At 45.9% G+C, this 71,635-nt stretch overlaps 1 protein-coding gene, 1 non-coding gene and 1 pseudogene across 5 annotated transcripts; 2 read left to right on the top strand and 1 right to left on the bottom strand.

Annotated features, from left to right (window-relative positions):
• Positions 1 to 15,874: 15,874 nt before the first annotated feature.
• On the top strand, positions 15,875 to 16,863 carry LOC134388998 (glyceraldehyde-3-phosphate dehydrogenase-like; annotated as a pseudogene).
• A 24,502-nt stretch (positions 16,864 to 41,365) lies between these two features.
• SLC13A5 (solute carrier family 13 member 5) lies at positions 41,366 to 66,621 on the top strand. Of its 4 annotated transcripts, none has more exons than XM_063111823.1 (13): positions 41,366 to 41,467; positions 47,107 to 47,235; positions 47,512 to 47,648; positions 50,192 to 50,328; positions 51,383 to 51,551; positions 53,069 to 53,191; positions 53,730 to 53,732; positions 57,436 to 57,648; positions 58,586 to 58,686; positions 59,603 to 59,721; positions 62,106 to 62,267; positions 65,138 to 65,275; positions 66,490 to 66,621. In XM_063111823.1, the coding sequence occupies exons 1-13, from the start codon at positions 41,366 to 41,368 to the stop codon at positions 66,619 to 66,621; spliced, it is 1,665 nt and encodes a 554-aa protein (XP_062967893.1). The 4 variants fall into 4 exon arrangements, with proteins under 4 accessions (XP_062967893.1, XP_062967892.1, XP_062967894.1 ...); XM_063111822.1 differs by having other exon boundaries at positions 50,141 to 50,328; XM_063111824.1 differs by lacking the exon at positions 47,107 to 47,235 and having other exon boundaries at positions 50,141 to 50,328.
• Positions 44,262 to 44,370, bottom strand: LOC134389786 (U6 spliceosomal RNA). The gene has a single exon (XR_010024760.1). It is a non-coding gene; the product is annotated as a U6 spliceosomal RNA (small nuclear RNA).
• Positions 66,622 to 71,635: the final 5,014 nt, after the last annotated feature.

Here is a 71,635-nt window from a genome sequence, read left to right as displayed (position 1 = left end):
AGAAAATTGGTACCAATGAGTGGGATGTTGCTATATAGATACCTGAAAATGTGGATGCAGCTTTGGAACTGGGTATTAGGCAAATGTTGCAGGAGTTTGGAGGACTTAGAAGAAGACAAAAAGATGAGGGAAGGTTTGAAATATTTTAGAGTTTGGTTAAATGGTTGTGACCAGAATGTTGATAGAAACGTGGACAGTAAAGGCTATGTAGATGATGAAGTCTCAGGTTGAAATGAGGAACTTATCGGGAATTGGACAAAAGATCACCCTTGATACACCATAGCAAGGAATTTGGCTGCACTGTGTCCATGCCCTTGGGCTTTGTGGAAGGTGGGACTTAAGAGTTGTGAACCAGAATGTCTGGTGGAAGAAATTCCTAAGCAGCAAAGTATTAAGGAAGCTGAATCACTACTTTTAACAGCCTACTCTGAGTTATGGCAGCAAAGGCATGATGTAAAGCCAGAATTTAAAAGGAAAGTAGAGTGTAAAGATTTGGAAAATTTGCAGCCTGGCCATGTGGTAGAGAAGTGGAGAGCAGGAGAAAAATACAAGGGTGAAACAGTTAAACTGATTGCTAAAGACATTAATTTGGTGGTGAGACAGTCAGATGCTAATAGCCAGGACAATGGGAAAGAAGCCCTAAAGGCATTTGAGAAGTCTGGAATGGTGCTGCACCCATTACAGACCTTGTGATCCAGAAGGGGTGAATTGTCCCAGAGGACAGACCAGGGGTGCAGCTGCCCTCAGGAACCTGCTCCCTGCATCCCAGTGGCTCTGGCTGGATCAGCCCCAGGTGTGGTTCATGCAGCAGCTCTGGAGAGTAGAAACCCAAAACCTCGCTGGCATCCATGTTGTGTTAGGTCTGCAGGCAGCACAACATGAGAGCGGTGGAGGCATGGCAGCCTCCACCCAGATTTCAGAGGATGTATGGAACAGCCTGGGGGCCCAGGCGCAGAACTTCCACAGGGGCAGAGCTGCTGCAGAGGCCATCTATGAGAGCAATGCTGAGCAGAAATGTGGGGTTGGAGCCCCCACAGGGAGCCCCCACCAGGAAAATGTCCAGTATAGCCAAGGCAGTGGGGCTACCAACAGGATCCCAGAACTGCAGGGCCACTGGCAACATGCATCACCTGCCTGGAAAAGCTGCAGTTACCAGTGCAACTCTATGGGCTGCACCTCACAGAGCTGTGGGAGTGAGGCTGCCTGAGGCTTTGGGGTCCAGATGCCCCATTGTGCCCAGGATACAGGACTTGGAGTCAAAGAAGATTATTTTGGAGCTTTAAGACTTAATATCTGCCCTGCTGGGTTTTGGACTTGTTTGGGACCTGTTTCCCCTTTCTTCTGGTCTATTCCTTCCTTTTGGAATGGGAATGTGTACCCAGTGTCTGTTCCACCATTGTATCTAGGAAGTAGATAAATTTGTTTTTGATTTTTACAGGTTCATAGCTGGAAGGACTTTTGCTTTTGGTCTCAGATGAGACATTGGACTTTGGACTTTTAAGTTGGTGCTGTAACAAACTAAGACTTTTGGGACTGTTGGGATGGAATGATTGTATTTTGTATGTGAGAGTAACATGAGTTTTGGGGGGCCAGGGGTGGAATGATAGTTTGGATGTGTTGTTCCTGCCAAAACTCATGGAAATCTGATCCCCATCGTGGCAGTGCTGCAAGCTGTTTGAGTCATGGGGACAGATCCCTCATGAATGGATTAATGCTCTCCCTGGGGGAGGAGGGATAGTGAGTGAGTTCTCACTCTATTAGTTCCCACAAGAACTGGTTGTTTAAAAGAACTTGGCACCTCCTCTCTCTCTCTTGCTTCCTCTTACATGTGATCTGCTTGTACCCACCAGCTGCCTGCTGCTTTCCGCCATGAGTAGAAGCAGCCTGAGGCCCACTCCAGATGCAGCTGTCCCAGAATCGTAAGCCAAATAAACCTCTGTTCTTTATAAATTATCCAGTCTCAGGTATTTCTGTTATAGCAACACAAACGGACTAATGCACAAGGTCCAATACATAATGATAAGTTCTTAGCTGAGTCATCAGCTGATCCATCAAGTTGTGAGCCGAAGGCACAGCTGCATGAAAAGGAGGCACTACTTTGTTTAGTTCTCAGTAATCCACAGTCATTCTCCAGGTACCATCAAGTTTTTTCACCGGCCATACTGGAGCATTAAATGGGCTATGGGCCAGATGAATAATGCCAACTTTGTCTAACTCCAATATAGTGGCACTTATCTCTGCATGTCCTCCTGGTAGGTGATACTGCTTTACGTTAACCACACGTCTTGGCTTGGGTAACACCTGTGGGTCATGTTTAGCATAACCTCATAACACAGGCTTTACTGTCTGTATCCATAGCTGAAACTCTCCAACTGTTGTTTGCAGGTGCAAACCATAAAGTACATACATACGCAAGATGTATTCAGCTATAGGGGATGTATATACACTATATACACAAGGGTGCAATTGTCCCATGCCCAATGGCAATGACACAGCTTTGACTTGAATAATATGTCCTCCATGGACATCTACATGAACTGTGGCCCATAGAAACTTATCTGGATTGCCATATATCAGGCTACATTCTGCATCCATATCCACCAGTGCCAAAACATGCTGCACGCTTGTCCAATGTATTTCCAGTTCAACATGAGCCTTCCGGTCCTCACCTACCCCCCAAAGACAAGTACCTTGGCCTGCTCCCTCATCAGAATGGAACAGTTCATCCACCTCTGTGGAAGCAACCAAAACATCCTTTAAATCCACTGGGAGTACCTTGCCACCTGTTTCCAGACGTTTAGTGAAATGCTATTTGGGGTACAATTGCTGCCACAAGGCAAACAGGACTGCATTTGGCTGCTGGTCAGTTTTCTTGCTATCAACCCCTGCTGCAAGCAAGTCAAGCCACATCTGCTTACAGCTGGTCTTGCTTGGCCCCCTCAGGATAAACTCCTGAGCATTGGGGGGTTTGGTCTTAGCCACCTTTCAGACTCCTTTTGTCTCCTCTCTGTTTCACCCAGACTGGCCATCATGGTCATTACTTCATGTATAGGATGACCAACGTATGGGGCCAGTATGGCCACCAGTGACACAAAGGATGTTGATGGGGCATTTTGCAGCACTATGTCCCTCATGCTGTCTGTAAAACATTCATCGTCCGGGCCATGAGTGTTCACATTAAACATGGACTGCCACATCCCCAGCTCCCAAATTATTTGAAACAATTAGGCATATGTTTGCCATTTACTCACAATTTGGGGCAGTTCTCCAGCATTCTCCCACATGGTTCGGGCAGCTGCACTCACCCAGTCCATTAAGGAGTGATGACCCGGCCCTTGTGCATATCTGTGGCTATTCTGTAGCCACTGCCTCAGGGACGGGTGTATAGTAATGGAGGCCAAACTTTCCATCTCCTCACCAGAGCACATCACACTATCCAGCCCTGGGTCCCACAACCACAGCGGCCAGGCAGCCTGGGGCTCTCCCTGTTTCTGCTGGAACTGTCTCCCCAAGTCAACTAATTCAACCTGGGTATATGGGACATAGGGAGTGAATTGGGTCACCTGTGGGTTGCCCACTGGTTGCCCACCTCGTCCCATAGGCTGCTCATGCTTCATTTTCTGATGCACAATAGGTCATGCCTGGAGACACACAGTCTCCCCCAACTCACCACTGGGCTTGTCATCTTCCCTGGTGTGAGAAGCAGGGATGACCCATCGCTGCACGTCATCCTCCGGGACAAGTATCTGTGCTTCCCACAACGCTGCTTTCTGCTGCAAATCTTGATTGGCTTGCAATAGAGTGAGCAGCAGCCAGACTCTGGTCAGCAGGAAAATGGCCACCAGGTACCACATACTCAAGGATAGACACATTTCCTCCCTCTCCCAAGGGGCTTTCAGCTGCAAATCTCAAAGCCACACTGCTTCATGGATTGCCTGGCCTATGCTGACACGTAGTATAGTGAGCAGCAACCAGATCCTGGTCAGCAGGAAAGTGGCCACCGGGCATCACATACTCAAGAGTAGCCACATTTCTTCTTCCTCCCAAGGGGCTACTGGCTCCCGTACCTGCTCAGAATCCTGCTGCCGACTATGCTAATTGTATTGCTAGGGCTGGAGCTCACAGACCCCTCGAGCCTGTCGTACAGACTGGGTCACAAACCCTTCACATGCAGGTCCATGAGCTCGGTAATAGGAAAAGGTCCTGGGAGCCGTGGGTAAAAAATTGATAGGCTTTATTCAGAGCTAGGAGCAGCCGCCCTAGTGGCTTCCCAGAGCATCCCAAGAAGCGCCGTGTATCAGAGCCATTAGTCCTTTATACTTAGGTCCATAACCCAGGACACCTGGGTGCCCATACGCCATTACATTAGATGGTAACCAAGGAACACCTAGGTGCACGTGGATATTTACAGCAAATGTTTGGAAAGATTCTGAACATTTGAGGGGCCCTGGTCATTTTCCTATATTTTCCCTACACTATGGTTAGAACAGTTAAGTTTTGTATATTACGTAATAGCTAGCAGAGAGGCTTTTGAATGCTCTGGCCACAAAGAAATGATACACGTGTGAGGTGATGGATATACTACCCTGACCCGATCATTATACAACATATATACGTATCAAAACATAAGATTATACCCCATTAATATGTGCAAATACGTGTTAATTAAAATGAAATTAAAAAATCTTTTTTTAAAAAAGAGTACTCCATTAAGAAGTCTGCTCCTTAATTTTTGGAAACCTCCCAAACCGGCCTTCTGGTTATATAAATAGACCTACTGTAGTGCAAGGGTCCTATTCTGCAAAACAAATGTGGTTCCAAGAAGATAACACAGTCCTGTGAGTAAGCACTGTTAAAGATTTTTTAAAAGTTGCTTTTGGGAAAAATGAATCTTAGCTAAGGAGGGTATAAGACCCTGGAGTAAACGGTGTGGCATTTTCTCTCTCTGACTGGGTTTGAACTTCTGATGAGTCCTACATTAGTAGAATTCTTCATCTATAAACCGCAGAAACCACTGGAGCTAGTTCATGCAAAAAGAAAAGAGCATTTGTTGTAAGGTTACAGGAGTATCTCCTAGAGCCCACAAGCAGGATAGCATCTGAGACCCTGGACTGAGTGGAAGTTGGATCTGGAACACTCCCTAGGTTTCTCGTGTCTGATTGCCTCTCTGCTTTATCCTTGACTCTCACTGCAGGTCAGTCACCTTTCTCTGTCTCTGGGGCAATGTATTAATCATTTAAAAAATTTTTCAATATTTTACAATGCTGTGGCATTTTGGGGCCTTGCAGACCCAGGGAGGGACTATGCCTCCCAGGGTTAGATAATTTCAAGAGATAACAAACAACTTGCCTGTGAGCATGCCTTCCTATGCAAACCAGCTCATGCAGAGCCCACACCTCCAGCCACCTCCTTAATCTAACTCTTACACAGCAAGCCATATTCTGCTTGCCCTAAATCACCCCAGGGCCAGGTACTGGACAACTAGAGACCACTCCTATAGCCCAGAGCCTACTGAAATTATTCAACCTAGCCAGTCCTAAGTCTGCTTACCCTACTCTGCCTTACTTTTCCTGTAGAAACTATGAGCAAGGCTTTTGCCCATGCTCTCCCCTCCCTCCTTCTGCCTCCTGCCCTAGCCTGGTGCCCCCTCCTCGTGGCCCTGCGTGCTGTGGCATGCCTCCTTCCTCTTGAGATCTGTGAGCAGTAAACTATCTGTGCAACCACAGTAATCTCCTGACTTGTTGGCCTTTCCATACCCAAATAAAAAACAAAATCCCAGGTACATTTTAAAGCATGCAAACACCTGTAGTAGCTACCCAACAGACGTTCCTCACTTCTTCCTTTCTAGGGAACATCGACTTTATCATAGTATGATGCTCTGGAAAGGTTGGATCCTCCCCAGTCTCCAGGAGATAAATCATGATCAGTCTTGATCTGAATATACTCTCATAGCCGTTTCCTAGTGCTTGGTCGATGGGAGGATATGTAACTCGACTCAGGCCAGTGGGGCTTCCGTAAAAGGATTTTCTCCCTGGTGAAAAGAGGAAGTTTCCTGCTATGTGTTTGCTGTGGGTGATCCATGTAAGAACAAGGTGTTTGGAACTGTGGTTGCTGTCATGAGGGGAGGTCAAGAGAAGGGGACAGATCTGCATTGAAAGCCTGACCATTAATGAACTTCTGAATTATAAATCATAAACCTCTAGACTTATGTGAAAAAATAAATATGTTTATTATTTAAGCCACTGCTCACAGCTTAACACATCTAGAATAGCATCCAAATCTGGGAAACTTAACTCTAAATAGCTCCAATGTTTATAATAACATGTGAACTTGGGTTAGGCGACTCCCCAATCTGATGACCTGTGGCCACTGGGATAGAGTTCCGTGGTAGAAGCATGGCTGTTGGCGCCTGCCCCATGAATCAGAGGAAAACCATGGAGTCATTAGGAGCTGGAGAGATAACCCAGCAGCTGTCCCTCATAGGGTTAGGGGAATGAAGGCTGGTTGCTTTTGAACTGTTTCCAGGGAAACCTTGTGTGGCTCAGGAAGAGGTCCTCTATGGCCCAGGTGAAAGGAGAGACAGAACTGGGGAGGGAGGCAGTTGGGTACCTTGAGGACTGGCATCTATTGTGAATGGGATAGTTTTCCCATTCTGTTTTCTAACTATATGATTTAAGGGGAAGCCACTGATTTTTTTCTAAACTCATTCCACCTGTGGAAGACCATATGCATGCCTGTCATAACTCCCCTAGGACTACCGAGTCACTGTGAGTGTGACTGGTGGAACAGACCCATTGTTGCAGTTTCCTTCCCCCCTGGCCTCCATCGGCACTATCCCAACACTGGAGTCATCTGTCTTGAAATAGCTTGCTCTGAACCTCTTGAGCTTCAGGCTTCAATATGAGCCTTGGTCTCTCCTTCTGTTGATCCTGAGACAAACTGGGCTCTCTCCAAAATGCCTCTTAAACCTTCAGAATCTGGCCCAGTCCCTGATATTTCCCATATATGTTCATTTTTTTCCTTTCATAAGCATGTACACTCTTACACACACGATTACATTTATGGATTCACAACCCAAATGCTCTTGACTTCATTTTTCTTTTTGTTTTGTTTTGGCGCCTGGCCAGCACGGGGATCCGAACCCTTGACCTTGGTGTTATAATAGTGTGCACTAACCAACTGAGCTAACAGGCCAGCCCACACAAATGCTCTCTTATTTTAGTGTAATTTTTCCTTTTTTTTTTTGTTTTTTGCTTGGCTTTTTTGCCTTTAAGCAATCCCATCCCTATCTACCATTCTAGCTTCTTTCATGGCCCTGTTAAAAAGTTAGAAAGTGGTTTCTGTGTCATTTTCCATGCTCATTTAATGACATGCTAACATGATTATGATATGGCCATACAGTTGGCCCTCCATATTTGTGGGTGTGGCACTGAGATCTCAGATCCTTCTGGCCCTTCCTGTGCAGGTTGTGAGTCAGGTAATTGAAAGAAGATATCTGGCAGCTTTATGCAGGTAGACATACTTTATTCTTCAGATGTGAACTTCACAGACGTGCTTTAATCCTCCAAGACAAGCTCTGACTCTACTCCACTGACTCTCCATGCTCTGCCAACCCTCTGTGCTCTGCCGTCCAGTGGTTCAGAGCAGTTACCTTTACATTTTTAGTACACAATAGCGGCCACAAGCCAAGCACTACATAATTACAACAATCATGCTGAATCAGTAGATGGGCACACATGCGCAGTTCCACTACTTTTATAACTTGTTTCTAGTGAACGTGCTGAATCTTGCCCATTTGTAACAGATGGAAGGTGAGTGATCCTGACTAAACTTTTTCTACTTTCCTTACAGTGGGTTCCACATCTGTGGATTCAACCAACCGTGCATCAAAAATATTTTTTAAAAAAAATTGCATCTGTACTGAGCAGGTCCACCCTTTTTGCTCCTGTCATTGTTCCCTAAATGTCACAGTATAACAACTGTTTACATGGCATTTACATTGTATTAGGTATTATAAGCAATCTAGAGATGGTTTAAAGTATACAGGAGGATGTGCATAGGTTCTATGCAAACACTACACCATTTTGTATCATGGACTTAAGCATCCAATGATTTTGGTACTTGCAGGAGGTCCGGGAACCAGTCCCTCTTGGATACCAAGGGAGGACTGTATATACATGAGTAGGTGTTTATTTTTTCACTGTTTTATGAAAATGGGATCATATCATGCAGGATGATCTGCATTTTGCTTTTCTCACTCAAAATAACCAACAAAAGTTCTTCCAAGTCAACTTCTTTTACCTTCCATTTGTCCTTTTTATGACTGCAAACCACTAACCTGTTTTTTTAAATCAAAACATAATTGATTATACATATATGTGTGGTACAGTGTCAAATATCAATACCTGTGTGCAGTATGTGATGCTCAAATCAGGATAATAATATATTCAATATTACACAATGTAATCATTTTTGTGGCCCTTATATCAATTTCTCACTAATCTGCTCTCCCTCCGCCTTTCCCACTTCTGGTGGCCTCAGTTCTGTTCTCTCCTTGTGAAAGGTCAATGAATTACTGTGATTGCCATATCTTTCTTTTTTTACTTATTTGTTTATTTTTTTTAAGCTCCCACTTATGTGTGAGGACATGCAGTATTTCTCTTTCTGTGCCTGGCTTATTTCACTTATAATTTTCTCTAAGTTCATCCATGTAGCTGAGAATGGCAGACTTTCCTTATTTTTTAAGGCAGAGTAGTATTCCATTGTGTATATAGACCACATTTTTCTCATCCAGTTGGCTGTCAATGGACATTTAGGTTGGTTGCACAACTTGGATATTGTAAATAGAGCTGTGATAAACATGGGAGTGCAGGTATCCCTTTGACATGATGATTTCCATTCCTTTGTGTATATACCCAGAAGTGGGATTGCTGGGTCATATGGCAGGTCTATCTGTAGTTGTTCGAGGAAACTCCATACTGTTTTCCATAATGGCTGCACTAATTTACAGTCCCACTAACAGTGTAGGAGTGTTCCCCTTTCTCCATGTCCTTGTCAGCATTTGGTATTCTCTGTCTTTTTGATAATAGCCAGACTAACCAGGGTGAGATGATATCTCAGTGTGGTTTTGACTTGCATTTCTCTTATGCTGAGTGATGCTGAGCATTTCATTCATGTGTCTGTTGGCTGTTTGTATGTCTTCCTTTGAAAAATGCCTATTCAGCTCCTTTACCCATTTTTAAATCAGGTTTTTTAAAATCCCTTTTTTACTGTAAAGTTGTTTGAGTTCCTTCAATATTCTGAATATTAATCCCTTGTTGGATGCATAGTTTGCAATTTTTTTCTCCCATTATGTAGGTTGTCTTTTCACTCTATTGTTTCTTTTGCTGTGCAGAAGCTTTTTGGTTTGATATAATCCCATTTGTTTATTTTTTCTTTTGTTGCCTGCATTTTTGTGGTCATAGTCATAAAGTCTTTCCCCAGTCTTACATCCTGAAGTGTTTCCCCTATGTTTTCTTTTAGTAGTTTTATAGTTTCAGGTCTTATATTTAAGTCTCTAATCCATTTTGAGTTGATTTTGTTATATGGTGAGAAGTATTGGTCTTGTTTCATTCTTCTGAAAATGGATGCCCATTTTTCCCAGCACCATTTATTGAAGAGGCAGTCTTTTTCCCAGTGTATGATCCAGTGACTTTGTCAAAGATCAGTTGTATGTAAATATGTGAATTGACTTCTGTGTTCTTTATTGTGTTATATTGGTCTGAGTGTCTCTTGTATGCCAGTATCATGCTGTTTTGGTTACTATTAAAGTCAGGTAGTGTAATGCCTCGGCTTTATTTATTTATTTATTTTTGCTCAGGATTGCTTTAGCTATTTGGGGTCTTTTGTTGTTGCATGTGAATGTTAGAATTATTTTTCTATTTCTATGAAGAATGTCATTGCTAATTTGGTGAGGATTGCATTGAATCTGTAGATTGCTTTGGGTAGTATGGACATTTTCACAATGTTAATTCCTCCAATCCAAGAGCATGGAATGTCTTTCCATCTTAGTGTGTCCTGTTTAATTTCTTTCAGCAGTGATTTGTAGTTCTTGTTGTAGAGATCTTTCACCACTTTGGTTAAATTGATTCCTAGGTTATTTATTTATTTATTTATTTGTGGTGGCTGTTGTAAATGGGCTTGCTTTCTTGATTTCTTTTTCTGCTAGTTCATTGTTGGAGTTAAAAACATTATTGGTTTTTGCATGTTGATTTTCTATCCTGCAACCTTACTGGAATTGTTTATCAGCTCTAAGAGGTTTTTTGTTTGTTTGTTTGTTTGTTTGTAAAGTCTTTAGGTTTTTGTATATAAAGGATTATGTCATCTGTGAACAGGGACAGTTTGACTTTGTCTTTTCCAATCTGGATGCCCTTTATATTTTTCTCTTGCCTGATTGCTCTGGCTAGTACTTCCAATATTATGTTAAATAAGAGTGGTGAGAATGGGCATCCTTGTCTTGTTCCTGATTCTTTTTCTGATTATCTATTATCTATTGAGATAATCATCTGGTTTTTGTCCTTGATTTTATTGATGTGGTGTATCGCATTTATTGGCTCATGTATGTTGAACCATCCTTGCATCCCTAGGATGAATCCCATTTCATCATGGTGTATAATTTTTTTGGTGTGTTGCTGTATTCTGTTTGCTACTATTTTGTTGAGGATCTTTGCATCTATGTTCATCAGAGATATTGGCCTGTAGTTTTCTTCTTTTATTGTATCTTTGGTTTTGGTGTCAGGGTGATGCTGGCCTTATAGAATGAGTTTGGGAGAATGGCCTCTGTTTCAAATTTTTGCAATAGTTTGAAGAGAATTGTTATGAATTACTCTTTAAAGGTTTGGTAGAATTCAGTGGTAAAGCCATCTGGTCCTGGGCTTTTCTTTGTTAGGAGACTGCTGATTACTGCTTCAATCCTGTTGCTTGTTATTGGTCTGTTCAGGTTTTCTGCTTGTTCTTGATTCAGTCTTGGTAGTTTGCATGTGTCCAAAAATTTATCCGTTTTCTCTAGGTTTTCAAATTTGTTGGCATATAGTTGTTTATAATAGTATCTAATGATTTTTTGTATTTCTGTGGTATTGGTTGTAATGTCTCCTTTTTCATTTCTGATTTTTGTTATTTGGGTCTCTCTCTCTCTCTCAACCTAGGTATGGTTTGTCTATATTGTTTATTCTCAAAAAACCAACTTTTGTTTCTTTGATCTTTTGTATCATTTTTTGCATCACTGTTTCATTTAGTTCTGCTCTATAGTAATTATTTCCTTCCCACTGCTAATTTTGTGATTGCATTGTTCCTGTTTTTCTAGTTCTTTGAGGTATAGCATTAAGTTGTTTATTTGAAATCTTCTGTTCTTTTGATATAAGCATTTACTGCAATAAACTTCCCTGTTAGTACTTCTTCTGCAGTATCCCACAGGTTTTGGTATGATGTGTCTTTATTTTCATTACTTTCATGAAATTTTTTGATTTCCTGTTTAATTTCTTCTTGGACCCATAGGTTGTTTAGGAGCATGTTGTTTAATTTCCATGTATTTGCAAAGTTTCCAGAGTTTTGCTTGTTATTAATTTCTAGTTTTAATCTGTTGTGGCCTGAAAAGATACTTGAAATGATTTTAAATTTTTAAAATCTGTTGAGACTTGATTTGTGACCTAACACGTAGTTTATCCTGGAGAATGTTCCATGAGAAAAATGTATACTCTGTAGTTGTTGGATGAAATGTTCTGTAGATATCTGCCAGGTCCAATTGGTCTAAAGTGTAGTTTAATTCCTGTGTTTGTCTGTTGATCTATCTAATACCAAGAGAGGAGTGTTCAGGTCCCCAACTATTACTGTGTTAGGGTCTATATCTTTCTTTAGGTCTAATACTGTTTGCTTTATATATCTGAGTGCTCTGACATTGGTTGCAGATGTATTTGTGATTGCTATGTCTTCTTGCAGGATAGATCCCTTTATTATTATATACTGGCCTTTTTTTGGTCTCTTTTTTGTGATTTTTGGTTTTAAGTCTACTTTATGTGATATAAGAATAGCTACTCCTGCTCATGTTTGGTTTCTTTTTCCATGGTATATCTTTTTCCATCCCTTCTCTATTAGTCGATGTGTGTCATTACAGGTGAGGTGAGTCTCTTGTAGACAGCATGTAGTTGGGTCTAGCTTTTTTATTCATTCAGTCAGTCTGTGTCTTTTGAGTATGGAATTTAATCCACTTACACTTTGGGTTGTTATTGAAGGGTATTGTCTTACTCCTGCACTTTATCAATTTTTGTTTGGATGTTTTAAATATCTTTTTTTCCTTTCTTCCCCTTTTATTGTTTGTCTTCAGCTTTTGTTGGATTTTTGTGGCTGTAAGGTATAGTTTATTTCTCTTTCTCACTTGTATTTTTGTTCTGCCAGTGGGTTTTGTTCTTTCTTGTGTATCATGGTACTGATTATCATTTTTTGGATTCCAGGTGCAGGACTCCCTTGAGGATTTCTCGTAGGGCTGCTCATGTGGTGGTGAACTCTCATAGTTTCTGTTTGTTAGGGAAATACACTATTTCTTCTTCATTTCTGAAGGATAACTTTGCTGGGTATAGTATTCTTGGCTGGCAATTTTTTTCTTTTAGTATTTCGAATATATCATCTTGTTGTCTTCTGGCCTGCAGAGTTTCTGTTGAAAAGTCTGCTGTTAATCTGATGGGGACTCCCTTATAGGTCACTTGCTACTTCTCTCTTGTTGTTTTTAGGATTCTCTCTTGTCTTTGAGCTTTGCCAGTTTAACTATAATATGTCTTGGAGAGCATCTTTTTGAATTGAATCTGTTTGGGGATATTTGGGCCTCCTAGATGTGAATGTCCATGTCTCTCCCTGTACATGGGAAGTTTTCCACTATATTTCACTGAATATGTTTTCAATGCCTTTTCCTTTTTCCTCCCCTTCTGGAACACCATGGTTTGGATGTTTGTGTGCTTAGCCTTGTTTGCTAGCTCTCTTAGATTTTCTTCATTTTTAAAAATTCTTTTTCTTTTCTTTTTTTTTGTCCACCTGGGTTATTTCGAAAAGACCATCTTCAAGCTCAGAAATTCTTTCTTCTGCTTGCTCTAACCTGCTGCTTAAGCTCTTGGTTGTGTTAATTCCAGGAGTTCTGCTACATTCTTTTTTAGAGAATTAATCTCTTTGTAAAGTTCCTCCTTCATATCCTGGATAGTTTTTCTCATTTTATTATGTCATCTAACAGTCTTCTTGTATCTTACTGAGTTTCTCCTTTTCAGTCATTTCAAGAATCTCCTGTTCCATGGAGTCTGGTACTTGAGAATTACTATATTCCTTTGGTGGTATCATATTTTCTTGTTTGTTTGGGGTTTTTTTTTTGTTTTTTTTTTTTTGTATTTTCAGTGTCTCTATGTTGTTGTCTGGTCATCTAATAAGGCAGTTGCTTCTTCTACTACTTTGGAGTGGACTTTGAGGAGAGACACTTCCTCCCATAGATGTGTTTTACGTTGACCATTGAGTAGGGTGTTCTAGTTGGTTCCAGATAGATGTGGTAGTGTAGTCTCCATGTAGGTCCTTTGCTGGATTCAATATTGGGGTTGTGTTAATGTGTGTCCATGGCCTAGGCATTGGGGCACTTAGTGATTCCTTGCTGAGGTTAGTGATACTGTGTTGGGTCAGTGAGGATATGGGTGAGTTCTTGAGTTCTTAGGAGAAGTGTCTGGGTGACCTGTTGCTTTTTGGCTGGGTTGAGTGATTCTGGGTGGGCTTGCTGTCACTCTGGCTAGTGTCTGTGACACTGATGGGTGCACTGGGGTGTAGTGGAGCTCCTCAGTTTGAATGAGTGACCTTGGGTGGTGTTTCTCTTGTTTCCTACAGGCAGAGGCTCCTCCTGGGTTCTTGCTTTGCCCAGTTGGGGGGATGAGTTGGTAATATTTGGGAATTTTCTCCCTTACTCTATTTGGTTATCCTGGGTTTCAGCACTCTGTGGGTGTTCCGCATATGTCTCTCCCCAGATCAACGCAGTCATGTGGGTTGTGCACACACCTCCCACCCCTGGATGCATTAAAACAGGGGCAGCAAAATTCCCCCTCTGGCTTGGGTTACTGGGTCATGTGTCTGCTGTCACTTGCTTCTTTCTACAGGCTCCGCTGGTGACCCCTCTTGTGTCAATGCAGTTGAGTGATCAGTGGGCTGCCTGAATGGCAGGCTACCCTCGTGGCAATGGTGGCTGCAGCAGACCACCTGTGTGGCTGTGAGGTCTGCTGCAGTGAAGGGCCATCCCTGAAACAGCGCCCTTCACTCTTTCTGGCTGTGTGTGGAGGCTGCCCTTGGCTCCTGAGGTCCCCATGCTCCTGCTGGCTGTCAGCAGGGTTGCCTCGGGTCCTCAACCACTAACCTGTTGATGGGCCATTACTTCATTTGCAGCTTTTTGCCTCTAACAAACAATGCTGGCACATGCATATGTTTTCAGACCACAATATTTGTTTCAGGTGAGGGATTTCTAGGGCAAAGGGAATGTGTATTTTTAGTTTTAGTAGAGTTTACCAAATAATTGTCCAAAATAGCTGCGAACTATTCACATTTACACCTTCAATGTATGAGACTATTTTTTCAATGTATGAGACTATTTTTTCAATGTATTTTCTCCAGCAATAGGTATGATTAAAAAAAAATTCTTTTTTGCTAGTCTAATTTCATTTTCATGACAAGTAACTCACTTAATCATATTCATTACTTATTTTTCTGTTTTTTTTTCTCGCTATTTGTGAGAGCTCTTTATATATTAAGTATAGCAAATGTTGTCTATCATTTTCATTGCAACTATTTTTATCAGCACACTTCCCCGTTATTTTATGCTATTTTTTGCCAAATAAACATAAACTTTTTTTAATACAGTTGAATATTTCTATGTTTTCTAGCATTTGGGGTTTTGGTTTTGATTTTAAAAATATTTTCTCACCTCTAGTGTGTATATGCAATTTATGTCAGTATCTAGCCTGGAAAACAGAGTCATTTTGAACAGACAGAATAGAATTAAGGAATTGATTAGCAATTTGTTTGAAGGGCCGTAAAAACAAAAGGAGAAAGGGGAGAGGCTGGAGGGACAAATGGAATAATAAGACTGTTACCCAAAGATCAGGGGACCAGCTACTACTCCTGGGCTGGATCCAACCTGCTCTAGTCTCAGAGCTGTTGGAGCCACTGCTGCTCCTCCAATGTTCCTGTAACTGTGAAAATGCATGCCTGCTACTGAGCAGGAGGCCAGCAGCCCACATTAGATGCAAGGGCATTATGTTGAGTGAAAAAAACATCTTAAAAGGTTAGCACTGTAGGATTCCACTTATATAACATTCTCAACATGGCAAAATTACAGTGACAGAGAAGAGACCTGCTGTTGCCAGGGCTTAGAGTAGTAGGGAGAGCGTGACTGAAAAGGGGAGGCCAGGGGGGGTTTCTTTGTGGTGTGGCAGTTCTGTATCCTATTGGGATAGTGGTTCCTGGAATCTACACATGGGATAAGATTTCTAGAACTATGCACCAAAACCAAACAAACACAAACATACAAACAAACAATGTTTTAAAAATGATGAAATCCAAATAAGGTCTGCAGTTTAGTTAACACGTTGGTAGTAATGTCAGTTTTCTGGTTTTGAGAATTATAATATGAGTCTGTAAGATGTTACTACTGGGAGAGGCTGGGTGAAGGGTAGAAGGGAACTCTTTGTACTGCTTTTGCAACTTCTGTGTGAGCCTAAAATTATTTTAAAATTAAAAGTTTAATTAACAAAAGAGGGCTGTCTGTTCCTCCCTGTTCCACAGACAGGCGCATCCTCTCGTGCAGTGCCAGCAGCATCCCTGAGACACGATGGTGAAGGTCGTAGTAAACGGATTTGGCCGTATTGGGCGCCTGGTCACCAGGGCAGCTTTTAACTCCAGCAAAGTGGATACTGTCATCATCAATGACCCCTTCATTGAGCTCAACTCCGTGGTCTGCATGTTCCAGTGTGATTCCGCCCATGGCGAGTTCCATGGCACAGTCGGGGCAGAGAACAGGGAGCTTGTCATCAGTGGGAAGGGCCATCACCACCTTCCGGGAGCGGGATCCCACCCACATCAAATGGGTGACGCTGGTGCCGAGTGTGTTGTGGAGTCCACGGGTGTCTTCACTACCTGGGAGAAGGCTGGGCTCACTTGAAGGGTGGAGCCAAAGGGTCATCGTCTCTGCACCTTCTGCTGACGCCTCCATGTTCGTGATGGGTGTGAACCGTGAGACCTATGAGAACACCCACAGGATCGTCAGCAGTGCCTCCTGCACCACCGACTGCTTAGCCCCCCTGGCCAAGGTCATCCATGACAACTTTGGCATCGTGGAGGGACTCGTGACCACAGTCCACGCTGTCACTACCATCCAGAAGATGGTGGATGGCCCCTCTGGGAGACTGTGGTGCGACGGCCATGGGGCTCTCCAGGACGTCATCCCCACATCTACTGGTGCTGCCAAGGCCGTGGGCAAGGTCATTCCTCAGCTGAATGGGAAGCTCACTGGCATGGCCTTCCGTGTCCCCACTGCCAACGTGTCTGTCATGGATCTGACCTGCTGTCTGGAGAAAGCTGCCAAATATGAAGACATCAAGAAGGCGGCGAAGAAGGCATGGGAGGCCCCCAAAGGGCATCCTGCGCTACACTGAGGACCAGCGTGTCTCCAGCGACTTTAACAGTGACAGTCACCCTTCCACCTTTGACGCTGGGGCTGGCATTGCCCTCAACAACCACTTTGTCATGCTCTTTTCCTCGTATGACGATGAATATGGCTATAGCAACAGGGTGGTGGCCCACATGGCCTCCAAGGAGTGACAGCCCCCAGGACCACCAGCCCCAGCAAGAGCACAAGAGGAAGAGAGAAGCCCTCAGCTGCTGGGGAGTCCCTGCCCCAACTCAGTCCCCCAACACACTGAGAATGTCCCCTTGACAGTTTCCATCCCAGACACCCTGAAGAAGGGGAGAGACCTAGAGAGCCCAACCTTATCACGTACTATTGCTAAAGTCCCTTGTATGCAAACCCCTCCCCCCCCCAAAAAAAGAGAACCTCGTTGGGGTCTAATTGGAATGGCATTTAATTTACATATTGGAAGAATTGACATTTTTATGAAATTAATTCTTCCTACCTCATAGCAGGGTATGATTATCCACGTGTTTAGATTTTGCTTTACATTCTTCAATAAGTGTTACTTCTTTCTCCAAATATGTCCAATGTCTATATTTCATAATATTTGAAATTATTGTGAGTAAAATATTTTCACATTTTCATTTTTATAGGCTCACATCATACGTTTGTGTAGGTATTTTTTCCCCCTAGTGCATTTGTTCTCTTTTCCTCTATTGGAAGACCATTACCCAAATTTTGCATCTCCGCCCTCTGTCATCCAGAGCCTCCCGTGCCTGTGGTTTATGTTTATCTTCCCTTTTCCCTCTGCATTCTGTGTTCTTTTCTAAAGTCCGTATTCCACACCTCAGATGTGGTTTATGCTTCTGTTATTTTAAGTTTATCTTATAGCTTCAATTTTCTCTGTGGTTTCTTCCTTTACTTAGAAGTTTTCTTTTTGACTGTGTTGTCTTTTTACTCTTCGTTACTTTCTTTTGTGTCACCCAACTCCTATTTAATTTTTCTCGAGGAAAAACTATATTAATTAATTTTTCCTGAAATCAGCCTTATTTAAAATACAATTTCCCCTCTATTTTGCATCAGTCCCATGTTGGTTTTTTGCTTTGACCCCTGCCAGCCAGATGGGGGGACACTGAAGAAAACCACTGACAGACATTGGGGTTGGGCAGACAGGTGTTTCACCACTTGGGTGGATATTGGTTGAACTCCAGAGACTTCTTGGCCCACACTGAGTTGCCATGTGAGTGGGACACAGGAGAGCTTTGGGGGAGACTCTGAATGGGTTCTCACAAATTTTAGGGCAAACATACCTTCCTTGACAGGAAAGTCTGATGGCAAAAACCCTGGGCTGGAGATGCCCCATTCATCAGTTGACCAGGCTGCATATGGTTGTCTGCCAGGGCAAGGATGTCCTCATAGCACAGTTAACAAGTGACATAACCGAGATTCAGATCCTGTGTGTTTGCCTGCAGAGCCCCCAGTGGCCCTTATTGCAGATCCCTCATCGTCCCCATCTCTGCCCCTTTATTGTTCATTACTGTCACTGTGTTTGCCAAATTGCTCTCTTTTCTCTGCCCCTTATTACCCCTATGTCTGTCCTGTAACTGCCCTTGTCACTGCCCTAGACACTGTGCCATGTCCTCTCCATGGCATTTTTCCAGGACTTCTTTCTTGTCTCAACAATGTTCCTCATAATTTCCACCACTAATCCCAGGCTGTCCACACACAGGTGTCATCTGCTCCCTGCCTCCACTAGCCTCACCATCAGTGCCCTGTCACGATCCCTCTTGCCCATCTCAAACCTCCTGTCCCTGCCCCCACAACTCCCATCCCTACCCTAGGGTGGCACCCTTAAGTCTGTCCTCCCTGCCCACCTCTGGGTCACCAACTTTGGGATCCGACCACACAGATCACAGCCAGCAGGAGGAGGCCGGGCCTGGAGCAGAGACACCACAGCAAAGGCTGGGGAAGAGGCGGCCCTGCAAGAGGAGAGAGTGTCAGGACAAGCAGGGTTCAGGATGTGACAGACAGGAAGAGGAGAAGGTCCAGGGGACCTGTGTGGGGATGACGGCAGGCACAGGTAATGCTGAGGGAGGGCAAGTCGAGGACAATTGTGGGCAGGGGTCGCCCGGGCCTGTGACCCCAAGGACCAGCACAAATCCTCAGCCAACGGGCACCTCACCCCCTTGGGACAAAAACACACAGACGGGATGATGGTTAAGGTCAGGTCCTATTGTCAGAGCAGGGGAGGTGGCAGAGGACATGGAGAGCTGGGACAGCTGGGCTTTAGCAGGCTCACCCTCATCTGTGAAAGGAGGTTAGAAAACAGGTGTCCCTCCCAAGACTACCCCAGGTAGCCCTGACATCTTTACTATTCCCTGTTCCTGTCTCTCTAAGGACCCTAATTCCCCTTTAGTCTGGGACCGTCAGAAGCTAGGCCCTGACCCCTCAGAGAGGAAGACCCTCACAAAGTCACAGAAATAACAAAACTGGGACCCCCAGAGACACAGCACAGTGGAGACATGGTACCAGAAACCCTTCATTGCAGGTAGGGAGAGATGTCATTTCTGAGAGCAGCACTGTCCTTAGACACCAGCCACCGGAACTCCTGGGCTTCACACTTCAGAGGGACCTCCCTGTCCCTCCTCTGACTTTATCCCTTCCTGTCAAACCAGGAACCTGCAGGGCCAAGGGGGTGTGCTCACCCCAAGCCATGCCTGCTCTTGTAGACCACCCTCTGGGTACCTGGGAGCCCAGATCATGCACCCAATGGCCCTAAGCCTGTTTCGGGGACCTGTGTACACTTCTCCCCTGGACCTGTCTCTGGGTGGCAGACCAGGCTGCCGGGGTGTGCACCCCAAGGCCCGAGGGGTAGCCATGGGTGGCTCTCGGGAGGTGAGTGCAGGGTATGGCCTGTGCTGGGGAGGTCCTCACATTGCTCCAGGTTCCTCGAGGTGTACGACTGAGCCAGGGGATGGGGGTGAAGGCAAGTGGGCTCAAGAGGAGCTAGCTTAGGCCTCTGCAAACTTTGGGGATGAGCCTGTCTCCAGGGTCTTCCGCTTGTCTTTTCTTTTCTAAACCCCTATTCATTCTCATGCTCGAAGCTCTTTTTTTTTTTTTCCGATAGCAAAATCAGGCATATATTTAATAAATACATATAGTTTTTACATTCTATGATGTTGTTGAGGAGCGGGTGGGGGGAGGGGGAGAGAAGACGGGGGAAGGAAATAGGGTGGGAGGAGGAAGGAGGATGGGCGAGGCTGAAGCCTGTGGCAACCCCCATTCCTGCAGGGGAGACCAGGGGGCTTCCAGCAGTGGCTTGGTCATTGCTGGCCTGGTTGCAGCTGTCAGGAGGACGTGGCTGAAGCCTTTGCCCCCCACTGCCCCCAATGCAGGAGCCCAGGGCGCTTCTTGCGGCAGCTCAGTGGTCATTGCTGGCCTGGTTGCAGCTGTCAGGGTGCTGTGGCCAAGGCCCTTGACTCCCCCACCTTTGGGACTGGTTGCAGGTGTCCAGGGGCATGGCCGAGGACCCCAGCCCTTCCTCCTCCTTGGCTTGGTAGCCCAGGGGACTTCTGGACCTTCTAGGTTTTATAGGTGTTCTTTGGTGATATTAACCTTTACTAGTTAATATCAAACTTTGTATCCAGTCTGTGGGTATTTTATTTTTCTTTCCGTTCTGTGTTGGATTATTTGTTGTTCCTGCCACTTAAACTCTGCACTGGAACTAATTTGTTGTCCTTTTCTTACTCCTGTGGGAACCAGCACTTGAGCTCTGTGGTTGAGCTAAGTTGCTGCTTTCCTGCTGATTCCCTAGGGAAGGTGTTTTTTTTTTGTGCAGCTCAGGTTTTAATGGTTGACTTTATAGGTACTTCCGTTTCTCGTGAGATCTGGTACACCTGGGTTGTTTAGAAACTCTGATCTGGGCCTGAGTCTTTTCAGCAAACTGTACCCCCTGCAGTTCTGTATTCCTGACCAGTCTCCACTGAGTGGTCCTGCACTGATTGGGGGTCAGATCAGCTGTCCATGCTGTGCCCCAGTGTTCTTCTGGTAGCAGGGCTCCAAACACTTCCCATGGGACAGGCCATGCGAAGACTCACCAGCCTCTGAGTGGCTCCTTTTTTTCAGTTGTTGTGGCTCCTTGCTCCTATGTAGGTCCACAGGAACCCTATTAGTGGTCTTGCTGGCCTGGGGGCCACCAAGTCCCTCTTTACCCCTGCAGCCTCCAAGCAACTCCATCTGAAGGTCACAGCTGTGGCTTTTGCCAGCTCCTGCTCCATGCACTCACCAGGGCCAGCCTTAAAGTGGCCAGGGCTCCAAATGGTGGGAGCGGTCCCTTCTTTCTCTCATCATGGCTTCTCTTGCCTTCATGCACTCTGTAGGTCTCTCCTCCTCTTCCCCTGAGCTCTAGCGGCCCCAGCTTGTCTTTCGTTGCTTTATAATAGTTGTAAATTGTATTTTCTCTGACCAAAATGGAATGAAACTAGAAATCAGCAATGGAAGGAAAACACACAATCTACTAAAATTGACTCAAGAAGAAATAAAAAATATGAATAAATGTATAAGAAATAAGGAGATTGGATCAGCAATCAAAAGCATCCCCAAATCAGATGGTTTCACTGATAAATTCTACCAAATATTTAAAGAAGAATTAAAATCAATCCTTTTCAAATGATTGTGAAAAATTGAAGAGAAAGGGAACACTTCCTAACTCATTCTATGAGGCCAGCATTACCCTACTATTGAAGCCAAAGGCACTGCAAGAAAAGGAAACTGCAGACCAATATCCCTTATGAATATTGATGCAAAAATCCTCAATCAAACACTTGCAGACTGAGTCTAGCAGTATATTAAGAGGAGTATACACCATGACCACTGGGATGTATACCAGGAATGCAACAGTGGTCTACAGTAGTGCTAAGCATCTATAATTAGCAATAATTTATTGTATGTTCTCAATAAATAGAAGAGAGGAGCTCAAATGTTCTCATCACAAAGAAATGATTAAAGAAAAAAAAAAAAAAGTGCCAGAATCAGTTCATGCACCTCCCTAGAATCATTCAGCCCTAGTTTTCTGCTCTGTGTTACTGATGACCTTCCAGGAAGATCACCTTGTATTGCATTCTTGAGGGCAGCACAGAAGTTTTGAGCTTCCTTGGGTTGAGTTGTGTTGAGCCCCAGTGCTCCATGGTGAGAGTCCACAGCTCTTCTGATCTTTCATGTCACTTGCAGATGTAACTCAAGAGCATCTTGCCTCCTGTCTTGGCTGCATGCCTCTTGATCCTGTCCTGAGGCTCCTCTGTTGCCCAGGATGAGAGAGGCTGTGGGACCCTCTAGACACCCACCACACATACTGGCTCACCCGTAAGGGCATGATGCAGGTGAGGGAGGTGGGAAGTGTAGCTGGTTTACTCCACATGCTATGGCTGGCTCTGTGGGTGTCACTGCTTCCCTGACAGCTGCTGGAAGGTCAGAGTGATACAGAGAATTGACTATCTGTAAGGCAGACTTTGACCAATGTGGGATCTGTGGATAAACTATTTTTCCTTCTTCTCCAAGAGATGTTTGAAGATGCAATAATTTCACAAGGACACTCTGAAGACATCTTGTAGTCTGAGCTCTCAGCTCTTTGTTACAAAGTTGTGGCCAGCTTGGTAACGTTCTTACTCCCTTACATTTGTTCTACCTCCTTCCTTTTCTCTTTTTCCCCATTCTCTCCCCACCCTGTTGCCATCTGGCTTCTGCCTCCACCACTTCACTGAACTCCGCTCCACCTACAATGACCTGTGGCTCAGTCCTCATCCACTTGACCGTCAGTGCTGGAGACCTCTCCCTCCTTCCTGAAGCCCTTCCATCCTTGAATTCCACTGGTTTCCTCAACCTTGGTTTTCCTCCTTCTTCCATAGATGTATGTTTTTGTCCTCTCCATCAGCGTCCTTTCCCCTCTCCACCTGCTAAAGGTTGGTGTTTCCCAGGGCTCTGCCAGAGCCCCTTCTCTTTTCAGGATATTTCTTCTCCCTGGGGGAATCATTGTCAGATGACTTCTGACTCTCCATTTCCAGCGGGACCATTCTCCTGAACTCCAGATTAAATTAACTATATGCCTTCTAGACAGCAGGTGACTACAATCCAACTGGTCAAAAATGAAACCTCAGCAGCTTGCCTTCTCCACCTCCACGCACCCCCATGCCCCAGTCACCTGTATATCCCTGTCTTGGTAAATGCCACCACCACCCACCAGTCACCCAAGCCAGGAATCTGGAAATCACACTGGCTCCCACCTTCTTCCTCTCCCTCCCACCTTCATTCATTCAACAAGTGTTTGTTGAGCATCTCCTAGGTGTGAGACACCATTCCAGGTAATGGGTGCTATGGCATTGAACAGAACAGACAGTCTCAGCTCTGATAGAGCTTATGTTTTAGTAGGGGAGAGAAGATTCTAATAAAAATACAGTTATGCCCTATCAGGGGGTGGTAAGAGCTGTGAAAATAAACAGCTCACGGAATGTGGTTGTGAATTATGCTTGGGGATGCTATTTGTATAGGGTGGGCAAAAAGAGTTTGTTCATAAAATGGCATTATTCAGAATTCTGAACAAAGTAAGGAAGTCAACCACGTAGATATCTGTGGAGAAAGCATTCTGATGGGTTGGAAGTCTGGGCGTGGAAGAAAGAGAATCAAGACTGTAGAGCTAGGGCTGGGTCTGGAGCTTGCAGACCCCTCTAGCCCGTTGTCCAGACTGGGTCACAAACCCTTCACACACAGGTCTATGAGCTAGGTAACCAGAAAAAAAGGTCCTTGGAGCCTTGGTTGAAGAAAGAGTAGTCTTTGTTCAGCACACACACACACACAGACACACACACACGCACGCACGCACGCACGCACGCACGCGCGCGAGCCTCAGAGCTAGGCAGTCCAACGAGAAAATTCAGAAACTCCACTGCTACCAGCAAAGTCCAAAGAAAAACTGAGCAGCTGCCAGCACAGTAAACATGCTCTATTTTTAGATGCGAGCTCTAAACAAGATACACTGGTGTGCATGAGCACTAACTCCACCTACACACAACTTGTTTACAAAGAATGTGCTGTACCACCTGCAATGGAACCTGAGGCGAGGGGGCCTGACCAAACTATTCTATTTTCCTCACAAAGGCTAACTACAAGTTTTTGTGCCTGAGCAATTGGCAAAGTGGACTTGCTGTTTACTAAGATGGGAAAGACTTCAGAGGAGCAGTTTGTGCTGGGGAAGGGAGTTCTGGAGTGATTTTGGACATTTTAAGTGTGAGATGCCCATTAGACATCCAAGTAGCACTATCAAGAATATTGTTGGAGATGCAAATCTGGAGTTCAGGAGAGAAGCTGGGACTGTCCTGGAGACATAAATTTGGGAACTGTCTACACGTGATGGTACTTAAAGCCATGAGACTGAATGACATCAGGGAGGAACTCAGCCCAGGACACTCCAATGTTTGGAGTTTGGGAAGAACTAGTAAAAGAGACTGAGAAGATTCCACCAGGAAGGTGGGAGGAAAACCAGAGAGCGTGGCATCTGGGAGCAAGTGGAGAAAGTATAAGAGAGAGTGCTGGGCAGCTCCAGATGCTGCTAAGGGACAGGGTGAGGCCAGTACTGAGAGTAGCCATTAGAATCAGGAGGTCATTGGTGACCATGACAGACAGTCCGAGAGAGGTTACAGGGACAAGATCCTGATTAAAATGGATTCTGGAGGGAATAGGAGGAGAGAAAGAAAAGACAGAGGGTATAGACAACTCTTCCTAGGAGTTTTGCTACCAAGGCCATGAGAAAACAAGTCTTTAGCTGGTGAGGGAAGGGAGTGTAAGGGAGAGGGGGTTTTGTTGAGATAGATGTTACTGAATGTTTATATGCTGCTGAGAATCTTCCAGTGAAGAGGGAAAATTTGTCCTAGAGAGTCTTTCTCTTAAATATCTCGTACCAATCCCATCCTTCCATCCCCCATACAGATGTCTTATCTGGGATTCTGATATCTTTCTTTATTAAAAACATTATCCAACTTAATTCAGAGGGTAAGAACTTTATAAAGGCATATTTAGCAATTATATGCAATGTGCCATAAAAATGTACACATTTTATTGATGTAAAGACATCTCATACACAGAAATATTTTCATCCTTTCTATCGATGGGTGTATCCAAAAAACTGATTTAAGAATTACATGTCATTGAGCAATGAGAGAACTGAATAATTAGAACAAAGAGGAATGTGTGAAACCTCACTCAGCCCAAATGAATCTGTGGTTTCACATTTGCCAGTGAAGGCCACATTACCATGTCATGGCACAAAACTTTAGACCCAGCATCAATGTGGAAAAAGGGTCAACGTTCACATTTTAATTCAGATGTCATTTATATACACAGTAATAAAAAGAAATTTGCCTAACTTAAAAACACACAGTACAGCTTTTTCATCTCTGGGCTGCTCTCTTTCTAACACCTTCCCTGCAAAAGAGATGGCTTTTGTAGTAAGTGCAACATTAGCTATTCTTATTTTGTCTGAAATATTTTTTCCTTTATCTTATTCGTTGAGCCTCACTAATGCTTTTCTAGTGTTAAATGTATATGAGCCCGCTTAAAATGTTATAAACATTTATTATGCAATATTTAAAATGTTTTAAAAGGATAGAAGCTAATATGATAAACATCTCTGTATCCACAGTCAGTTAAAAATAATAAACATTTCAGGTACAGTTGAAACTTCCCTCTCTAATCACATGCCTCCTCCCTACCAGGTTAAAACTAGACTAAATTTTGTGTATATTTACCCCTATATTCTTTATACTTTGCTACTTGTTTGTATCCCTAAGCAAAATTTATTATGTGGCATGTTATAAATTTTAAAAATGTTATGACACTGTAGGTGTTGTTTTTTAACTTGCTTTCACCAGATATTAAAAGCTTTCACCAATTATTTATAAGCTTTATCCATACTTACATGTATACCTCTAATTCCTTCATTTTTACTGCTATATAAGAATTTGATATAAAAATATTCCACTTTAGCTATTCATTCTCCTGTTATTGGATGTTTCATGTTTTTTACTCTTGTAAACACTGTTACCACAAACTTTTATTTATTTATTTATTTTAAAATAAAAAACCCCCAAACTTTCTTTTATATGTCTCCTTTTGTATATGTGCATTTCTAGGGCAGTGGTCTTTGGACTTTTTTGCTCATATATCCCCTAAAATACTTTTGGAAAAATTATATCCCTTTCCCCTTTTAAAAAAATTGACATTTAAAATTTTTATCATAAGTTTAAATATTAATTTGAATCCTATAAAATTGCCATATTTGTAGATTGAAAATGGCTGAAAATTGACAATTTTATGTGCTTCAAACTAATATTTGCAAAGAATGTCATGTCTGATTATTGTAAATAATATATTTAAATATAAAACTCATACTTCACTTTTTAAAATGTATTTAATAAAATCCAAACGCCATAGTAATTTGGGTTTTTAAATTTATTTTTATTTTATTTTATCAATATACAATGTGTTGGTTTTCGTGTCCCTTTACCGATTTCTCCCTTTCCCCTCCCTTTCCCCCTCCTGCCCATCAACATCACATCACTTGTCTTGACGAGTTTGAGGAATTGTGATTATTGTGTCTTCTTCCTGCTCCCCCATTTGTTTGTGTAATTATTTATGTATTTTTAGCTCCCACAAATAAGTGAGAACATGTGGTATTTCTTTCTGTGCCTGACTTATTTCACTTAATATAATTTTCTTTAAGTCCGTCCATGCTGCTGTGAATGGTAGTATTTCACTCTTTTTTATAGCAGAGCAGAATGCACAATGTAATTTGTTTTTTAATAATAATGTATATATATATTTCACCATAGTAATTTGATACTTGCCATTATCCACTTAAAAAATATCCAGATTCTTCCTTGACAGACCAAAATTTTATGTAGTTATTTTTTCTCATTTATCTTGAACAATATTTCCATTTCACTTAACTCATAAATCCTCTTTTAACATATGTTTTTATTTGAAGTCTTCTATTGCAATATTATTTTTGCAATAAAACTATGCATATAAATTGAAATGTTAATGTTTTAAAGTTTCTTATGACAGTAAGAATCTGTGTTAACATTTTCTTCTGCTTTGAGTTATAATAATAACTATTATTAGTATGTATTTCACCAAAGTAACATAAATGTAATGTAGATTTTGATAAATAATTATTACATATAAAAGGTGAAATTTGATTGGAAAGGCAGCTCAATAAGGTTCATAGGGCTTTTGTGTTTTCATTTAGTCATAGATGAATGTTACTTATTACTAGAAGGAAGAAGGGTTCATTATCAATTCTGTCCCTATTTTCTGCTCTGAGATGTAATTTCTGAGAAACTTTGTGTGAGTGAGTAGATAGGAATAGAAAAATTTTAAAGGAAGCATCTCTTATCTCTTAATTGGTAAAGGGCCACGAAAAACGATTCATTGTATTATGTTGAATATACTAATTATACTGATTTGAGCATCACATACTGCATAGAAGTATTTATATTCAACTCTGTACCCCACATTTGTGTACAATCAACTATATTTCAATAAAAAAATCCAAATCTGCTTATGTCTGAAAAAAAAAGAACCATCTCTTAATTCTGAAAACTTTTTCCAAGTTATATACAAAAACTCACATAATGTTCTGTCATAGAGTTTTTAATGTATCACTTGACAGCTTATTGGGTTCTCATCAAATTTTGTTGACAGCAAAGAATTGGAAATCATCTGACTTCGAAAAGTATTTGCTGCCCATTCTTTAAAGACATTTTCTTGCTCCCCTTTTGGAAAGTACACTGTCTTAGTCCATTTAGGCTGCTATGACAAAATACCATAAACTGGGTACCTTATAAACAACAGAAGTACATTTTTTCACAGTTCTGGAGACTGGGAAGTCCAGAATCAAGGCAGATCTGGTGTCTGGTGAGGGCCTACTTTCTGGTCCATTGATGGAAACTTCTAGCTGCATTCTCACATGGTGAAAGGGGCAAGCTAGCTCTCTGGGATCTCTTTTATAAAGCCACTAATCCCATTCATAGAGGCTCCACACTCACGACCTGATCACCTCCCAAAGTCCCCACCTCTTAATACTATCACTTTGGGGTTTAGAATTTTAACATAAAAATTTTGGGAAGACACGTACATTTAGACCATTATATACACCAAAAAGCCTTTATTAGGATCTTCAAATGGTAATTAAATATCTGTTTCACTTAGAGGCATCTTTTAAGACCCAATATACTCAGAAAAGTTTGAGGAAATAAAAATATTGTTAATTTCAATACATCTTGGCCAGTAGAATAGAAAATAATTTTCTGGTATCATTTGCTTTAAATATACGTTTGTCAAAACCTTGGAGGTAGAAATTTAGCCCAATTGGTTTATGAGAAGCATCCTCTATAAAACCTAATTGGCAAAGCTAGTCTAAATTATCTAGTTAATCATCCAAATCAAGAGTCTGATTTCATTTTCCAATTTGGATATGTTAATATGCGTCCCTGAGACAATCATCTCTGAATTCATATAACTCATAGAATTGAACCCATATAACTTGTATAAGTTGATTCCATTTTTACACACCTCACTCTAAGGAGATACACGTGTAGTGCCCTAGGCCTGATAATACTTATCCTTGGAGGTAGATTGTATTATTTGTTCACAATTATTAATTCCCCCTACCTTTGCCATCCTACCCTGTAGACAGTGTATATTTTCCCTCCCCATTGATGTTGGACTTGGCCACAAGCTTGCTCTGGCTAGTAGGAGGTGAAGCATGCTGTACCTGAGCAGAAGCTTCTGGAGGCACTGCAAGTTCCCACCAGCACTCCTGGCTTCTGCTCTCTGCCATGGGAACAGCATGTCCCCAAGGGCGTCTGCTTTCTCAGTCTGGGCGAAGTCGACCCCACAGTCCAGAATGAGAATATGGATCGGCTCACCGTCTACCCACAGCCTGAAGCAGAGTTGCCAAACCACAGACTCCAGCTGACTTGCAGCACTCACAGAAATAGTTGTTATTGTCAGTCTAACCTAGGGAAAGTGATTAATACTCTCTCGTAATGACAACATCTAGGACCTGACTTTTTAGCAAGCAAAACTTGTTTACAAATAAAACATCATGCTCAAGTTAAAGCGTGGAAACTGGTAAGACTGCTCTTGTGACCAGTCATAGTAGCAGCCCTATCCATAAAAATACTCACACGCCATGACCAAATAAGTGCAAATAAACTCAAATGACTCTTTCTGTGCCTGACTTGTTTCACTTAATATAATTCTCTCAAGGTCCATCCATGTTGTTGCAAATGGCAGTATTTCATTCGTTTTTATAGCTGAGTAGTATTCCATTGTGTAGATATACCACATTTTCCGTATCCACTCATCCGATGATGGGCATTTGGGCTGGTTCCAACTCTTGGCTATTGTAAAGAGTGCTGCGATGAACATTGGGGAGCAGGTATACCTTCGACTTGATGATTTCCATTCCTCTGGGTATATTCCCAACAGTGGGATAGCTGGGTCGTATGGTAGAAAATACCACATGTTCTCACTTATTGGTGGGAGCTAAAAATTAATATATAAATTCACACACACACACACACACACACAAACCGGGGGGGGGGGAGAAGATATAACAACTACAATTATTTGAAGTTGATACGGCAAGCAAACAGAAAGGACATTGTTGGGGGGGAGGGGGGGAGGGAGAAGGGAGGGAGGTTTTGGTGATGGGGAGCAATAATCAGCCACAATGTATATCGACAAAATAAAATTAAAAAAAACAAAACTCAAATGACATTATCCAAAGTCTAAGAAAATCTGTTCACCAGCTGTATTTATAGGTATGTCTTTGCACATCACAGTTTCATCAGTAACACCAATTTCTTAGCTACAAATACCAGACACAAAATATGAACTGAAAAGGACTGGATTCATCAGTCTTAATATTTTTTATTTATTGCAATTTAAAGATACTTTTTATTTTGAAATACTTTGACTCACAACGAGTTACAAAAATAGTACAGAGAATTCCTATATACCTTTCCCCAGATTCCCCCAATAACAGCATTACACATAGCTATAGTGAATCATTAAAATAATAATAATAATAAAGAAAATGGTTGAAATTTGGGGAAATTTAATTAAGGAATGTGATCAATACATCAATTTTGCTGTATAATATGTGTTAGGTCAATTAAAAAGAAAATATCTAAGTAGGCTTATTTGTTCCTCCATTAAGTTGAAATAAAAATCAAACAAACAAAAAAAACAACAACAACAGGAAATTGGCATTGGTACAATATTACCAATTCAGCTACAGATCTTACTTAGATTTAATGGTTTTTATGTGCACGATTTGTGTAGTTTTATGGAATTGCATCGCATGTATGGTTTTTTGTGACAATCACCACACTCAGAATACAAAATTGTGCAGTCACCATGAAGAGACTCCCCCGATCACCTTTTTATAGGCACATCCTCTCCCAAACTAACCCCTAGCAACCACCAGGGGAGGTCTGTTCTGCCTCCCTCTAATTTGTCATTTGCAGAATGTTTTATAAAATAATACTCTATGCAACCTTTTGAGATTGGCTTTTTTCCCTCAACATAATGGCCCTGAGATGCATCCAAGTGTGTTCTTTTTCTGCTGCTGGGTAGCCCAATGTATGAATGTGCTACAGTCTATGTGGACATGTGGGTTGCTTCTACTTTAAGGCTCTTGTAAATAAAACTGCTATGAATATTCATATACAGGTTTTTGTGGGAATGTAAGTTTTCATTTCTCTAGGATAAATACTCAGGAGGACAATAGATGATCATATGGTAAATGTATGTTTAACTTCATAAGAAACTGTCACACTGTTTTTCACAGTGTCTGTACTATCTTATCTTTCAACCAGCGATGTGTGAGAGATCCAGTTGCTACACATCCTTGTCAGCACTTGGTATTGTCCATATTTTTTATTTTAGACATTCTAATAGGTGTGCAGATATACTGCAATTTTTGACAAAATTTTCTGAACAATGTCTTCTGCCTCTTCATTCCCTCTATGGAGTACAGTGGTGTCTAGCTAGGAAATAGATTTAACTGAAGAAATAAACTTGGCATCCAACATCTACTTAGCTATCAAAAATGTATCAGCTAGGAATATTCTTAAGAGTAATCTATGATTTTCTATCTTTGCACTGAGAAATGCTAATTTGTATGAGTTTTCCAAAGTTGACTTTGATGACCATGTGAAAATGTTGAGCTTTTTAACATTCTTATTAATATTGTTGGCTTTTCTCATAAAAAAAATTAGCGGGTGTATTTTTAAAGGCTGACTGTTCTGTAAATTGATGCTTTTGTTCAATAGATGGTTTTGTAAATCAGTGTCTTTGCTAATGAGACAGTGTATCGGACTCAGCATAGCATCAGTGTTTTGCTTTAAACTCTGATTTGGTTGTACTTGGAATTTTCTGGGATCGAAAAACTTTTACTATATTTGCATCTTGTCTGGAGTCTGTTTTTTGAGAAATTGCATCTGCCATCTTACTGTATCCAAGAGAATTCTGTCTATTTTCTTCACCTTTCCATTTCTATTTATTAGAAATTCACCTTTAGACTGGTACATTTTCAAAAATTTAAATTGCACATAATGCTAATTAATTCTGACCGGAAAGTAACAACTGCAAATTGAAACTGAAATCATATGGATGAAAGTCACCAAATTTTAAAAATTTATACCAAAAAGTAGACTTTTACTACCTCACTTTAAGATTAAAGTTATATTAAATGATTCAGATGGGGATAAAAGTTGCATACACAATTATATATACTATATACCACTATAACTAAATATCCCAAAATAACTTTATGTACATCAATAACATATTTTCACTTAGAGAATAATTTATTTTTGTGCTCTAGAAGTATACTCTAATTTTGGGATTGGTATTTTGAGGAATACTATAAAAAATGAGAAATAAAATACAGAACATAGGTTTTTCAAGATGGCGGCGGCTGCGGCGGCTGGCGCGGAGTAGCTGAGGTGGAAAAGGTGGCCACTGGGCCTCAGGCAGCCGGGAAACTTGTGGACCTTCCTCTGGCCATCTCTTAAGGGAGGATTGCTGCTGCTGGCCGGTCGTGGGGGCTCAACGCCACTTTGCCCCCGGCAGGAGAGGCTGCCTCATTTACAGGCAACAGCTTTGAAGTGTGGAGCAGGAAAAGAACTGATTCTTAGCTGCAAAAGCGAGTCTTGAAACAGGGAACACGGCGCCAGGGCTGCTGTGGATGCAGCCAGGATCCCGGAGGCTGGGGCCGCACTGAAGGCGGCCAGCTGCCCTATTCAGGATTCGAGGTTTCAGGCCGGCATTAAAGAAGATTCCTGGGAGCGCCCGAGCGGCGCCGCGACTGAACAGCCCGAGGCGGCAGCGCCGAGAACACGGAAGGCAACAAACCAGAGACAGAGCGAGCGCCCGACCTGGCACAGCACTGTGAGTGATCCCTGGCACAGCTCTGTTCGGGGGGTGGATGCCCACGCGGCTTCCGCCTGCACCACCAGGCCACTCACTGCCCCGGTGCTGCCTCCATTTTCCCAGGTGCGGGCAGCTCCGCCCTGCTCGGCCATCACTGAGCCCATTTGCTTGGCCTGGCGCGGGGCTTTCCGGACCCTGCGGCCGGCCTCCTCTCCCACTCCCTCCGCGTTTCTCTGGCGGGGCTGGGGGTGTGGGGCGTCCCGACCAGTGTTGGGAGGGCTAGGAAGTATGGGCGGGCCGACTGTCACCCCACCACACCCTGGACTCCGGCCCCGGTAAACTTCCTGTTACTGGGAGGCAGATACCATCTCTGCGACCACCAGTTTGGAAAAAAGCCTAACGAATTTCTGGTTGGGAATAGTGTGGTAGGAGAGTTCCCAGGTCCGCTTGAACCTCCCGGAGAGCAGGCTGCAGGCGGGCACTAGACTCGGTTTATACCGGGGGGATACAAAGGTGAACAAGACCCGAGAAAGATCTACACAGTGCTACAAAGGCACCCAGAGAGACCGGTCGTCTGTGCCTAGCAGAAACCTGGTAGACTTCCTGGGCGAGGCGGTGCTGAGCAGGGTCTTGAAGGCCCAGCTGATAGACGAGGGGTGCAGAAGACACACCCCAGCCCAACACAGTGTGCACAGAGGGGGGAGACGTGCGGCCAGGGAGGCGGAGACTCGACAGAAACCACACACCCGGTGGGGTCGCCACTGCACGATCTAACAGCCTGGGCCAGAGCACACGGAACGGGGAGAAGTCCTGTACAGAAAGTGAAAGCTCAACAGAGATCACACACCCTGTGGTACGTGATCCACCAGCCCAGCAGAGTACAAGCTGACCAGAAAGGTGGATCCCCGGAGAAGCCCAAGACCCGAGGCAACCACACACACAAGACACTAGAGGCCAACTGAGCAGTCACGGTGGGAGCCATACCAAATTGGCAACCACAGCAACATCCTAGTTAGTCATTAGTCTCAAACCGGTGGACTGTGAAACCCCCTGCCACAATGAATAAACACCAAAAAAAAAGACACCAGAAATACAAAAAATCAAGAAAGTACACCACCAAAAGTTAATAAATCTCATACTCTAGATCCTATAGAACAAGAAGCCCTTGAAATAACTGACAAGGAATTTCGAGTGATAATTCTAAGGAAACTGAATGAGATACAAGAAAACTCAGCTAGACATCATGATGAAATGAGGAAAAGTATACAGGATCTGAAAGAGGAAATATACAAGGAAATCAATGTCCTGAAAAAAATGTAGCAGAACTTGCTGAACTGAAGAAGTTATTCAGCGAAATAAAAAACACAACGGAGAGTTTAACCAGCAGGCTTGTCGAAGTTGAAGAGAGAACCTCTGAACTTGAAGATGGGCTGTTTGAAATAACACAAGCAGACAAAAAGAAAGAAAAAAGAATCAAGGACATGGAAGAAAATCTGAGAGAGATATCAGACAACCTCAAGCGCTCAAATATCCGAGTCATGGGTATTCCAGAAGGGGAGGAAAATGGAGATTCCATTGAAAACATATTCAACAAAATAGTGGCAGAAAACTTCCCAGGTATAGGAAAAATCACAGATCTTCAGATCCAGGAAGCTCAACGATCTCCAAACGTATTCAACCCAAAAAGGCCTTCTCCAAGACATGTCATAGTCAAATTGGCAAAACTCAGAGACAAAGAGAGAATCTTAAAAGCTGCAAGAGAGAAGCGTCAAATCACCTATAAGGGAGCCCCAATCAGGTTAACATCAGACTTTTCATCACAAACCCTAAAAGCTAGAAAGGAATGGGATGATATTTTCAAAATACTAAAAGACAAAGATTGCCAGCCAAGAATACTCTACCCTGCAAGGCTATCCTTCCGAAATGAGGGGCAAATAGTATATTTCTCAGACAAACAAAAACTGCGGGAGTTCACTACCACAAGACCACCCTTACAAGAAATCCTCAAGGGAGTACTGGGTTTGGTTCCTGAAAAATAACTACCACTGCCATAAAAACCTAAGAAAAATCTAAACCCGCTAGTGCAATAAAAATGGCATTCATGAAGAGAAAACAAGCTAACAAAAACACTATCTACAACCTAAGGAACCAACAAACAAAGAAACCAAACAGTAAATCAGAAAGCAAGGAACAAAAGACACCTAAGACAACCAAACAACCAATAAAATGCTAGGAATAAATCAACACCTTTCAATAACAACTCTTAATGTTAAAGGCTTAAATTCCCCAATTAAAAGACACAGACTGGCTGACTGGATCAAAAAGCAGGACCCAACTATATGCTGCCTACAAGAGACCCACCTCACCCATAAAGATTCACACAGACTAAGAGTGAAAGGATGGAAAAAGATTTACCATGCCAACAGAAAAGAAAAACGAGCTGGAGTGGCTATTCTTATATCTGACAAAATAGACTTTAAACTAAAAACCATAAAAAGAGACAATGAGGGACACTACTTAATGATAAAAGGACTGATCCATCAAGAAGACATAACAATCATAAATATGTACGCACCCAATGTGGGAGCAGCCAGATTTATAAAACAAACTCTATTAGACCTAAAGAAGGAAATAGACACTAATACCATAATAGCAGGGGACCTGAACACGCCACTGTCAATATTAGACAGATCATCTAGGCAAAGAATCAGTAGAGAAACACAAGATCTAAACAAGACTCTAGACCAATTGGAATTGGCAGATATCTACAGAACATTCCACCCAACAACCTCAGAATATTCATTCTTCTCATCAGCACATGGATCATTCTCCAGGATAGATCACATATTAGGTCACAAATCAAGTCTCAATAAATTCAAAAAAATTGGAATTATCCCATGTATCTTCTCAGACCACAATGGATTAAAACTAGAAATTAATAACAAACAAAACTCTGGAAACTATACAAACACATGGAAATTAAACAGCATTCTACTTAATGACATATGGGTCCAAGAAGAAATCAAGCAGGAAATCAAAAAGTTTATTGAAACTAATGAAAACAATGATACATCATACCAAAACCTGTGGGATACTGCAAAAGCAGTATTGAGGGGAAAATTTATTGCATTAAATGCTCACTTCAGAAGAATGGAAAGATGGCAAGTGAACAACCTAACACTTCACCTTAAAGAACTAGAAAAACAAGAACAATCCAATCCTAAAGTTAGCAGACGGAAAGAAATCATTAAGATCAGAGCAGAACTGAATGAAATTGAAAACCAAAAAACAATTCAAAAGATCAACGAATCAAAAAGTTGGTTTTTTGAAAAGATAAATAAAATTGACAAACCATTAGCATGGCTAACAAAAAAAAGAAGAGAGAAGACTCAAATAACAAAAATTAGAAATGAAAAAGGCGATATTACAACTGATTCATCTGAAATACAAGGAATCATTCGAGACTACTATAAACAACTATACGCCAACAAATTTGAAAATCTGGAGGAAATGGATAAATTTCTGGACACACACAAGCTCCCAAAACTGAACCGTGAAGACGTAGAAAATTTGAACAGACCAATAACAATAAAGGAGATTGAAGCTGTTATCAGAAGGCTCCCAACAAAGAAAAGCCCAGGACCAGATGGATTCACAGCAGAATTTTACCAAACATTCAAAGAGGAATTGACACCGATTCTTTACAAACTATTCCAAAAGATTGAAACGGACGCAAATCTCCCAAACTCATTCTATGAAGCAAACATCATCCTGATACCAAAACCAGGTAAAGATATAACCAAAAAAGAAAACTACAGGCCGATATCCTTGATGAATATAGATGCAAAAATCCTCACTAAAATACTAGCAAACAGAATACAGCAACACATACGAAAACTTATTCATCACGATCAAGTGGGATTCATCCCAGGGATGCAAGGTTGGTTCAACATACGCAAATCAATAAATGTGATACACCATATTAATAAACTCAAACACAAGGACCATATGATCATCTCTATAGATGCTGAAAAAGCATTTGATAAAGTTCAGCACTCATTCATGACAAAGACCCTCTATAAGTTAGGTATAGAGGGAAAGTATCTCAACATAATTAAAGCCATATATGACAAACCAACTGCCAATATCATCCTGAATGGGGAAAAGCTGAAAGCTTTTCCTTTAAGAACAGGCACTAGACAAGGATGCCCACTCTCACCACTCCTATTCAACATAGTGTTGGAAGTACTAGCCAGAGCAATCAGAGAAGAGAAGGAAATAAAGGGCATCCAGATTGGAAAAGATGAAGTCAAACTGTCCCTGTTTGCAGATGACATGATCCTATATATCGAACAGCCTAAAACCTCTACAAAAAAACTGTTGGAATTGATAAATGATTTCAGCACAGTAGCAGGATACAAAATCAACACACAAAAATCAGTAGCATTTCTTTTCTCCAATAGTGAACATGCAGAAGGAGAAATCAAGAAAGCTTGCCCATTTACAATAGCCACCAAAAAAATAAAATACTTAGGAATTGAGTTAACCAAGGAGGTGAAAAATCTCTATAATGAGAACTACAAACCACTGCTGAGAGAAATTAGAGAGGATACAAGAAGATGGAAAGATATTCCATGCTCTTGGATTGGAAGAATCAACATAGTGAAAATGTCCATACTACCCAAAGTGATATACAAATTCAATGCAATCCCCATCAAAATTCCAAAGACATTTTTCTCAGAAATGGAAAAAACTATTCAGACATTTATATGGAACAATAAAAGACCACGAATAGCCAAAGCAATGCTCAGCAAAAAAAATAAAGCTGGAGGCATAACACTACCTGACTTTAAGCTATACTACAAAGCTATAATAACCAAAACAGTATGGTACTGGCATAAAAACAGACACACTGACCAATGGAATAGAATAGAGAATCCAGAAATCAACCCACACACTTACTTCCATCTGATCTTTGACAAAGGCACCAAGCCTATTCACTGGGGAAGGGACTGCCTCTTCAGCAAGTGGTGCTGGGATAACTGGATATCGATATGCAGGAGAATGAAACTAGATCCATACCTCTCACCGTATACTAAAATCAACTCAAAATGGATTAAGGATTTAAATATACACCCTGAGACAATAAAACTTCTTAAAGAAAACATAGGAGAAACACTTCAGGAAATAGGACTGGGCACAGACTTCATGAATACGACCCCAAAAGCACGGGCAACCAAAGGAAAAATAAACAAATGGGATTATATCAAACTAAAAAGCTTCTGCACAGCAAAAGAAACAATTAAAAGAGTTAAAATACAACCAACAGAGTGGGAGAAAATATTTGCAAAATATACATCTGACAAAGGATTAATATCCAGAATATATAAGGAACTCAAACAACTTTACAAGAAGAAAACAAGCAACCCAATTAAAAAATGGGCAAAAGAGCTAAGTAGGCATTTCTCTAAGGAAGATATCCAAATGGCCAACAGACATATGAAAAAATGCTCAACATCACTCAGCATCCGGGAAATGCAAATCAAAACCACATTGAGATACCATCTAACCCCAGTTAGGATGGCTAAAATCCAAAAGACTATGAACGATAAATGCTGGCGAGGCTGTGGAGAAAAAGGAACTCTCATACATTGTTGGTGGGACTGCAAAATGGTGCAGCCTCTATGGAAAATGGTATGGAGGTTCCTTAAACAATTGCAAATAGATCTACCATACGACCCAGCCATCCCACTGTTGGGAATATACCCAGAGGAATGGAAATCATCAAGTCGAAGGTATACCTGTTCCCCAATGTTCCTCGCAGCACTCTTTACAATAGCCAAGAGTTGGAACCAGCCCAAATGCCCATCATCAGATGAGTGGATACGGAAAATGTGGTACATCTACACAATGGAATACTACTCAGCTATAAAAACGAATGAAATACTGCCATTTGCAACAACATGGATGGACCTTGAGAGAATTATATTAAGTGAAACAAGTCAGGCACAGAAAGAGAAATTCCACATGTTCTCACTTATTGGAGGGAGCTAAAAATTAATATATAAATTCACACACACACATACACACACACACACACAAACCGGGGGGGGGGGGAAGAAGATATAACAACCACAATTATTTGAAGTTGATACAACAAGCAAACAGAAAGGACATTTTTGGGGGGGAGGGGGGGAGGGAGAAGGGAGGGAGGTTTTGGTGATGGGGAGCAATAATCAGCTACAATGTATATCGACAAAATAAAATTAAAAAAAAAAAAAAAATACAGAACATAGCGTGATAATAGGTTACTAAAAGTAGCCACACCAAAAGTATTAAAATCTAAGATAACTTATGCACTTTATGATAAGTTATCAATACAAGATACAAACTGATATGCACTTTTTCATTACTTTGTTTGTTATAATGCAATGTAATATGTGGCTAATATTATGTTATTTGTGAAGTGAGAAAAGGACAGAAGGCAGAGCTTTCCTTTCATGAATAAATTAGCATTCATAAATTGAACTATCATGTTCAGCTTCTGGAAATAATTAAATGAGTCACGAATAAAAAAATCATAAATAATGTTAACTTATTAGAAATCATGATCAAGCTTTTCCTCTGTGTATTTAGCATATTTAGTGGAAGAAAAATGTCTGCATTGCTAAAAACTAATTGTTCCAGCAGCCGAGAGTAGACATTGGATAGTCCATGCAATCCCTCCTGTGTATCAAGTTTCCATATGTATGCATGGGTCTATTTCTAGGCTCTGTTCTACTGTTTTATTTTCCTATCCTCATGCCAATAGTTAATGATTACATCAATTATTATAATTTTGTCTTCTTGAAATCAGAAGTGCCTTAACTATCCTCAGCTACTTGCTACTTCTGCCTGAATTTTAGGCTTGTCAAATAAAAGTCCTCTTGGGATTTTAATTGGAATTGAATTGAATTTATAGACTAATTTGAAAGGAATGGACATTTTTATAATGTTTGGTCTTCCTATCCATGAACTTGGTATAACCTCCCCATTTATTTCACTTCTTTTTGTTGTCATAGCACTTTAGTCTCCTAAACTATCTTGGGATTTTTCTCAACAATCCTGATACTTTCTCATTCAGTTGTGATTTTGAGTAGCCTTCACTGCTGCCTGAGAAATTATCATTTAGCCTTTAAGTCTCAGCTCAGATGCCCCCTCCTCCAAAGTCTTCTTGCATTACTTTAGACAGACTTGGGGGAATCTGTCTCCTAAGGCCTCTGTCACCCAGAGTATTTTGCATATAGTTACAAGAGCAAATATTTACTGATTGCTGACTATATGCCAAAGCACTGTGTTAAGTGCTCTCTGAGCATTAACTTGTATAGCCTTCAAAACAACCTTTTGAAGTCAAACTGGTGCTATTATCTCCATTTATGAGAAAATAAGCTTAGCTAGGGCAACTTGTCTAATGCACACAGCCAGGATGAGATAGGGCCAGGATATGGTCCAGGCAGTCTGGCTCCAGAGCTGATGCTCTGTTACATCCCCTTTAAAGCAGACACATTATGTAGTGAAATGGTGCACTTGTGGTCATTTACACATCCCAGAGAGAACGTTTTGATTGCATACCCTGGATCAGGCACTGTAAAAGTACTGGCTTGGTGATGAATAAAACTGACATTAAATAAAAATTACACCATAATAATGCATTATATATTTCAAAATAGCTAAAATAGAGTACTTTAAATGTTCTTACCGTAAAGAAATGATAAATATTTGAGGTGATGGATATGCTGATAGGCCTGATTGGATCACTCCACAATGTATACATGTATGGGAAGATCACATTGTACCCCATAAATATATACAATTACTACTTGTCAATTACTAAAAGAAATAAAAATCACATCGATAAATACTTATGTCAAATTGTGCAAAGTGCCCCGAGGGATTGTCACAGGTCACAGGAAGACAGTCATGAACTTGATTCAGGAGGTGTTATGTTTTAGGGCCTGAGACACATACAGGCTGCCACAGGTTGGAAATTTGGAAATCTGGGACACAGGCGTCATGGCTGGGTTGAAGGCAGAGGACGGTAATCACTAAGGAGCAGGCTGTGGTTAAACCACAGCATGGATAAGACTCCCCCGAAAGGAAGCTGCAGATGAGAAGACGGGAGGAAGGGTGAAAGAGAGGTGGTGGTGTCTTTTGTATTCTCTCGTCTGCAGTCGCCGAAGCAGAGCTTAGCCCAGGGCAGGCGCTCTGTACGCGTTTGCTGGCGGGCGGGCTGAATGAATGGCAGAGGGCCGAATGAACGAACGACTCTGTCCGTGTAGAGAGAGACGCTTGGTTATGTCCCTTCTTCCACAGACCCCGGGTTCCCTCTGTACAATGGCAATAGCGACCCGGGTCGGGCAGGCAGCGGCGGCTGCTGGGGCTCAGTCCGACCCTTCCAAGCAGCGCACGCATGGCCAGGCGGGGAGTCCGCGGGCTGCGCGGGTGTCCCCTGGAGGGCGGCTGCCTCGCCTCCCTCGGGGTGCGCTGGTTGGCAGAGGGCGCGCGGTAGGAAAGGGGTGACATGTCTAGAAGAGGGCCAGCACGGCGGGGAAGCCCGGTGAGACTGGGGAAGGAAGGGACCGCGGTGCGGGAAGAGCGCGACGCGGTCACTGCCCCTGGAAGGGACCCCTCCAGGACGGGGGTGGTAGGGGCGGAAGTAACGGGCTGAAAAGGACAGCGAGATTGAGGAGATGGATCTGAGCCACCCCGGGGCCGGTGGAGACTTGCATCTGGAACCCCTCCAGAGCCCAGGAGAGAGCAGGTGCGATTGCAGGAGGGGTCCGCATCCAAGGCTGGCGGAATGAATGACCGTTCCACCCCCACTTGGCAGCCCCGGAGCGCGCCTCTGCACCGGGCAGAGCAGAAAAGGCTTGGAGAGCCGTGAGGTGCCCGGGCCCAGGCCGCCCCTGAAGGGCTGGTCCGAATCACTGGAGTCCGCAGACGCCTCCAGCCGCCGCCGGGTGGCAGAGTTGGGGGCAGGCGCGCCCCACCGACCCCGAGGGGTGGCTCCGCCCCAGGGCTGCGGGGAGGCCCCACCGTGGGGGAGGCGGAGTTGTCGCCGCCCCCTGCCCCATCCCCGGGGATTGCGGCCCCTTCTTAAACCCCAGGAGCCTCCAGCTGCCCCTCACTCGTCTCTCCCGCCAGTCTCTTTCCCGCGAGATGGCCTCGGCGCTGAGCTATATCTCCAAGTTCAAGTCCTTCGTGATCCTGTTCCTCACCCCGCTCCTGCTGCTGCCACTCATCATTCTGATGCCCTCCAAGGTCAGTTGCGTCTCCGGGCAGCCCCGCGGATCCCGGGCGTCCGGTGCCCAGTAAGAGGCACCGAAGCCGGGAGCACTGAGTTGGAGCGCACGGATTCTCGGGCGGGGACCGCCCCCCTGGGGCGCGCGCACTCGGGAGCTCGAGGAGCCCGATTGGAGTACGCAGCAAAGAATCCCGAGGGGCACGAAGACCCCAGGGCGCACCGACCTTGGGCTCGCAAATTCCAGGCGCAAGGGCCGTCAGGTCAAACAGAAGCCCAGAAGTGAGCACAGATCTTAGCCACACAGACCCCATTCATAGGCTCAGCTCCCGGCTTAGGATGCATAACTACATTTCCCCTCCAAACGCCCCCTCGCCCACAGGGAGCCTGGGCGCTTGTCTTTTCCTCCTCCTGTCTCTCCTTTCCCTTCCCCTGGCGAATGGAGACGTCCCAACTGTGGGTGGCTTCAGGCGTCAGTCAGGAACCTACACAATTATATCATCACCTCGATGGATCCTGGGTGCTGTCTTTGCCACTCTCTGGCCCTTCTTTGGACCTCAATTTTCCAACTACCTATGATCCACAGTTTTTTCCAGCTCTGAAACTTGGGAGGCCACATCTGAGTTAAAGTCCCTCTCTAGGCTGAAAGGCAGGTCCGGTTGGCCTCCTTTGCCCACTGCCTGCTGTGGCTGTGGCAGGAGGCGGGACACATTCCCAGAGCTCACGCCTTGGGTGGCACGACCCGGGGTTGCTGGGAAGCTGCCTCCCATGCCCTGGCCTCCTAGTGCTCTGGGGAGGAAGGGAGAGAATGAATGGCGTTGGCCGCAGGGTGGGGGCAGGGCCGGCGCTGAGCCCAGGCTCCGGGGGCTGTGCACAGCCAGTCTGGCAGAGACCAGAGCCCTTTGAAGCCTTTTGTGGCTGCTAGCTGCTCCTTCCTCATTCCCTCTTTCACTCTCAGCTCAGACAGGAAACCTCCAGCTCCCTCCTCCCCTCCCCGAGCACGTTTGGGAAACAGAGGAACCCTTCAGGGGATGCTCTGGGGGCAGCCCTGGGGGGTTGTGTGTTTGTGTGTGTATTTCTGGGGTGTCAGGAGGCCAACCTACAAGAGAACAGAACTTACACCATTCACTCATCCTTGAGGCTTTAGCCAAGTCCTTGTGCTCTCTGGGCTTGCTGTTCTTATCTGTACAATGGGCAAGGTGGCTTGGCTCTGACACTTTAAGCCTTTGAGTATCAAAAGGCATTATGTTGGCTCCTAGGATGGGGGTCGGGGGGAGACTGGGAGGAGCCCTTGGTGGGCTTGAGCACAGGTGCTGCAAGTCCAAAGACAGCAGATTTTTAACTGTGGTGGTTCTTCAGATGCCACACCAACTGTGAACAGACACATTTCCTCTGTAGAAAGAGATTTGGGGCTGTTACTGTCGGTGCAAGGGAACTAGGCAGCAGAGCTGTGATTTTAGTTCTGCTAGTAGGGAGTGATGCTCCCTAGAATAATTATAGTAGCTTGGCTGACCTCTGCTTCAGGTGAGTGTGACTGAGACCTCACTCCCACCCTGACACACACACACACACACACACACACACACACACACACACACGCACACGCACACGCACACGCACACGCACACACACACACACACACACGTGTGCAGGCGGGCCCTAAGCAGGGACTCCAACTCTGGTGTGTGTGTGTGTCAGTGAGCTGCCCTGAAGTGGGGACAGGGAGAGAAAAGAGGAGACCCCAGTGAGCCCTTCCAAAGGCTGCCTTCACATGATTTCCCTCCCTGGGTTGGGTGACTGGGAGCCTGGACTCTTGTCTTCTTGTTTTCTCCATTTGTGCCTCTGTTTTAGTCACCACTGAAGAGTTCCCTGCCCCCATCCTACACAGCCACCCCATTGTGCAAGGAAACCCAGAGGTACACGGCACGCAGGACCTCTGCAGCCTGGGCAGCACTGTCCCCCAGGACACGTGCCCTCTGCCAGCGCCCCTCCCCCTTTTCTTTTCCTCTCCTCCACCTTCCTTCCTGGCCTCCTTCCCTCCTGGCCTTCTCCACCTTCTCTGTCCTTTCTCTGTGTCCTTTTTTAAAAAAAAGTCATTTTAATAAAATAAGCTATACATTTATTGTATTATTTATTTTATTAAAATTGAAAAAAATTCTTTTTTTATGTCTACAAAGTATAAGTAAAAATGAAAATACCCTCAAATCCAATAACTTATTCATATTTTGATGGATATCTTTCCAGAAACCAATCAATTAATCTCTTGTCTCTCCCTATACACACACACACACACACAAACACACAGACACACACACGCAGAATATGTTCTGCTTACATTTTTTCATTAAGCAATGTGTCAGGGACACCCCTCCTTGTTAATGATTATGTAGATAATGGGCTGTGGTTTTATTCAGTTGTACATTTGTTCACATGTGCATTCAGTTGTTTATATCTGTTTATGAAGCCCATGTGTTAGGCTCTATGCTGGGTGCTGACTTTTAAATCTAATTGTCTGCTTTTCCAGACACTTTCTCAGCTTCAGGGAACTGTTTTGAATTTATGCACAAGAAGCCAGTTCCTCTGTAGGTAGAATTCATCTCATTTTTCACAGTTACCACCCCCTCCCCAGACCTCTCTAACATTCCCCGGCCTATTCTGCCTTTCCACTGACACCGTGGGAGGAGCACTTTAGATGAGGGACGGTCAAGTTTGTCAACTGGTATTATTCAGGGGTGAGGACCTCCTGGGCTTCCTAACAGTGGCATGGGGGCGGGGGGAACAGTTAGCCTTTGTCCCATCCTCTTTTCTTTCTTTTTTTAAATGGAACGCTTCACGAATTTTCATGTCATCCTTGCACAGGGGCCATGCTAATCTTCTCTGTATTATTCCAATTTTTTAGTATTCATGCTGACGAAGCGAGCATCCATCCTCTTTTCTAATGGTTATTTTGGCTCCTCCAGGAACTTACAGTGAAATCTGGTTACATGTGCCACCTACTGCTTCTAAGTTTAGATAGTAAAAAATGACTGAGGACTTTCCGTGTGTCATACATTAAGAAGGGACACTCTGAAATCCTCCATTTACAGATGAGGACATGAAATAAGGGGAGAGAGGGGCTGGGATTGGGAACAGGAGGAGTGATTTATCAATGACATTGTTTAGAATTGCTATCACATGATGATAATAAGAAGCAGACTTGTTTTTATATATATTATTGTTTTAAAATTCCCTACAATGCGCGCTCTTATTGCCTGACCCCCATGGTCCACCCCTGAAATCAAGGCCTGGAGAAGTTAGTGAGTGCTGAAGGCCAGACAATGCAGACAGTGGACATCGATCAGGGCTGCATGTTGTCACAGCCGGGGCTTTTAACCACACCACTGCTCTGCCTTTAGTCCGGGGGCTCTCAACCAGCCTCATCGCCTCTCTCCTCCCACAGCAGGGGACATTTGGCAAAGTCCAGAGGCATATTCTGTTGTCACAACTGGAGAGAGTTGCCACTGGCATCTTGAGGGTAGAGGCCAGGCATGCTGCTAAACATCTTACAACGCACAGGGCAAGCCCCACAACAAAGAATCATCTGACCCAAAATGTCAACCTGCTGAGGTTGAGAAACCCTGCTTTACACCGTAGGAAGGTGACGTAGGCTGTTCATGAGATGCTGAAGACAGATGTGTTTTTTAATGACTGATAGCACAACCCAGGCAAAGAATTTCTAAGTCTTGCTGCAATGTTTCATGCATATCGCACATGTTCTTTTGGGTGATGATAAACGGTGGTAGTGTGTAGGTACGTTTTTCCAGCAGGGCTGTCCGAGCTTGACTCACACAAATGCTGGCTGATTCCTTCATAAGCATTTGCTGAGAATCTCCTAAGTGTCAGGCCTATGCTGGATGCTGAGGTCAGAGTAAGTCTACACATGCTGTTTCACTCTCAAGTTGCTTACTGTTTGGTGGTGGTGGTGGGGAGACTTAAGGATCAATGAAAATCCAGTGTGCTAATTGCTGGGGATTGGTTACTCAGGGAAAGGCACAGATCAGACTGCAGAGGGGGTCAGGGGAGGTGAAAAGGAATGCTGAGTTGAGCATTGAGTCCTCACTCCAGGCCAAGGGAGAAGGTGAGAGGAAGAGGCTGCGGGAGGGAGAGCATCTACCTTAGTTACTGCAAGTGCTGTGGGGTAGCTGGAGCTCGGGCTGTGAGTGGGGAGGAGGTGGAGCTGGAGGGGTCAGCAGGGCCTGGTCCACTGCAGAGGGTCTTGGAAGTCCTGCTAAGGCATTTGGGTTTTGTCCTCAAGGCAACAGGAGACTTTTAAGCAAGGAGGTGATATGATCATATTTGCAAAAAGGAAAGAGGAAGGACGGTGTGGATTGATGGATATGAAAAGACTAAATCAGAAGAGAGTTGCAGCAATCCAGACCTGAGCAAAGGCAGTGGTCTGGGATGAAGGCGGGAGTGGGGAAGGGGCCAGCAATAACAAGGCAGAAGTCATAGGTCTTGGCGAATGATTTAATTGGAGAGGCTATAATAAGGACAAGACTATAATAAGAATGCTGATGAAACAGAAGACAACCTAGGGAGGTAGGTATTGTTATCCACATTTCAGTGGGTGATGAGACTGAGGGCCAAGGTGGTTAAACTACTTACCCACAGTCCTATAGTGAGTAAGGGGCCTGGGCAGCAGGTGCTGGCACGGGAACCAAGCTCTGTCCCACCCCAAAGCCAAGGTCCCAGTAAGTGGCTAAAGGATCTGAAGGACAATCCACACACAATTAAATACAAATAGTAAAGTTTGAGACCTTGATAATGAGAGAGATGCTAATGAAAACACCAAGCACCATCTTCTCAATTGCAATTAAAAAACCAAATAAAAAAAGCAAACAAAAACCCTTGGAAACCAAGCTGGTGATGTTCTGGATGAGCTGGGAGCAGGGAGAGTTGGAGCAGCCTTTTGAGGAAGACATTAGGAATAGGTACCAGGAACTGGAGGAGGTGTTTAGGGGAGCCTCTCCTGAGGAGCAATTTAAAAATAGGAGAGCTGAATAAAGTCGGGTGATCAGAGCATCCTTTTGAGGACAGAGAAGAAACCACATTACTCAGTTTCAGGAGGGCCAAGGAGAAGCGAAATGAGCTGTCAAACTTATGGAATATTTTCTGTTTTAAAAAACCAATATGAAGATTATGTAACCATATGAAAAAACGACTAATCTTAGAATGCTGAGAAACGGAGGCAGGATTGAAAGAGAACACATGGAAAAAATGGCACTTTGCAGAATGATTTTGTTTAGTACTTAGAGCAGGTCATTAAAATGGTATTTTTTTTCTTTTCCTCCCTCTCTCCCACCTCATCTCCCTTCCTCCTCCTCCTTTTTCCTTTCTTCTGTGTCCTCCTGCTCATATTCTTTCCTTTTGAGAGGTGCAGTCACCTTCAAATCCAAGATTTGAAAAGATGAAAGAGCTTGCTGGGGTCGGGGAGGCAGGCCGGAGGGGTGGGAGTGGGGACGGGAGTCTCCTGGTGCTAGGTCCTGTGTTCTCCTCACTGACCTGAACCTGGAAAGCTGTACTGACCTGGGACGGGGAGCAGGATGACCCGGAGGGTGCGAGCATCCTGGTGGGGACGGGGGCGGCAGCCACGTGCCGAGCCTCAGGGCGGCCTCTTCAGTTTGTCAGGTGTGCCTACGTCATCATCCTCATGGCTGTTTACTGGTGCACAGAAGTCATCCCTCTGGCTGTCACCTCCCTCCTGCCTGTCTTGCTTTTCCCACTCTTCCAGATCCTGGACTCCAAGCAGGTGAGCAGATCCAGGGGGTCCTATGACTTCCTGGTTCTCCCATTGACTCATCCTCCAGGCCCCTCTGAGCTGCCTGGGTCTGGGGGTGGCCAGGTAAGCCCTGTTGTGGACTCTCTCTGGCATGGACATACCACTCGAGCCTGTGTCCCTACGCCAAGCTGCCCCTGAAGTTGGCATCTGGCCTGCTTGCCTGTCTCTGGGGACTGGGGTGGTCCTGGGCCTAAGCAGCATGTGGCCAGGGGACAGCCCTGACATAGCATCCATGCCACCCTCCAGGTGTGTGTCCAGTACATGAAGGACACCAACATGCTGTTCCTGGGCGGTCTCATCGTGGCCGTGGCTGTGGAGCGCTGGAACCTGCACAAGAGGATTGCCCTGCGCACGCTCCTCTGGGTGGGGGCCAAGCCTGCACAGTAATTACACCTTCTCTCTCTTGCCACATGGCTCTGTGTGGGCCCCCAGGGAGGAGGGTGTGGCATAGACCAGGCCACCCACTGGTGAGGGCTGGCCACAGGCCTGACAGGCTGGCCCCTGGGAAGGGCAGGTTACTGTCTTAGCTGGGAAGACCAGGTACATGCACGGTGGCGGTGGCAGTGGCAGGAGGGGAGCTGCAGTAGGTAAGGGTTCTCTGAATTCCGAGGAGACTGGTCAGCAGGAGTCCTTGCAGGTCTGGAAGTTTCCTGGGGAGGCAGCTGCAGGATTCCACAGGGAACTAGTTGGATGGAGGCTGGGTCAAGCCAGGCCTGATAAGGAATTTGTGGGGAAAACAAGCCAGAGGTGGCTCAACTGCCCAGCTCAGGAGGAGCAGAAAGGACATCTTTCCAAAGCTAGGATATCTATTCACCCTACAAGGAAGCTTCTTACCTCATCTCCCCCATATCATTTAGTATCTCAGCTTCTCCCCCACCATTCAGCACACAGGCCATTCCAGCCATCCCACAGAGTCGAGAGTCACACCCATACTCATAGTGAGTATAGTGACTGTCTACAATGCCCAGGCATGATGCTGGGACCTTATTTACCATCTCATTGAATTCTCACCACAACTCTGGCAGTTGGGTGTTATTCCTACCACCCATCCTTCTATAGATGAAGAATTTGAAGCAGAGAGGGGTGAAGTGATTTGCTGACAGTCGCTCACATGGGGCTTGGACCCAGCCTCTCTGATAAGGCCTGTGTCCCCTCTAATTAGGAAGTCAGGAGGCATTGTTCTTTTGGGGCAATGTGCTCCCTAAGTGACGAGGCATCCTCAGCCCAGCCCTCAGAAGTCAGCTGTTGGTTAGTGCACAGTGGATACCTCCTGAGATGTCCCTGTGTCAGGGACTGGGCTAGGCCCTGAGCACACACAGACCTGGGTGCCTCAGACTCCCCTAAGCAGAGGACTTGGTGGCTCTCTTACCTGTTACCTTGCAAGGCATTGATTCCCTCTGGTGATTGGCTTATAGAGTCAAGCCACAATCCAGTGCATTTTCTGGAAATGTGAGACCTCAGGAGAGTGGATTAGGGCCCTCAGAATTCTTGTTCTCAGGTCCTTTGAGTGGCCAGCTTTTCTCCATCGGCAGGCAGGAGGCCACCGCAGCGGGCTTCATTCTGGAGTGTCTGGAGAGATTTTGCTTCCAAGTCCAAGAAGTTCCCAGGCACTTCTCTGCTCCTTCCTGCAACCTGGTTCCTCTTCTGAGCTTGGCTTCCAGCTGTCCATGGCACTGCCTGTCCCAGGGTGACCTGTGTGTGGAGGCCCCTTGGTGCCTTGAAGCATCGTGTAGAAGCCATGGTCCTTCTAAGACAACTCGCATTCATGCAAACTCTCACCTCCTCCTAGCTTGGACTCCAGCCTTTGTTTTAATGGGTCTATGAGGTCCACCTGTGAAGTCAACTTGTATAGACACTTGCTTGAACCTTGGTGCTGTGCAGTCCTAGGTCCCTTCTTCAGAATCCTACCCTATGGCAAATGAGTAGCCCTTAGGAGGAGCTTGACAGCAGAGGGCACAGAGACCAAGAGCAGTTGGGTTGTATTTGGCCAGCTCTCCACGCCCCTTCTGTTCCTGGCCTATACAGCTAGGGTGTGCAGGCGGCACAGAGAAGAATCAGGCCCTGCCCCTGCTCATGGCCTAAGGAGAGAGAAGATGTGGAACTGGTCCTCTGAACCCAGCACAGGGATGAGTGTAGGAGGGAGAGAGGGTGAGATGGGCGTGGCCAGCCCTCCTGGTGTGCACTGCGAGGGAGGGACTATGAGGAATTTCCCAGGAGTGGGAGCAGGGGGCGGGGGTGGGAGATGGGGTGTTATAAGCAAAGGAGAGTATTTTCTGGATACAGTTTTTCTGATCTGGTCCATGGAGGGTGGAGGGGAGCAAAGTGTGTGTGGGGAGAGAGGTGGCAGGGTGGGAAGGATCAGCCATGAGGACAGTCGCACTTTCCCAAGCTCCCTCCCCGGCCCGCCCCACCCCTGCAGGCTGACTCTGTGTAGCCCTTCTGAACTTATGAGAGGAGAAGCAGGGTCAGGGGGGCAGGTGGGGATTTTCTTACCTGCATGTAGGGCTGCTCCAGCACACCCTTAGGTCATACTAGGGCAAACTCCATATTGAGTTGGCACCGTCTGGTTGCCGGTGCTACCCCTGCTGGGCAGGGAGCTCCTTAGAACAATGCCCAGGCCTCTTGGTGACCCTAGCAACCAGCAGAGCAGACATCAGTAACATTTGTGGGAGAGAGGAAGGAAGGAGGGAAAGAAAGAAGAGAAAGAGGGTGGGAGGGGAGGCACTGAAACTATGGTCCCCTGTTGGAACGGCCAGTCTTGCATTGGCCCGGGCACCTTCGCATCCCTGCAGGAGTGAACTAGCCCCCAGTCGCTCCCTGGGGATGCAGGGGTGGGGTGGGGGATTCTCTGGCTCTCCTCCCTGCCCCTCTGCAGGCTGATGCTGGGCTTCATGGGTGTCACGGCCTTCCTGTCCATGTGGATCAGCAACACGGCCACCACGGCCATGATGGTGCCCATCGTGGAGGCTGTGCTGCAGCAGATGGGGGCCACGAGCACAGCCACCGAGGCCGGCCTGGGGGCACTGGAGCTGGCAGACAAGGGCAAAGCCGGTGAGCTGCCCGGTGAGCCCCTGGCCGAGGCACCACAGGGGTAGCCTCCCCTCTATTGCTAAACACTTTGGCCGCCTCCTTCTCCCTCCCAGCTCCCTGGAACCTTCCTTTAAACACGCAGAGAGAAAAAAAAGTTAGGAAATACTGTTTTCATCAGTTTTAGGGATGTGAGTTTTTGCTTAAAAGGTAGGTCCTTTAGTAGAGCTTAGAGCATTGCATTTCCTTTAGTAAAACTTCCAACAGTTTCCACCCTCGGTTCCCACCAATCACAGAAACAAGTAAGCATTCATTTGATCATTCATGTGGGTGTCTTTTGAGCATCTACTGAGTGCCCCTCACCCCTGCTACTCTTACTCATCCTCAGGGAGGCCTGTCTGACCTCCCAGGTCAAATCCCTCCTCTCTCTGCTCCCCCGGTCTTGGGGTTTGCGTCCCGTGCTTGCTCCTCTGCTAGGCTGCAGCTCAGGAAAGGCAAGAGAGCATCTGCTTTGTTCTCTGCTCTGTTTCCCACCCCAGCCCTAGGGGCTCAGGGCCCATGGCTGGTGGCCTGATTGCCAGCCCATGGGTGAGGTCCTGGTGCGACAGAGATGAACCAGACACATTCCTACCGCAGACTCTCACTGAGCCTGGTGGGGCAGTGTAAATGAGCCCCTTGGACAAATCACCTGACTCTGGGAAGCCACGGGAATGCCCTAAGCCAGACACGGAGGGAGCTCAGAAAAGGGAGAGGCCTTGCTCAGCAGAGAAGGCGCTTGAGATGAATTTGGATACCCCCTAGATGGAGGAGAGAGCTGGAGCAACAGCAAGGAGGCAGGAAAGAAGGGGCATGTGTTTTCAGCTGCTGAATTTGGATGAAACATGGAGGAGTCTTGGGGAAGCCTTGGGAGGTGACTCTGGGAAGGCAGATGGGGCCAGACTGCACTTGGAACTGGTGGCTGAGCAAGGCACGTGAAGGGGTCTGGCAGAGCTGGATGACCCAATTCTTGGGTTAGCAGCAGAGGCGGGAGCTTCTACTGGGTGGGCAGCCCCCCTGACTGGCTCAGCTAGCAGCGGTGTGCCTACCACAGGGAACCAAGTGATTTTTGAAGGCCCTGCCATGGGGCAGCGGGAGGATTCCAACAGGAAGAGGATGTGCAAGGCCATGACCCTGTGTGTGTGCTATGCGGCCAGCATCGGGGGGACTGCCACTCTGACCGGGACGGGACCCAACGTGGTGCTCCTGGGCCAGATGAATGAGTGAGTCACCAGCCACATCTTCTGGGGATGACAAAGTAGGTCCCAAGGGTGGAGGGACCTACTCACCTCTCCCTCCTCCTCAGTTGGGCCCTGGAGGGGTGGGAAGATGTTCTCCCATCCATGTCTGTGTCCTGGCACTCCTGAACCCACTCAGAAGCCCTGGGACGGGGTGGGGAACTAATGCTAGAGAGCTAACATCAAGGCTGCTTCCTGCCCTGGGACGAGTCCCACCTTCCTTTCCTGGGCTCAGGGATTATGGCTCAGAGAGGGAATGTGGATTGAGCTCTGAGCTGAAGTCATGGGAGATGACAATGTAGTCCCAGATGCCAGGAGCCTTGGTTAAAACTTGCAGAATATAGCTACCCCTAAAAGCTCTCCTGCCTTTGGCTCACCGACTGTGGCTGTGAATGGTGATGGCCTGTGACACTGGGGTCTCTGATGGTGTGAAGTGTTGGGCCTGGGTCACTTGTTGCTTCACCTCTGGTTCACTATGTATACCCCACTAAATTGCCCTTGAGGTGACGTAGCCCCTTGTGAGGCACCAGGTGAACCACGGGGGTGGCTTGGAACTTTCCAGCCTTGGTCACAAAGGGACACAGGCCACGAGGACCCCATTTCTTTGTTCAGCCTTGTGCTGGGTGTGGCTGGGATCACAAAAGGGAGAGAAACCTGGGTCCCACCCACAGGATACTCATGGTCTGCTGAGGGCAGCAGATGTCTGGAGGGTTCCAGGCAGGTCTGGTAAACAGATGCATTAACTGAGGCACGTACGAGTTGTACTGGGCAGGAACAAAAATACGGGGCAGACAAGAGCTCTGGACAGGGGTGGGGAGGGCGGCTGGTGCAGAAGCTGGGAGGTGGGAAGGATAGGCCTGGAGCCTGTCTGGGCAAAAACTTGAGGCTCAACAACCAGATTGTTTTGATCCTGGGATTGTTTCCATAATGATATCCTTATGGTTCTCCCTTAAGTTCCTTTGGGAAAAGCAGCCTGCTTGGGCTAAGTAGGGAAAACTCCATGTCTACGCTGATACCCTTGAGCTAAAGGGGGCAGCCCTTGGGACTGGCAGAGCCTGGGATGGGAGGTAGAGCCTGGGCCAGAATTGACCCTTCTCCAGCCCCCAGGAAACATCTTCCAGTCCCACCCTAAGATTTGCTTTCCTAATGGGGCCCTTCCATTGCAGAAACCCACAGGGTGAGAGTTCTGAGGCACCCGTGGGCCCCTGAAGGTGTTGGATAAATTACGTGAATGTGTGTACAAGGTGTACTTTTCTGGAGGATGGGCCATAACTTTCATGGGATTCTCAGCAGGGTCTGCACCCATCGAAGGGTCAGTTGGTCACTGTTCAGCCTGGTCCTGTGCCACGGCCATGTTCTGGGGCCCCCACATTGGCCCCCCCCACAGGCCCACCTCTCAGGGCTCAGGGTCCAGCAGTTGCTCGGTCTCCACACATGGGCCTGGCCCGCCGCCCACAGCTCAGTGTCTGGGTCCAGGTGTGGACCAGTGTTTCTCCTTTCAGGTTGTTTCCTGACAGCAAAGACCTCGTGAACTTTGCTTCTTGGTTTGGATTCGCCTTCCCCAACATGCTGATAATGCTGCTGTTAGCCTGGCTGTGGCTCCAGTGTATTTATACAGGGTTCAGGTAAGTTTGAGCTGCTCCCAGAACAAAGAGTCTAACCATGCCACGTGCCTGCAGAAAAACCCTCAGTCTCAATAGGTGAGTCTACTAAGTTCTTTGAGTCTGGCCCTATTTCTCTAGCTCCATCTCCTACTAGTCTGCCCTCCTGTCCTGACCACCCCAGGCTGCTCACTGTGCCTTTGCACATATTGTCCCTTCTTCCTGGAATGCTGTTTCCTCCCTTCCCACCTCCTAGGGCTTCAAGACTAGTTCAGATGCTGCTTCCCCAGGGACACCTTCTCTGACTTCCCCTCACCTCTATTTCCATCTTGGAAGAATCTCTTGCTGGCTCCCCTGAGCTGCCCCTGGGCATATCCCAGGGTACCCTGCCCTATCCTAGGGTACTTGTTTTCCAGTATGTTCTGTGTGTTCAACTGCCGCCCCTCCCCCATGGCCATGAGCTCCTCCAGGGCCTCTCTGACCACTGCACCCAGCACAGCTCCCGGCCCGTGGAGAAAGAGCAGGTGTGTCATCAATGTGGGTTAAAGCCATTAAAGAGAAGCTTGTGCCTACATGCCAGATTAACACTGCTGGACACACTTCCACTTGGTCACATGGGTCCGCTAGGCCAGGTCACAGCAAACTTCCTGATAATGTTCAAATCAATGCAAACCCAGCCCTTTACCAAATGCCACCAATATTCTCAGCAGTGTGCCTGTCCTGGAAAGTTTGCCGTCCTATTCCCAGTACTCTGGCAAGTTGACCAAAGGTCACCCTGGACGGCATCCAGACTTTGGACAGAAACCATGACATGCAGTTGACAAATACCTTAGAAAAGTTATTTTAAAATAACTTAAAAGACACAACATTTACCGGTAGTGCCAAGGTGATTGTGTCACCCTGGGATAGAAAGTTCTTAGCTGAGAGAGAAGTGCGTATGCTCTGTGCCCTGATCACAGGGACTTGAACCACATAAAGACAGGGGTGTGTGTGACCGCAGGGAAGAGACCTCAGAGCTGGGAGGCAAAAGCACCCGTGGAAACCCGTGATTTAATGGGGAAGATGGGCCTTTTACTAAGTTTTCTTCTGAAGGAGGAACGGTTCTGAAAACTGCCATTAAAAATTTGCCCTACACATTCCGAACAGTCAGAACAATGACAATAAGGCAGTGCTCACTGCCCCCGCCCCGCTGCCCTGCCCTGGGTGCTTGCTTGTCCAGCGTGGTTTTGACAGCAGCTGTCTGCCCTGCTTAATGAATCTTCTCGAATCTGCACCAGGACAAAAGTCAGCTAGTGGGCCTATCTGGAAACAGTCCCCTGAGCCCGCTGCAGGTGGGCATCTGTGTCTCCTTGTGGGCAAAAGAAATAACAACGCCAACATTTATTGGGGGCCTATTATGTGCCAGACACTCTTTTAAGCACTCTTGTATATGAACGCAATCTTCACAGTAACCCGTGAAGTGGGTACTATTATTATTATTCTCAATTTACAGATAAAGCACCTGAGGCTTGGACAGTTTAAATGGCCTACACAGGGTTGTAGAACTTGGAAGCAGTGGGACTGAGATTGGAACCCAGGCAGTCTGGCCCCCACTATTTACATGCTCTCTTGGGGAGGCTGAGGTTTGCTGCCCTGGACAGCCTCCAGACCTGGGCATGACTAGGTGTCAGCAGCACTAGCTGCGGCCTGGGCATTGCCCTAAAGCAAGCAAGAGAACTACCAAGCAAGAGGAGGGAACTGGCCTGGCCCCAGGACCATGAGGGCATCGTCATCTTCCCATCTAGCTGCACCTGGACACCAGACCCCTGAGAGTTCCCAGCCAAGAACCTGGAGCTGAGATTCACCGAGCCTGGCGCAACCCCCACCCCTCAGTTCCTTGACCAGCGGGGAGCCTGGAGAGCGCCTGCTGCATCAGGACTTGCAGAGCCTGCTCCTGGGGGGTGCAGGGCTGCTGTTCAGTCCTGCCCCTTTCCGATATGCCACACTAGCTCAGACCTGTAACGTGGTGGGATAGGTAGCCTTGTTTAGGTTCAGATCTGGAACAGAGGACAGCTTTTTACACTCAGTTTGAATGACGGGAGCAATGCTCTGGCCCAGGCCACATCCTGTCACATACCAGGACCTGATGATCCCTGCATGCTGCTATGGCCTCCTGGACCACTCACCTGAGGCCAGGGAGCACCTGTCTCAGCTGCAGGAAATACCTCTACTGTCACATCTTGTTCTCACTTGAGTTCCAAATCTGGATTACTGTGGAGACAATGTCAAGATCTTGGCCTCTAGCCTAATCCAGAAAAATAGTATCTTGCTGAGTTTGTGAGCCACATCCAGCCAAGGGGCTGTCCCAACCAGGCTCACCCCCTGAAATAGGGATGAGGGTTCTTCTGGACCCCCGTCATGGCAGAGGCATGTGGGGGTTTGCAGATCCTTCCCACTCTCCTTGGCGCTGCAGCATATTCAGTCCAAGTTCACTGTGGTGCATCACAGTGCAGGGCATTCTGTTGCAGGACACTTTGTTTCCCACCCCAACCCCAGGGCTCCCATAGGCCAACTGGATCCATTTGCCTGTATCTTGTGTTAGCCCAGTGGTCACCAGATGAATTTAACCCAGAGATCAGAGTGTAACTGCTGAACGAAAGCGGGCCGGGAGGCTTGGTGGCACCACTGTGGGGACTGACATCGGATGACTGCGTACTTGATACAGCCCCAGATTCTGTAACCACTGTGTTGGGGATGTGCCATCAGTCCCAGACATAGGCTTGGGCTCCTTACTGCCTGTCCCATGCTGGGCAACTAGGGATACCAAGGCCACCACTTATCCTGGAAACCTGAAGCTCCTGTCCCAGCCCCAGAGTCTCTAGGATGACAGGTGGCAGCAGATTGGTGCTTGGTAGAGCACAGACTCTGGAGGCATGGGTACGAGGGCAGAAGGGTCTTTCCCATGCCAGCAGAGTCATCCCCATGCCTGATGATCTTGAGGGTGTCCCTGGTGGGTGACCTTTGGGATGCACAGCCTTGTCCCTTTGTCCAGCAGGAAGATCCTGGCTGACTGTGCAGACCTGAGATCCTATCAGTGCCACCTCCTTTCCTGACCCCGAGCACCCCAGGAGGCTGTGTCCTGACATCCTTGTGTCTCTGTGCTCCAGGCTGTGTCATGGTCACTGGCATGGCCCTCATGCTCTCAGAGGTGGTTCACAGGAGGGCTCTACAGGGACACTGCTCCTGGCCTCGCCCACCTCCTCAGACCCACAGTGGCCAGAGCATGTGAATGGAATCCTCAGAGAATATCTCAGGGCCTGCGTCCCGTGCACTAGTGGCCCCAGTTACCCCCTCTCCACAGCTGAGCTACCCTCTGGAACTCCTCCAAGAATCCCCTCTCCTTCTGCCCCTTTGCCAACACTACCCTAGGGGAGGTCCTTCAGGGCACCATTGGCCATGGGCACTGGTCCCTAGGGGTCCCACCGAGAGCACAGCTTGGGCTGGCTTCCTTCGTGCACTAGCTACGCTTGCTGCTAACCCCAGGGTCTTCTGGATCCCTAATCGTACCCCTCCAGCTCCTTGAAACACAAGAACACATCTGCTCCTGTCTGACCCAGGCTGCCTGGACCCATCCTTGCTCCCTGTACCCTCCTGAGCTTTCTCAGTGATGGGGGCTGGCATCCCAGCACCACTGAAGGTAGCTCCAGGCCAAGGTGAGAGGAGAAAGACTTGGGGAGCATGTAAGGAGGAGCTCTGGTCCCATCTCCAGCAGGCTCCAGAACTTCTCATGGTCTTCCCCCAGGTGACCCTGGAGCAGTGGGTCTCCAGGTGACCAGACACCTGCCAGGTCCCCTTTGCCAGTGATGGCCTCAGTTCTGCTTATTTCTGAGTCCTATCCTCCTGCACCCTCCTCTGTTCTGTTCAGCTTCCCATTCTCCTAGCCATCCTCTCCTTTGCTGCCTCTGCTGTCCCTGATACCTGGTTGAGACTGGCCACCTCACCTGTACCATCCTGGGCCTCCTCTGGGGGCATCCCTGGGGCATGTACTGGGCACACAGAGATCCGTTTCTCAACAGAGACTCTTTCCCACTGCATCGTGGGAGGCAGGGGAGGTGGATGAAAGAGAAAGAGGAGGAGGGAGGGAGGAAGGGACTAGCTCAAGGCCCACACAGGCGAGGCAGCACCATGTGTCTTTCGGCCACATTCTGCTGCGCAAAGTTCAGGCTACATCTGACCAGCCCCGAACCAAACAATTTGCCCTGCCATTCTCCCATCTTTGCATTCTCTAGCTTAAAATCCTGGGGCTGCGGGCTAGAGAGGAGCAGCAGCGAGAAGGCTGCCTACGAGGTGCTGCTGGCGGAGTACAGGAAGCTGGGGCCCTTCTCCTTTGCCGAGGTCAACGTCCTCATCTGCTTCCTCCTGCTGGTCGTCCTGTGGTTCTCCCGAGACCCTGGCTTCATGCCTGGCTGGCTGTCGCTCGCCTGGGCAGAGGGTGAGACAAAGTAAGTCATTCATTTGTTCAGCAGAACCTTCTGGCTTAGGGCGCTGGTGCCTGAATGCTGCCATCTGCGGCTGCAGGGGGCGAGAGGAAAGTCCAGGGCTGGCCCCTTGCTTGGCTGCGGCACTTCTTTGTTCTGGAGTTGGGTTTCAGAGAGCACTCTGCTGGATGCTTGACTCATTTTTTTTTTCTCACCAATCTTCATGACTGGACCACAGATGCGTTTCTGCAGCATCCTCTCCTCCCCCGATAGGCTGAGCTGAAAATACTTGGCCAGGCAGGTGGCCAGAGCTGTGATAGATTTGTTGGGTTTAAGAGTTGGGCCCCCAAAGCTCTGGTTTCCAAATCTCTGCTTTGCCATCTTTCCTTTGTTATCTTTCTTCAAACCTGGGCAAGTGCCTCCCAAGACACACATCCAAGGGTCAGGAAGCTTCTTAGAGACTTGGCAAAAGGGGGTGTATGTAGTTTCTCTCCTGGCTAAGATTCTGCCAGAATGGAAGAAAGCTTGAGAAAAGGCAGAAGCAGTGGGTGAGTCGCTGCCTGTTGCTGGCTATGCTACAAGGAAGGTGTGTTTGGTTCAGCACCAGAGTCCTTGTGATCGCCCTGGTGGACCCAAAATTCTAGAGAATCTTGTACAAAAGAGGCCACGAAGTTCACCCATGGAGCAGTGCAGGCTGAGAGAGGGAAGTGGGCTGTTCAGGGTTACCCGAAGTTGGTGTCCAAGAATGTGGACAAGGTCTTGGTTTCCAGCCAGCACTCAGTCAGAAGCCTGCCTCCTGAGCTTGGCTTTGAGGGCTCCAGTTTCCATACCTCGTTGAGCCTGTTTCTTTACGTAGGAGCATTTAGATACAGAACTATCAGAGTTAGAGCAGGTTTGTTGGGTGACTGTCACTGTAGCAGATGAGCTTGCACTAAAATCCTCCATGCTCTTCCTCATCTAGGTATGCCACAGACGCCACCGTGGCCATCTTTGTGGCCATGTTGCTATTCATTGTGCCTTCAGAGAAGCCCAAGTTCAATTTCTGCAGCCAGACAGAAGAAGGTAAGGTTCCTTTTCTGGGTTCAGGAGGGAGAAAATCCCATCCTATTGGAATGGACTAGCTAGATTACAAAGGCCTGGAGAAGTTGAGATGTTCCCTAGGTATTGCTTAGTGCAAAATCTCTTCTTCTGTTGAATATTTGAAATCTTATTTATATTACAACAGAAACAAAAAACGTTTCAAATTTCCTGTAATGCTATCAGTATTTTATGTTTTCTCTCTTCCTCCCAGACTTTGTTAATATGCATATACATTATATGGTTATAATCAAAACACACACAGTTTGAATTCCATGTCTTTGCTAGGGATTACACTGTAAGCTTTTCCCACTGTTGCTAGTCTTCAAATTTATTTTCTCTAATAATGACATTATATTACATTGAGGGATTATAACCATTCTTCTGTTATGGAACATTTTGGCTGTTCTGAATTTTTATTATTTTAAATTAATGTTTTCTTGTACATAGCTTTTTCTTTGAGGGTATTTTCTTCTTTAGGATAGATTACTAGGAGTGATGTTGCTGGGGTAAAAGAACATAAATTCTTAATGGCTCTTAAAATACATGGCCAGATTGCTTTATTTTTGGTGGCTGGCTGGTACAGGAACTGAACCCTGGACCTTGGTGTCATAAGCACCACACTCTAACCAACTGAGCTTACCGGCCAGCCTCAAATTGCTTTTCAAAAAGGTTGTACCAATTTATATTGCTATCAGCAGAGTGTGTAATAGTTTTTCCATAGCCTCACCAGCAATGGGTACAATAATTATTGTACATTTTAGCTAATTTACAGGTATGAGATGGTACCTCCTTGTCCTTATTGGGTTTATTCCCCCTTGATTATATCTCTTTTGTTTTCTAATGCTGCTGGTGTGTGTGTGTGTGTGTGTGTGTGTGTGTGTGTGTTCTTTCTTCTCAGAAAGGAAAACTCCATTTTATCCCCCTGCACTGCTGGATTGGAAGGTGACACAGGAGAAAGTACCCTGGGGTATTGTGCTGCTACTGGGCGGTGGCTTTGCTTTGGCTAAAGGATGCGAGGTAAGTTCTGCAGCTGCAGGCTGCCCAGTGCTCCCCTCTTCCTCTAAGAGGCTGGCCAAAGAGCTGCTGTACTCCCTTCCTCCAGCCCAGCTTGTGTGTCTCTGTATCTGTCTCCTCCACAAAGCTGCACATTCCTCCAGGACAGGGACTCTGTCTTGTCGTCTAGGAGCCCTGCACCACGAACAGTGCCTGGAAGAGGGAAAGTATTCTTTGAATGACCGCACAAATGAGTGATTGTGTGACTCTGGTTAGCCCAGACAGGCAGAGGATGCTGTCAGGCCTGCTTTGGGGCTTGGTAATAGTGATCTGTGCTTTGATTTATCCTGGGAAAATCTTTCTTTCAAGTCCTCATGAATATTTTCATCATTTCCTTTTGTTCTTCTACTTGCTGAACTCATTGTTGACATGGTTTCAAAATTTCAAAATTTATTTCTAGCTAACTATGTAGCAGCATAGAAGAGGAACAGCTTTTGGGAGGAAATGCACCCAAATTTTACTTTCCCCACCTCCCTTCCTCCTTCCTGGGAAAGAAATGAGCCAGAGAGAGGGAGGGATGAGCTAGCTTGGTGCTGCTATCATCCATCCATCAACCCATCCATCCATCTCTCCATCCATCCATCTCTCCATCCATCCATCTCTCCATCCATCCATCCATCCATCCATCCATCCATCCACCCATCCATCTGTCCATCCATCCATCCATCCATCCATCCAGCCATTCACCCATCCATCCACCCACCCATTCATCCATCCATCCACCCACCCATCCATCCATCCATCCATCCATCCATTCACCCATCCATCCATCCACCCATCCATCCATCCACCCATCCACCCATCCACCCATCCACCCATCCACCCACCCACCCATCCATCCATCCATCCACCTATCCATCCATCCATCCATTCATGCATCCATCCATCCATTCACCCATCCATCCATCCACCCATCCATCCATCCACCTATCCATCCATCCATCCATCCATCCATCCATCCATCCATCCATTCATGCATCCATCCATCCATCCATCCATTCATGCATCCATCCATCCACCCACCCATCCACCCATCCATCCATCCATCCATCTATCCATCCATTTTTCTACACATCCAGGAATTGAATGTAATACATAGACTTGTGCTGTTTCCTGAACATCTAGGAGAGAGCCAGGTGCATAAACATTTTTTTTGAAGAACAAGTTCATCCATCTATTCATCTCTCCACCTGAAATTTATTCATTTATGAAACACTCCTATTATGTCCCTAGTGTTAGGCCAGGCACAGAGATTATAGAGGAGATTGAGATACGGTCCCTGCTCTTGAGGACTTCACAGCCTAGGGAAGGGGACATATCTGGACGGGTATCTCAGAAAGTAGTGACACATGAGCAAGGGGAAAAGCGTGAGGAGCAGTAGAAGATGAGGCTGGTGAGGCTGGCAGAAGCCACTTCCCTGAGGGCCTTGAATACAGACAGGGGGTGTGGACTTGACTCTGAAGGCAGTAGAGCCACTGGTCAGACGTGGTCAGAGCCGCACTTCAGAAAGGTTGTTCTGTTGTCTGCAGTGGAGGCTGGGACGGTAGGGGCTGGAGCAGCACCAGTTGTCTCTCTGTGTCTTCTTCTGACTCAATCTCAGAGCTCTGGACTCCCCAGACCATTCTCTCCTTATTGAAATATCCTTTAGCCCACAAACCCCACTTTCTCCTGCTTTCCTTCTAACATTGCTCCTGCTCAGCCTCCTTTGTGCCTTTTCCTCTGTTCCTCAAGGCTCTGTCCTTGGCTTCTTTTCTGTTTACTCTTCATTGTCTTCCTGGACAATCTCTTCTCAGCCCAAAGGCCCAAATCTAAATCCTCAATTTCTGGCCCAAATCACTCCCCTAAACTTCAAGAACTGTGGGGGACTGGGAGGAGAAGATGGACATGAGATGCTTTGCGTGACTTGGTGACTGATGGGGTATCAAGAACGGGGCGGGGGGGGGGAAGAAACTCCCCAGGATGACTCCCAGCCTTCTGGGCTAGACAGCAGGAGGATGGTGTGTCCTTTTGCCAAACCACGGATCTCAGAGGAAGAAGCAGATTATGGGCTAAAGAGGATGAATTCAGGTTGGGACGTGTTAAGTCTGATGTGCTCACGAGACATCTGGGTGGAAATTTCTAGAAGGCATATGGATGTTTAAATCCAGATATTAGACCAGCTGGGCTTGAAATACAGATTTAGGAGACTTCAGAATAAGGATGGAAATTAACATTGCAGGGATGGCTGAGATCACGTATGGAACGTGTGCAGGGAAAGAGTCAGGAGGGGAGGGTGGGCTGAACTGCCCTGGCCCTGCAGGAACTGTAAGCCAGGACCCCTGAGGTGACCGTCTCCCACTGCTTCCCAGGCCTCGGGGCTGTCCGAGTGGATGGGGAAGCAGATGGAGCCCCTGCATGCGGTGTCCCCTGCAGCCATCACCTTGATCTTATCCTTGCTCGTTGCCGTGTTCACTGAGTGCACAAGCAACGTGGCCACCACCACCCTGTTCCTGCCCATCTTTGCCTCCATGGTAAGTAACCCTGCAGGGGGTGGGGGTGGGGGGTCTTAGGCATCATTTCATAGGAAGCCACAACCTGTGACCATGTCCTGGGTTCTTAGAGAGGCTTTGGACACCTGCATCTGGCTCTGGCTTCAACATGACTTGTGTGTCCTTGGCAGTCCTGGCCCTGCCTTCACTGCTTTGCCAGTTCCTCTTTGTATCCCTTGTGCTTACCAAAGCACCAATCATGGAACAGGTGCTCACAATTTATTTTATACATCTAACTGCCTTATTTTTCAAGCTGGGGAGACAGGACTTGTGCTGAGGAAGAGTGGGCAGTGCCATAATCTCTGAACAAGTGGCACAGGAGTGTGGGAGGTCTGCAGGAGGATGGCAGGCCCTGGGGGAGGTGGGCTTGGGAATAGGAGGGAAGGGGGTGTTGTGGGATGATGGAGCAGCCCAGGTAAAGGGAATGGAGCCCATGACTGAGGGCTCCTGGAAGCCTTGGCTGGTGAGCCCAGGGATGAGGCATCCATGGGGGCTGAGGTCAGAGGGGTAGTTGGGGGAGGAGGAGGGGCTCCTGAGTGCCAGGCTAACACATTCTGTTCTGGGGGCAAGCGTGTTTTTGAGTTGGGACTGAGGAGAAAGCAGAGCTTTTCTGTTTACTTGCACTTGTCGTGATCTTTTCTTGCATTTCCTTCTGTCATTCATTGTGAAGCAGTGCCGACTGCAGGGTGGCCTGGCAAGAGCCCTGGGCTTGGAGTCAGAAGACCTGAGTTCCCTTAACATATCACTTAAGCTCTTTCCTCCTAGAGGTGTGCTGAGGGTCAAGTAAGATGAGGGCTATGAAAAGCTGCTGTAGACTGCAAAATGAGGATAGGACAGGCCGTTGTTATTCTGGATTGGGAAGACAGGCTTACAAAGGGCCCGAACATGGGATCGAAGTTGGTAAATTTCCATTCAGCTGCCTGGGTGTCCACATGTATAAAAAGCAAACCTAAGTGGCTTTTTCCTTCCATTCCAAGTGAAGATGAAAGTTCAAAATATCAAGGAGATGAAAGTGTTACAAATAGCAAGGTGGCTGTCTCCTCCTGCCCTCGGTGGGGAGCAGCTTTTGACGCTGGGCATGCGGTGGTAATGCCTCTGTTCCCCTAGCAAAGGCACTGGCTTTGTTGTCTCCAGCCTTAGCCATGAATCATGGAGGGCCCCAACCAGACAAATGCAGGACTTAACCAGAGGGGTAGCAGGGTCCCTTAAAGGCAAGCTTTTCTAGAATCAGAAGCCCCAAGTAGGATTCCCCCAGCTACCTCCAAGGCCCCTCATACTCCTGCCGCAGCACCCACCGGTGGGAAGGGAAGGATGGTGGCCATCCAGCTGAGTCACAGAGCAACATGCGGTGCATACATCATGGGGTACCCAAAGCCAGGGAAATGAGGGTGGGTGGAAGAGGGCAGAGTAGGGAACAGCTGGGCCCTGCCTGGGACAACCCAGTTATTCCCACAGAGAGTGTACCTTGGTACGGCCTTTTCAGAGGGCTGTTTATCAAGAGGAGGGACCATAACCTTCAACCTGCACATACTCTTTGACTCAGCAATTTCATGTCTGGGAATATCTTAGGAAAATAAGCGGAGATGCCTACAAGCATATTTATAACGGTGTATGGCACAAAATTACTTAGTATAAAAATATATCCATAATAACAGGGAGATGGTGAAATAAGTTATCATTTATTCAAACAATGTATTACTATCAGGCCATTAAAAATCACAGTTTTGAAGAGTATTTAATAAAATATGAACATGCTGATGGTATAATTTTTTAAATTGAAAATGCAATACATATATATAGCTAAAAAATGCCTAATAATACAGAGAATTATACAGACCCTAATCTTCTGGTTTCTTCCTTAGAGACATCTGTTGTTAATTTTTTAGGTATCTTCTGTATATATCACACACACACACATTCTTTTTTAAACAAATGGGATCATTCTATGGTCCTGCTATGAACATTAATTTTTTCTTTTTATCTAACCATAGGTTTTGAAATCTTTCCATATTAGCACACATGAAGGTACTTCAAAAAGTTCATGGAAAATTTTGTATTATCATTCAATCCTATTTTTCCACGAACTTTTGGGAGTACTTATAAAATGTACCCAATTCTTCTTTACAGCTGCATACTATTGCATTGTTTGTATACATCATATTTTATTTAACCATCCTGCTATTGATGGCCATTGAGTCTGTTTCCTGCGTTTTGCAGTTACATTGTTGCAGTGAACATCTTTGCATATGTGTCTTCCCTCATGTGCATGTAAATCTGTATGATAAATGACTAATTTTAATAGATATTATGGATTAAATTATATCATTCATTCATTCACTCGACAAATATTTAATGAGTGCCTACTCTGTGCTAGGTGCTGTTAGATGTGGCTGAACTTTAAAATGGAGAATAAAAAAGGTGGATGCCAAATTCTATATGCAAAAACACATACCTCCACAGATGCCTACATGGGTGAGGAGCTGTGGTCCTGCCCTCTAGGCTCTTTCAGTCTATGACAAGACAGACAGATACGTGCACATGGCACTGAGAGATTCAGTGCAGTCTAAGCGCCCAGCATGGTCTCTGGCACATAGTAGGTGCCCAAGAAATATATGTTGAATGAATTGAAGGGGCTCAGAAAGGCCTCCCAGGGAAGGTGGGCTCTGAGCTCAGCCTTCAGGGTTCAGTAGTGGTATCAGCCAGAGACATGGCAGAAGGTAGAGGAACCAGCCAGACAAAAGCACAGAGGGTGGAGCTTATGCTGGTGCATTCAGGAAATGCTTTTCAGAAGTATGGCACTGGGAGCTTCTGTTTTCTGTGCTGTGACATTGCAGTGCTGTGTTTCTCCCCAGTCTCGCTCCATCGGCCTCAATCCACTGTACGTCATGCTCCCCTGTACCCTGAGTGCGTCCTTTGCCTTCATGTTGCCTGTGGCCACCCCACCTAACGCCATTGTGTTCGCCTACGGCCACCTCAAGGTTTCTGATATGGTAACACAGCTGCTTTTATTTCCTCCTATCAGACTATGATGCTGCTGTCCTAGGGGGGCCCCGTTTATGAATGATGTGTGAGTTTCAAAATGACATCACACGATTTGGGAATACCACCGAATGTCCAAACCTATACTCATTATTTGCATTTATAATGTAGCTTTTCTATTGCTTTGAGATGCTCTCATACTTTATAGATGGTTCTGTCTCTGAGATGGGTTGTAGAATCTCTCCCACCTGGTGAAGCCTATGCAGGCACTGGGAGCCCTCACTGTGCACTTGGAAGGGGTGGGGGTCTGGAGCACACATGGCCAGGGATGGACTCCATAACCTAGCAAGAACCCATGAGGACAGTCAGGAGGGGCAGGGCTTAGATGGGGAGGATGCTAATGACAGTGAAAGAGGTTTATAGAGGTGTCTGAAGAGGTAGGAGCAACGAGGGGGGAGAGACCAGTGCCTGGGAGCAGATGATGCCTTGGAAACAAATGTAGCCACAAAAAGAACTCTTCAGGCCTGGTTTGGATTTGTCAGCTCTGATGGGAGAAGAAGGGCAGCTCTGGGACCAGGAAGAGGCAAGTGTGTGAACCCAGGAAGCCAGAAATGAAGGTCCCCATCTTGGACCCATCAGGTGTTCCTTATCTCAGAGCCTCCAGTGGGTGTCCTTGGGATGCCATGGAGCATTTTCACAAATAGGTGGGTCCCAGACACCATGGACTGCAAACCCGATTCTAATCCCCAGTAAACAATCTACAACAGGCCATCAAAGTCATGTTGAGAGCATTAGGCATCAGAGAGAGCCAGAGGGGTTCACAAGGAAGCTGGCCCATCCTTGTGGGATGCTTCAGGCACTGGGGTGAGCACTGGATCTAGAGTCACACCCCGGGCTCCACCACTGTTTCCTTGAGTGGCCTCAGCTGTTGCCTCAGTCACCTCCCTGAGGTCATTTTCTAAATGTGAGAATGGGCATAGAGAATGCATCTGTCCTCCTGACTCCCCAGGGGTGATTTGAGCCCTGATGATACTTAGTGGACATGAAGTTGCTCTGTCTGGGGGTGAGGGGAGCCCAGAGCACGGCACAGGGACATTGAGGCCCAGCAAACTGGTCCATTGTCCTCCTCTCCAAGAAAACTAGTTCCCGGTGTCCCATTTGTGCTTGTTCTGACAGCCCTGCAGACCTGAGGGTGCTGACTCTGACCCTGTTTTTTTTTTCCCAGATAAAAACAGGAATAATGATGAACATAACTGGAGTCTTCTGTGTGTTTTTGGCGGTCAACACCTGGGGACGGGTCATATTTGATTTGGATCGTTTCCCTGCCTGGGCCAATGTGACACATATTGAGACTTAGGAAGAACCACAGGACCATGCACACAGCCCCGCCCTCCTGAGGACTACCGAAACTTCCACACACCTTGCACAGAGTTTTGGGGTCTGCACCCCAAAGTGACCCAATCATGACCACACCCCACCAAGACCCAGCCAACAGGTCCCCTCTTCCTCCAGGACTGGATTCAGGGATGGGGATGGGCGGCTGGTGGGCAGGCTCGGAAGTGAAGGAAGCCCCTCAGGAGGCTGCAGGGACCCATCTTTTCCAGGCCTCACACTGGCCCCACACTGGGCTCTGGTTTTCATTTGCTTAGTCCCAGGTAGTCTAAATGGGAATCAGATCCCCAGGCTGGGAGCTGAGAAAACAACCGACCAGTGCCTGTGCCTCTTCCGGCTCACCTTGGGCTGCCAAGATCATCTCTGTCCCTCTGAAGGGGACAACCCAGAGAACAAAACGTCTGGTCTCGGGCAGCCTTCCACTGTGGAATGAGTATGGCTATCAGAGCCTCCTGGAGACTCCTGGAACTCCTCGCATGGCCAGCATGAAAGGACAAAGAATCTGAGTGGCTGACTTCAGGATGACACCTGCCTTTCCTCCCGCAACACACCATTGGCCAACCTGCTCCCCTCCTTACCTCGTTCCATTTTAATTGACAATTGGACCCCTTTTCCGGCTCTCCAGTGAGCCTCCTCTATTCCTAGGACTCTTTGTTGCCTGGGTCAACATTGGCTGACATGCTCTGGCCCGGGCCCTCTGGCATCCCCTTTTCTCCTAGGCAGGTCAGTCTTGCTCTTCTGGGAGATGCTTTTCCTGCCACATAGTGGGGATCACACTCCAAGTGTGGGCAGTGATGGCTCTTTGGTGGCCACAGTGGCATATCTACATTGTCTCTCACCTGCAGGCCCAGAGTGGACACAGCTATTGCTTCCCCAAATCTGGGTCACTTCAGAGTCTGTCTGTCATGCAAGAGTTTGAGCTGCTCTGGGGAAAGCCTTCCCTTTATTGACTGGCTGTCATGCCATGCCTGGTGGCAATGGAGCATCACCAAGAAGGAGCAGTGCTTGGTCCAGCAGGGCTGGTCCCTGAGCAGACAGGCGCTACCCATGAGTGACTCTACTTGAAGTTACTGAGGCAAAGACCCCAGAGCAGCCATGGGAACCCTCAGCACCCTGAATGAGAGAGAGAGACAGGAGAGACAACCACCCTCTTGCCCTCCAGCCCCATTTTCTTTCCTTGTACTGCTCTGGAAGGGAAGCAGTGGCAGGTAGATGAGATGGTGTTTCAGAGCAGGAGAAAGTATAGAAACTTAAGGAAGCCCCATCAAGGACCAAGTGTGTATCTGGCTCCTTTGATGGGACAATTCCTGACCACACTGTTGAGGTCTTGGTCTCCTTAAATGCTCCATCTCCCATGGAAAATTCCACTCTGCTGGCTCATCTCTGGTTTTCTGCTGTGTCTGAGGGGTGGGAGGAAGTGGATAAAATGAACAATTACGCACCATCCACCTCCTGGTTGCCAGGCCTTCCTGGACCTGGTGAATCCACTAGTTATCTCATTCCATCTTTGCAGCAACCCTGTGACACAGGCAGGTGGTGTTTTATCCTTGTTCGTCATGCAAGAACACTTAGGCTCGGAGAGGCCAAGTTATGTGCCTTGAGTTGCACATCAGGTTAGTGGGTGTTACAGTTCCAAGCCAGCTCTTCCAACTCCACGCGCACTGCTCCTTCCTCTAGTCATTAAAAGCCTTGGCCTTATAGGGAGTGTAAGGAAAGGTGGATGGCAAGGAGCAAGTCCACCCCAAGGCCCTGCCTGCTCAGGGAATATCACCGAATGAGTCCCTCTCTGATGCCTCCTCAGAGGTGGGCTCAGGATGGTGTTGAATCAGACAGGGTTGGCCCTTGCTCTAAGAATCAAAGCACTTCTTTGGGGACAGCAGTATGGAAAAGGCTACCTCCTTCCCCACAAGATAGAACTGATGGTTTTCTTCTCACCCACCCTCCAGCACTGCTCCCCACACAGCTGCTGTTGCCTGTCTGCACACCAGAGGGAGGGCTCTGACTGCCTGCTGGGTCAAGTGCCAGCACTATGGTTGGCCCAGAGCAGGCCACAGTGAGTGTGATTGATAAATAAATGATTGATCCATCGGTGTGGTCAATTAGGTGCATGCTTGGTGGTAGTTAGCAAGGTCAGCAAAGGTCATTCAAAGTGAGCATTGAAGGTGTGATGGGGGAGGATTGGTGAGGTGGGTGGAGGACTCTACCAGACACTATCTGGTTGAGGGCTGACAAGGAGGGTGGGTAGAGGGTTTCAGGAGAGCAGAACTCACAGCTGACGAGGCTGACCAAAGGCTATTTCTAAACAACTTCTCTTGAACTTGGATGGGGTTGCACTAACATTTATGCCCTGTGCCATTTAGGAATGCTTTTGACTGCAAATAAGAGAAAGCCCAGCAGACAGTGGCTTAAACCATAAGGCCATTTAACATTTATTTAACAGGAAGTCTGGAGGTAGGTGGCTGCTGGCACTGGTCCAGTGGCTCACTCAGGCCACCAAGTACTTCAGCTCTACAGTTCACTATGTCATACTGAGCATGTCACACTTTTACTCTCCTGCTCAGTTCTCAGGTCATATGTACATCTGCATCCCTTCAAGGCAGGAAGAAAGAGGTACAGGTTGGGGACATGACGGTGCCAAACTACATCTTTCCTCTTAATTAGGAAAATAAAACCTTCTTCAGAAGCCCCATATAGACTTCCCTTTATGTCTTACTGGCCAGAACAGGGTCACAATGCCCACCCTTAGACCAATCATTGCCAAAGAGGAATTAGAATATCATCGGAATATCATGAGATCAATTAAGACTCATCTCTTGGGGTTGGGGAATTGGCCTGTGTTTCCTGAAATCAAGAGATTTCCACCCACTACAAAATCTGGGCTCTGGCAAGAAAAAAGGCAGGAGAGCTGTTGGGTAGGTTATGAGCAGTGTCTGGTATTATCACTGCAGGCAACTAGAGTGGTTCCCTTTCCATGGTATTCAACAGAAACATATTGCCAGGTAGGAAGAAAGAACATGGTTGCTTGGTCAAGAGCTTCAGCAATGCCTCCACTTCCCAAAGGCCAGGACTTCTCCAGGGGGCCCACTGGGCTGGGAGGCTAGAGTCTAAGCCATGGACCAAGCTCAGTCCTGACACTGGACACTGAACAAGTTACTCTACTCTCTGGGCTTGTTTCCATCAAGGAATAGAAGGTCTTGATGAGCCTTTCCCCAGAGTCATGGATCCCTTTACCCCCGTTGGCCGTCCCTGTGCTTGGGCCAGATGCAGCTCCTTGCCCTCAGCCCTCTACTGTCTCAGCTTGGAGCCAGTTCCACAGGCCCACTTCCTGCTCCCATCTGGGGCTTAGCCACTTGCTTAAGGCCATCTGAGGGCTTTTCCCCACCCATATTTTGCCTTTTACATTTTGTAAAGAGATTCAACCCTGGATCCTTGAGTTCTCTCTTCTTAGTGTCTGTATCAGACATTTGGGCCCGAGTTTAGCTGAACGTGTAACTCTGACCAGGATTGTTCTCTTAACTTTTTTGCCAGGGACTTATGACTCCACGAGGATTCTATGCATTCCAAAGGTCAAGCTCCTGGGCTACTTATCCTTTGATCCATGAATTAGGAGCTCGCAAGGGCAGGCAACAGGACTCCTTCCCTGTTATTCCTGAGCTGAGAGCTCCCTTGAGGAAGGCCCTGGGACAACTTCTCTGACAGGGCCAGGGAGGGGGTCATCTACCTGGGTTAAGTGAAGTCTTCCCTCTTCCCCACAAGCTCTTGCACACTACAAAATTAATGGATAGTGAATCTTGTGCTTTGGACTCCAAGCAAGTTATCAGCTCATTAGCACAGAGTCTATTTCTTGAAATGAATAAGGATGTTCTTGGGTAAGATCCTGGATGGCATGTTCTTGTTTCTGGAAATAGAGACCAAATGCAGAATTGTCTGGTTAAAAACTATACCTGGCCATCCTATTCTTAGCTCAGGATATCTTCTTCCAGGTACTCTCTCCCCTTCATCCCACAGCCTTTTAAAAGCCTTGTGTCCTACCCTACCAGGAAAGCTTTTAATTTCTTCACATTAAAAAAGAAAAGAAAATGTTTCATCTGGATAAATCTTCTACACCATGGGAGGGGCTTTTACGTTATTCAACCCAAAGCTTGTCATTTCAGGCTGAAATCTTTGCAATCAGATATTCAGTTTATTTCACTTGGTGTCCTAAGCCAGGACTCAGGAATACTCAGTCCCCTGCCCCAGGGACATCTTGCAGGTGCTTCCCTGATCTGCTTGTCCAAACGCCCATTTCTACCTGCAGAGCCACAGGCTGTCTACTGCTGGCAGTTATATGTCCCTACTTCCAAGGGTAGAGAAATATTATAATTCAATCTCAGAATACTCTGTTATCCAATCAGGAAATTTTAACTAGTTTTTATAGTAAAAAATTAATATGAACACAATAAGAGAAATTCCAACACTACAAAAAAGTATTGAGACATGTCCCTTTTACTTCAGAACCCAACGCCCTCCAGAAAATATCCTTGTAGAAATATTACATATACAGAAGATTAAGTAACATATATTTTATTACATATGGGAGCATACTATACACATTTTTTGTCCTTGTTTCTACCCCTTCCCCCCAGGACCTTCCACTTAATTTATTTGGAGATCATTCTGTTTCAGAACATATAAAGTTTGGCTAGTCTTTTTCATTCAATAATTTTATTTTTAAATTGAGATAGATTAAATTCAGTGAATTGTACAGATCTTAAGTGTACAATCCAATGATTTTGACAAATGCAACACCCAATTCCATCATTGCCCCCAAAAAAGTTTGCCCCTTTCAGTAATCCGCACTTCCTATAGGCAAGCACATTCTAATTTCTGTCACCATAAATTGGTTTTGTCTGTTGAACTGCGCATAAATGGAACCATACAGTATGTACTCTTTTGTGTCTGCTTTGTTTTGCTTAACAAAATACTTTTGAAATTCATTC

Source organism: Cynocephalus volans, chromosome 10 (genome assembly GCF_027409185.1).
Source record: "Cynocephalus volans isolate mCynVol1 chromosome 10, mCynVol1.pri, whole genome shotgun sequence".
Lineage (NCBI taxonomy): Eukaryota > Metazoa > Chordata > Mammalia > Dermoptera > Cynocephalidae > Cynocephalus > Cynocephalus volans.
Note: the sequence above shows the minus strand (reverse complement) of the source record. Positions and strands in the feature narration are given on the sequence as shown.

What these genes read in the sequence shown, in the direction of transcription:
- SLC13A5 (XM_063111822.1), top strand. Translation starts at nt 41,366, where the DNA reads ATGGCCTCGGCGCTGAGCTATATCTCCAAGTTCAAGTCCTTCGTGATC. An exon ending in CAAAGCCGGTGAGCTGCCCG is followed by an intron (nt 50,329 to 51,382) that starts GTGAGCCCCTGG and finishes TGCCTACCACAG; the next exon opens with GGAACCAAGTGATTTTTGAA. An exon ending in CTGCAGCCAGACAGAAGAAG is followed by an intron (nt 58,687 to 59,602) that starts GTAAGGTTCCTT and finishes CTTTCTTCTCAG; the next exon opens with AAAGGAAAACTCCATTTTAT.